Source organism: Lissotriton helveticus, chromosome 6 (genome assembly GCF_964261635.1).
Source record: "Lissotriton helveticus chromosome 6, aLisHel1.1, whole genome shotgun sequence".
NCBI lineage: Eukaryota > Metazoa > Chordata > Amphibia > Caudata > Salamandridae > Lissotriton > Lissotriton helveticus.
The window spans coordinates 2,126,290,893-2,126,362,981 of record NC_136067.1 but is presented as its reverse complement, the minus strand read 5'-3'; the positions used below and the strand labels follow the sequence as shown (position 1 = coordinate 2,126,362,981).

General features: G+C 46.1%; 1 protein-coding gene across 1 annotated transcript; it reads right to left on the bottom strand.

Moving 5' to 3' along the window:
* Window positions 1-26,477: 26,477 nt before the first annotated feature.
* LOC144764103 (uncharacterized) lies at window positions 26,478-66,019 on the bottom strand. Its single transcript, XM_078650270.1, has 2 exons — window positions 65,920-66,019; window positions 26,478-29,135 (listed from the first exon to the last, which is right to left on the bottom strand). Exon 2 carries the CDS (start codon window positions 28,718-28,720, stop codon window positions 27,191-27,193), a length of 1,530 nt encoding a protein of 509 aa, XP_078506396.1. The 5' UTR covers window positions 28,721-29,135; window positions 65,920-66,019; the 3' UTR covers window positions 26,478-27,190.
* Window positions 66,020-72,089: the final 6,070 nt, after the last annotated feature.

The following is a 72,089-nucleotide window of genomic DNA, read 5'->3' as shown; positions in this document are numbered from 1 at the left end:
CAGCCTCGGGTGGCAATCTGTACTGTCTGATTCGGGGTAACACTACACCTGGTTTGAGAGTCACACGATGGGGTGTGATTTGCATGTAACCTACATCAGTTGGACCTTGCGCCCATAAGTGCTGTGGAACATTAGACAATCTTGAATCAAAATCTCGTAATACATAGTGACCCTTAAAGTCACGTAGGAACAATCGTATTCCCTCTGGGGAACAGCAAATAACTGCACCTAACTCTTTCAGTGTCTTAATGCCTAATAGGTTTTCTGGACATGACTTAGTAAGTAACAGATCAGTAGTACGGGACAATGGACCTACTTCTAGAGTAACTGGCTTGGAAATCTCATTAACTATTGGCTTTCCTGAAAATCCAAGGGAAACATTTCTTGAGCCTGAGAGCGGAGCCCCTGGAACTTCGGCATGACTAATTGTGGTCCTACTTGCCCCTGTATCGATCAAAAACTTTCTGTCTTTCCCTAATACTTGACTGTGAACATAGGGACCTTCTTGATCTACAGGTATCTCGATGAGAGGCAAGCCTACCTCCCTCTCTAGGCTGTTTCATGAATATGGCTGGTACTCTGGATACTCAGACTGTGCATACTGGTACATCTGCGATGTAACGTGCTGTGTTGCAGCAATAGGCTGCGGTGCGGGAACTGTCTGTTGTGCATTCTGTGACTGAGGAATCTGTGAAACTTGTTCTTGTCTAGGCGGACGTGGTCTTTCTTTAGTCTTACCAGTAGCTATGTTGTGTTTCAGAACTGCACACTCGTTTATAAAATGACCTGGCTGTTTACAATAATTGCAGTTCCCTTTAACGGGTGCTGCAGGATGACTGGCTTGATTCGGACCCCTCTTCTGACTGTCTTGAGGAACAGATTGTGCAACTAGCACTTTCATTTTCGTGTCTTTCATACGTTTTCTCTCGTGTTCTTGCTCTTCCCTGATTCTATTCTGGTGGTACTGGAGCATCTGGAGCATCTGGGACGGAGTATTAGCTTGCCAGGTGCTTTCGACTTTCAAAACTCGGTTTTTAATTTGTGGACTTGAATTCTCGACTAATTTAGTAACAAAAAGATGAGGGTATGACTCACTACTTGTCTTGAGACCACTGTTGATACTGAAACATTTTTCAAATCTAGAATAAAAATCACTAATATCTTCATCTTGTTTCTGTTTACAGGCTGAGATTGCATCCCAGTCTTCTTTTCTTGTTGTCAATAATCTGGGTAAAACTTGAATCAATAATTCTGGTAATTCTTTACATTTATCTCCAAGACCGGTACCTGGTACTCGTGCCTTGTCTTCAGCTTCTAGAGCTGCCCAATCGATCTTTTTCTCTCCCACCTCCCATTCTTTTTCCTTTAACTTTTCATACACCCCTGCGGGCAACAGAACCTTTAACATTTTAATGATATCTGGGTAAGTGTATTCTCCCATACGGAGCATGTCTTTTAATTCTCTATGGAACCCTGCTGGATCTTTGTCATGACAGGGAATTAATTTCTTCATTTCAAGAAGTTCCATCTTTGAAATCGGAGTGTATACAAACACTCGTTGCATTTCGCCACCCGTCCCTCTGACTGGGTGGACTTCTCGTAACGGATTCTGTCTGTCTATGTAAAATGATTTACTTTCTGGGGGTGAGACATGAACAAAATGCGGGTTCAAAAACGTTCTATATTTGTGGCGCTGTTCTAGAATGACACTAATTAAATCGGTACCTAGACCTCTCCATCTATACTGGAGTAACTCGTTCAGGATATCATGCAACGGACCTGGATCAGAGTGTTGACCCTCATACAGAGTAATGAGGTGCTGGATCATATACATTCCCACCAGTCGTTGCTCGGCTGGGGGCAGTTTCAGAAACATTTGTGCCACTATTTCGTCTGGAAAAGTGGTAGAATCAGTAATCCATCGGACTGCGGATCGGGCTAGTTCTTGTTCATGCATAGTACTTAATTCACTGTAACCGACTCGTGATTTCAAAATGTGATCGGTAGCTTGAAATACTTGTTCTAGAGAACCTTGTTCTGGTGCTAGATGAAAAATAGACTTGGGTTCTAGGCGTAAATGGCGATCTGGAAATCTAGATTTTCCTACATACGCTATTCTGGCGGAATTCTCGTCTTCCTCTTCAGGATCAGAGATACTTTCTTTCTCGCTTACTTGTGCTGCTTTACGTTGTTCGTGTATCTTTATTATCTCTTTACGGATTTTCTTGTACATACTCTCCATAGCACCGACGGTCTTGTGCTTACCCTCGGCTATATTATCACTCCACCTTGTCAGGATTCTCATTTCGGCGGAATCTTTAGACGGGTAATCTTGTTCTCTTATTAGACAATTGATCAGGAACTTTAATATCATGAGCTGGATCTCGGCTTTCCTTTGAGACATAATCTCGCCAATACTTTCTGGATCATCCCCTGTACGGATGAAACGATATATTCTGTCTAGATCTTCTTTCATATTCGGTAAGGTGACTAGATACTCGGTCACTCTCCTTACACGTAAGGAATATAAAACCATATTATATTCGCCTGGAACTGGATCATAGACACATTCGTTAAGGGTTTGCCTGATCTCTGTAACAGACTGATGTTTGGGCGTGCGCTGTAACGCTTGAGCATGTAATTCGAGTAATGTTAAACGCTTGTGTGGCGGCGGGGTTTGAGGAGGACCTCCTCCTGCGGCCCCTAAACTAGAATCGTCGACTGACATTCTTCGTCCTGGCAGGGTCGGTAATTGTAACGTGGGCTGGACTTGTATGGCGGGCTGGACCGGGGGTACCGTAACAGGTACTCCGGTGTCTGGAAGAGCGGGAAGTGCCTGATTTACAGGGACTGGCGGAGCGCGAACAGGATTTGCATATTCTGGGACTGTGTCGTTCAAGTAGGACGAAATAAAAATATCAGCTGCGGTCTGTTTGTGACGTAACTTAGTCGGAACTAATGGTGGCGGGAAATTACTGGATGCCTCTGGGGTCGCTTTTGGCAAACCTTCGGCAAGAAGAGGATACATACCCTTAATGAGGGCATGCCTCTGTCTGTCTGACTGTTCGGCTTTGACTTGTTCACCTATCTCGATTAATTCTCTTTCTTGGGCTCGTTCTTGGGATTCTCTACTTAACTCTGACTTTCTGACTTCCTTTTCCGTTCTTCTATGAGCTTCCTTGCGCCATAACTCGATGGCATCTTTCTGTGACTGTCTGGCTTTCTTTTTCCATAATGCTTCTTCTACTCGCATGATACATTCGGCATCCCATGTACCCGATACGGGCCATCTATACTTTTCTTCTAACTGTTTGGTATACTCTACCCATAAATCTAGATACAATATGGCGCTTATGCCATGTTTCTGATACATAAAGTGACCTGGACTGTCCCTAGGCGGAACAGGAACTGCTGCTTCCAGCAGACCCTTTCTAGTTTTTAACTGACGTAGTTTGGAAAATATAGGCATGACTGAACTGTAATCTGGACACAATACAATACACAATAAAAACACGAAATCACATCACACTCATACCACAACATTAGAATACATGAAGAACATTATAAATAACAGTTCGAACAGAATATTACCTGGAATACTGAAAACCGAAACAGAACAGAATTTCTCGAGAACGGAACAGACTAGAATTACTGGATGCACTGCTATAACAGTACGGAACATACCGGTCCCATAAAGGGACGCATCAAGACCCGTATCCACCTAGGTGAACACTTCGTTTGTGAGTCTGGGCACCACCAACCCACGGACCAGGAGTCAATTTAGATTGGTCCTGTCTAGATACTACCCCAGCAATGGTACTCACCGGGCAGCACGGAACGGAAGGCCTCGGACGGGACTGGACTGCTACGACGACGAACTTCGGACTTCGGACTTCTGTTACGGGTGGGCCTCCGGATACCTCGGACCTTGGACTCTCGGCTTGGGCTCTGGTCGGGACTCGCCGCGTTCCTCCACCGTCTCGTTTGGATGCTGGACCGCCTCCTCCGTCTCCTCCGTGGGCCTGAGGGATACTTGGAGCAGAAATATCTGCCAGTGCACGGTATGGTTCCGTCACGACTGCAGAGGGTCAGGGGGTCGGCGTGGCTTCACCGACGCGTGGGGAAAGGGCAAGTCCCTATTCGGGCGCCATTATGTGGTATATAAATAAATAATACCGGATCTATTTTTGAATGAATGAATGAATAACAGATAGCTCAATAAAATAAGAGTCAAGATTCGAGGTAGTAGGAGTTTCTGCAGGTTTATTACAGCATAAGGACAGGATCAGGACAACCTGCATAGAACAGAGGTGACAGGGCCCAGCAGGACAACTGGGGCCCAGCAGCTGCCGGGGCTTGATCTGGGATGAGCGCGCTAACTTTTAATAACAATACATCAACTTATATACATAGCGCAAACACATAGCATTACATTGCAGTAGGCATAGCAGTGGGTGGAGCAGAAGGCGTGACGCGTAGCAGTCGCGAAAGATAACAGTAAAAAGAGGTGTAACTGGGAGTATACTTAGGCATGTGATGAAAACGTAACAGAATATGTCATGAATGGGCGGAAACATTGGAGGGGGCTACCTAAGGAGCCGGGACCTCTAACCTAATGGTGCGCGAAAACTGGCAATGACGTATTACTAGGAGAAACTGGGGGCTACGAACTCTGTGCTAGGAGCAGAGACTAGAGTCTGGAGGGTCGGAGCGACATGTACCTAAACCCTATCTGGTATCTGGTGTTTAGGGAACATGTTGATATAAACTAGAAGTCATGAGGGGAAAAGCTAACTTGATTCTAAGACTGGACCATGCATTATTCTACATGTAGTGCGTGATGAAGAATATTAAATGACCATTAAATGCAGTATTTCTCTAACGTGGAGCCGAATAGGCTAGACAATGACGGAAACTATTGATGCAGTTCAGTAGTTTAGGTATGCAGAGAAGGAGGACTGAACTGATAGCTGGAATCATAACATACTTTTGGCAGACTCAGAGGCAGAGCCAAGCTGCACCGGGCACTGCGAGGCAGGAAGTAAGTGAAGGGTCGAGGATACAGGTGGGGGCTGTATCGCTCCTCAGCGAGGCTTTCAGGAGACAGGAGCTGAATCTGATGTCCGGGCCCTTTTGAGGCCTGGAAACGGGGACTTTATAATGGAATAACGTGCACACTGAGAAACGTGGCAACATTACTTTACATAGGCCTGATATTCGTAGTATTCACGAGGACTGGAAAATGACATACCAGAGGTGGACACAACTGTAATTGCGTCATTAATCGGACATGGGGAATAACATATGCATATTGGTCATGCACACATAACATATGATGGATGAGGCGTAGGGACACAGAACATGGCAAAATTTACTTTTCCACAGATGGAGGAATTGCGCAGAGGGGCCGACGCCAACATCTGTCAGGCCCTGGTCCTTCTGGATCTGTCGGCCACCTTTGACACGGTCGACCATGGTATTTTGGTCGACCGTGTCAGAGAGGCCGGCATCCAGGGCACCGCCTTGGACTGGGTTCAGTCCTTTCTGACCAAACGCCATCAAGCAGTCAGACTGTCCCAGTTCTCCGCCACTCAAGTTGGGTTGACTTGCGGTGTCCCGCAGGGCTCCTCTCTGTCCCCCCTTCTTTTTAATTTATATCTGGCTCCACTAATCCGTTCCCTCCGTGGGTTGAGTGTCACCGCGTTTAATTACGCGGACGATATCCAACTGGTTTTTACTATCGATTCGTCTGACGAATCAATCTCCACCTTTCAAAATGCGCTCTGTTTTATTAGCAACTGGATGAGCTCAAACCACCTGAAGCTCAACCCCGACAAGACCGAGTTGGTTCTTGTCGGGGGACCTTCCAATCCCTGGCAACCTTTCTTCTGGCCGGCAAGCCTGGGCAGCTCCCCTTGCCCAGTCAACTCAGCCAAAAGTCTGGGAGTCGTCATTAGTAACGACCTTTCTATGACGCCCCAGATCAGCGCAGTAGTGTCTTCCAGCCATTTCCAACTCAGGAAAATTCGTAAAATCTCTCGCCTACTTACCACCGAGGCCCTCACTTTGACCCTGCTTGCATTAGTCATTTCCAGACTCGACTACGCAAACGCTCTCTATGTAGGCATCCCTGAGTATCAAACTAAGAGACTTCAATTGATCCAAAATCAGGCCGCTCGCCTGATTTATCACCAACCCAGAGATCAACATGTTTGTCCTCTTTTAAAAAGTCTCCACTGGCTCCCGGTCTCCGCCCGCTGCAAATTCAAATTAGGCTGCATCATCTCAAAATCTCTTACTGGTCATGGCCCCCTTTTCATCTCCTCCCTTCTTTATCCGTATATTCCTCCTCGTAATCTTCGGTCATCTCAGATGGTCTTGCTTTCAGTTCCCAGATTCAAGAGGAAGAAACACGGTGGCCTTAGGTTTTCTTTTTTAGCTCCCTCTTTTTGGAATTCCCTCCCCCTCTCTCTTAGGTTGTCCTCTCCATACACCAGGTTCAGACCCCTCCTTAAAACCTTTCTCTTTATTGAGGCCTCTAATTAGTTCCCCTCCTCCTGCCTCTTTTCACTGTTCCCTCAGCACAAGCGCCAAGAAACCTAATGGTGTTAGTTGCGCTCAATAAATTCTTTTAACATAACATAACATAACTATGTCAAGTTTAGGCTTTTTGAGAGGCAACTCCCATCCTTCCCTCACAAGACATAGGGGTCCTCTTACAGGATGTCCAAACAGAAGCTCAAAAGGGCTGTAACCAACCCCCTTCTGTGGGACCTCTCTGTAAGCAAACAGAAGGCAGGGTAAAAGGATGTCCCATCTTCGCCTAAGCTTGTCTGGTAACCCTTTTATCATCCCTTTGAGGGTCTTGTTGAATCTCTCCACAAGCCCATTGCACTGTGGGTGATAGGGTGTGGTAAATTTGTAATTTACACCACACTCCTTCCACATTGCAGTCAAGTATCCTGACATGAAGTTTGCACCTCTGTCAGAGACAACCTCCTTAGAAAACCCCACTCTAGTAAAAACTGCAAGTAGGGCCCTGGCCACAACAGGAGCTGTAGTGGTCCTAAGGGGAATAGCTTCTGGGTACCTGGTGGCATGATCCACTATCACCAGTATAAATCTGTGCCCAGATGCTGTTGGGGGGTCCATTGGTCCAACAATGTCAATCCCCACTCTTTCAAAGGAAACCCCCACCACAGGTAGTGGTATAAGGGGGTCCTTTGTTGTGCCACCTGATTTGCCACTGGCTTGGCAGGTGACACATGAGCGACAAAACTCTTTTGTGTCCTCAGACATATGAGGCCAGTGAAAGTGTGGACCAAGCCTGTCCCAAGTCTTTGTCTGGCCTAAGTGACCTGCAAGGGGAATCCCATGGGCTAAGGTAAGAAGGAAACCTCTAAGAGACAAGGGGATGACCAGCCTCCTGGTAGCACCAGGCTTGGGGTCTCTTGCCTCAGAGTATAGGAGTCCATCATCACAGTACACCTTGTGGGTACCTATAGCATTCCCTGCAGCCTCAGCAGCAGCCTGTTGTCTGAGGGGTTCAAGGGAGGAACAGTCTAACTGTGCCTGCCTCAAGTCTGCCCTGGAAGGTCCCCCTTTCCCAAGAAACTCAACCTAATCAGGCTCAAGCTCTTCTAGGACAGTTCCTTCTGGGGTCTTGGGGTCAGCCTCCTGAGAGGGCTGATCCTCAACCTGAGGCAGGGGGGAAGGCTCAGCCTTACCCCTACTGCTCTTCCTCTTGGGTAGTGTCTGGTCCATTCTTCCAGGATCCAGCACTTGTTCAGCTGGGCATTTCTTGGCCTGTGACCTGGTCACAGCAAGGACATGTGAGGAGAGACCTAGCATTTCTACATGAGTCCTGTACTCCACATCTGACCACAGTGAGGATTCCAAATCATTGCCCAAAAGACAATCTACTGGGAGGTCTGAACTAACTACAACCCTTTTGAGGCCAGTTAGCCCTCCCCAGGAGAAGTTAACAACTGCCATACTGTGATTGGTAGTGACATTGCTAGCATTGGTCACTAGGTAGTCTGAACCTAGCATGATCTGGTCAGGGTCCACAAATGTTGGTGTCACCATAGTGACACTGGCACATGTGTCCCTGTAGGCCTGAACCATTTTTCCATTGATTAAAGGCGTTTGCCTGTATTTGCCCAGAATACTAGGACTTACAGTAGGGGCCATATCCATGTCCCCAGTACAAACAAGAACTGCCTGAGTAGGTATCCTGACTAAGTCAGAACCCACCTCAGTTCCCAGGGTTAACCCAACTATAGCCTTGGGAGGTACACTACCACTACTAACTGTACTAGGGGGTGCAGGTGTCTTAGGGACAGTAGTGGTAGGAGTTTGGCCTTTCTTGGTGCACTCACTAAACCAGTGAGTCTTACTTTTACAGTATTGGCACCATGGTTTCTTAGGACCATCATTCTTCTTCTTTTGGGAATTTTGGGACCCCCCCCCTCCTTAGGTTGTTGGGGCCCTGTTGAAGACTTCTGGCCATTTTGCTTATTCTCATTATTACCCTTCTGGTCTGCTTTCTTCTGGCCACCACCCTGGTTCTGGTTCTGCTGCTTGACCCTTGTCCTGACCCATCTGTCTGCCTTCTTTCCCAATTCTTGGGGAGAGGTCAGATCTGAGTCAATCAAGTGCTGATGCAACAACTGGTTCTGACAATTATTTAAGATTTGCTCTCTCATAATTAGATTATACAATCCTGTGTAATCAGTAACTTTACTTCCCAGTAACCAGCCTTCCAAAGCCTTAGTGGCACAATCAACAAAGTCAGTCCAATCCTGAGCCTGAGTTTTCTGGGTATCTCTGAACATTAACCTATACTGTTCAGTTGTTAAGCCAAACCCATCAATCAGTGCATTTTTCAGGACTTGGTAATCATTAGCATCCTCATCTCTAACAGTGAGGAGCTTGTCTCTTCCTTTACCTTCAAAGTAGAGCCACAATATAGCTGCCCACTGACTCTGGGGTACCTGCTGTACTTTGCAGGCCCTCTCCAGAGCAGTTATCCATTTGTGGATATCATCTCCTGTCTTATAGGAGGGCACTATTTTACTCAGGTTTCTAGTATCAAAACCCCTTTCTCTATCCCTAGGGATATTGCTGCCACCAGTGGGAACTACCCCACTCAACTGTTGCTCTCTAGCAAAGGCAAGCTTCATCTTGGCAAGGGCAAGTTCTTCCCTTTGGATCCTCAGATTAGCCTCCCTCACCTTTGCTTCATGCTCTCTCCTCTGAGGGGAAGTCATTCTCCTCTGAGCAGACGCATGAGAGTGCACAGATCTGTTGGAGTCCCTAGCAGGAAATCTATCTCTCCTAACTCCAAAGTTAGGCCTGCTAGTGGATGGCACTGGGGCTCCCCCAGTTCCTTCCCTATGTAGGTCTAAGTTGGCCCTTGTAAGTCTGCTGACTAAAGGTTGCCTATTGTCTGCCTCATCCTCAGATACATCCCCTTCTTCCCTACTATCTTCATTCCCTGCTTCAGGGAGGTTAGAGTCGGATCACCAGGTGTACCTTCTAAGGGGGGCATGCTCCCATCTGGATTAGAGGGGCCTGTGTTAGAAGCCCTTCTAGCATCATATGTCTCTAAGAGACCTAACAGAAAAGGAGTGGTAGGGTTAGAACCCTGTTTCAATTTCCTGGAGGTACACAATTGTCTCATCTCCTGGAAGCTGAGGGCTGCATATCTGGAAAGGACATGTGGAGGGTCACTAACCACTAGGGGAGTCTCTGAAGACTCTCCATGGGTAGACATGCTTTCTAGTGAGGTGCAAGTGATGCACTTACCTACACTATGGGTTTTCCTACTGATCCCTTGCTAAGAGTTGTAGTCAGGGTGTGCTAGGCCCTTTCTACTACAACAGCTGGTTCAGTAGAACTCAGAGTATTTCTAAGCTTGTTATATGTACCTATGGTACCTTATGTGATCTTTCAAATGATATTTCAAGATTATATTTGGTAAAAACAACAGCAAGCTCAAATCCCAATCGCTGCACACCAATGTGAGAAGTTGGCCTGATATATGATGCTCACTAGTTCTAGTGATCACCTTGTATCAGTCCAAACAACCCTTATGGTGATTGGTTGTAAGTCAACCTTATAGACCAGCTATCCTAATGGTAGCATGGACAAAGCAGTCTTAGGCTAAACTCTTTTGGCATGTGAAGCCAGCTGTTTTACCACATAAAACCCCTTGAATACCAGATGAAAGGACACCACACAGGTTCTTATGAAAATAAACAATATATTTATTAATAACAAACACCTCTGAACTCTTTATGAGGTCAGAGGCCTAAGCACATGACAATCTCTTAGGAAAAATACGATAAGTTGCACAAAATTACAATGGTGCCCTAGGGGCACGACAAACCATATACTAAGTAAGTGGAATGTGAAAGTCGATAAAAGGAATGGAGCTGTCCAGAGGCTGGAGGTTCGCTAGGACTACGCTATCTTCACCTTAGGTAAGTAATTGGAAGCCCACGGGACGCGTGTGCAGAGTGTGAACTCACACACGAGATGCGTAACAACGTCTATGGACAGTATAGTTCAAGTTAAAGGTGAGTACGGACAATCCTGACTAGTTAGGACTAAAACGACTGTGGAACTGGACACTAGGACAGTTAAACTACCCTTGAGCACCGAAATGCTCTTGTTACCTCACCCACGGGCTGCGGGTGCATAGGTGTCAAAGTGTGTCGGGTTCTCGCGTTGAAGTCTATGGAGCCTGGAAGAAAAGATGCTGCAGGCGACCAGGAGGAAGATGTCCGGTGCGATCCAAGGGTGGATCGGTGAAGAAGAGGACCTGAAAGCAGAGGGGACAGTGTTCAAAGTCACTAGCCAGTGACCGGTGTGGAACCAGGAAGGAACCAGATGCTGTCGTCGCGATCAGGCAAAGAGTGAACGCTTGTCTCTGCAACCACGTGGACCAGGAGGTGTCTTCGATGACCAGGATGGAGGCACGAGCTGTCCCACGCAGGCTCTCGCTGTCGGTGGTGTTGGATCCGGAATCGGCATCAACAGGCCTTGGCAAAGGCAACCCACGCGGTGCATGGAAACGGCATCTGGAGTGGACCAGGAGGGTCCAGGGTGCTCCTCTTTTGGAAGGGAGCAAGGGCCAGTCTGGAGCAACCAGACCAGCAGTGAAGGTTTCAAAGTTCGTCGTCAAGGAGGCCACTTGCCAGCCAGCAAGTGACCGGACAACGCGTCGAGCAGCAAACAGGCAGAAGGGCCCCACGCAGATCTCGTGGATGCTGGAGGGCTGATCTTCGGTGCAGGAGCTGCTCGGGGCTGGGGCTTCTCGGTCCCCAAAGCACTTGGTCGAGTTTACCTCGGGAGTCGTGCTGGAAGTGAAGTGCAGTTTCTTTCAAGATGGCCTGTCCCACGTGTCTCGTCGCACCCACGGGTCTCAGCTGTGCTGCAGATGTAGGTTGAGGTCGGAGAGGTCTGGGAATCCGGGTCTCGTCGGGCTCTGAAATCTGGATCCTCGAGGGAAGACGACAAAGGGAAGCCGCTGGACGCTTGATGGTGCCTGCTTGTGCAGGGTGGACACTCCTTGCCCACAAGGGAGATTCTTCAGTTTTCTGTGGAGCAGAACGTCGAAGTCCAGAGTTTCTTCTTGTAAGTTGTTCAGGATAATCTAATTTGGAATGGGACCAGCTCCTACCTTTATTCTCCTAAAGGGGGCTGCACTACTGACTAGGTCCCTCCCCTGGGTGGGACCAGGAAGGGGGGTGGCTAAATCCCCTATCCTTTGTCTGGTTTCACGCCAGAGCTGGGGCAGGGATGCCCCAGCAACTGGTTTGAACCGGTGTATGCACAGGACACCTTGTGTGCCCCTGGCATGTCTCATTCCTTTCAGGCCTGTCCTACCCAATACACAAAATCCTGTCTGGGTTGGTGCTAGCACCTCCCAAGGCAGGAAACCCTTTGTCCAAGCCTCCCTTGCTGGAAGGACTCCCAGCAGCAGGAGGTCAGACTTGTGTCTGTGGTGGCGGCATCCATTTTGTGATTCCAAGGCTCGAGTTAACTTTAACCGGGGTTCTCAGTTACATACATGTCATGTCCCTCTAGAAGGGTGGAATGCTACCCCCGTCGCCAGAATTGGCGAGGGGGTAGTATTCCAATTCGTATGACACCTTACTCGACATGTTTTGATAATGCTATACCAAAGTTACCATTTAACCGCGAGGATTATAATGCACTTAAGTGTATATGGTATAGCGTTATCATGGAACAGCTATTAGGACTTGGTTCCGCAAGCTGCAGGCGGGCTCAGCTCATGCCAGAGCACCATCTCACATAATTCCAAGCACTCTGCCTTCAGGATTGATAAGGTCTGCCATAGGAGTGACTGATAGGAGTATATGTGTCCATTTTAAGGTTAGATATAGGTATACTATATCTACAGCAAAGGGTGATTACACCACCTTGCCCCAGCTGTCGTGCAGCCAGTTGTGTCTGTTTAGATGGCCAGCCAGGGGTGGCATAATACATGCTTCAGCCCCTGGTAGGCCCTGGGTACACCTATGCCCTGGGTACAGGGACTGATAAGGTGGCCCAGTACCAATTGGTAAATGCACCTAAGGTACATGGATGTCAATTTAGAGAGAGAACAGCTAGGCTGTGGGTCTGATTAGCAGGCCCACAGCCAGGGAAAGTCGTAAACCAGTGAAGCAAAAAGCAAAAATCTGGGGTGACCATAGGATTGCAGACCCCACTCTCCTACACCTCACACCCACTGACACTAACTCCGGCCTCCAGCTGCTTCCTGAGACCTCCGCATTGCACAAGACACCACCTCTATAATGAAGTCAATGCACTCTGGGGCACCCACTGATCCATGCCCCCACGTTATCTTTAATCCCAGGAGCAAGGCGATCAGCTTACAGCTCACAAAACCACTGAACAGATCCATAGCCATGGACTCCTTCCCGGAAGAGTGGTAACACGCAGAAGTGAAACCCCTCCTGAAAAAACCTTCAGCAGACCTAGTGCAGCTGAACTACTCACGACTGATACCCCTGCTCTCGCTCCCAACCAAAGTCTTTGAGAGGTCGATCAAAAGGCAGCTGACCAGACACCTGGAGCACAACAACCTCCTGGACTCCTCCCAGTTCGGATTCCGAGCCAATCAAAGCACAAATAGCAGCCATAGATGACATCAGAGACCTCCTGGACCTCAGTGAGACTGCAGCCCTCATCTTCCTTGACCTCTCAGCTACCTTCAACATGGTCTTCCACCAGATCCTGATTGACAAGCTCCACCACAGGGGAATCCAAGGAAATGCCCTCAAATGGATCACATCCTACCTCACCAGAAAATTCAGACAATCAGACTTCCGCCCTTCTCCTGAACCCAAGGACATCATCTGCAGCACCCCACAAGAATCCTCCGTTAGCCCTCCCCTTCTTCTACACTTACATGACACACCCAGACAATATTGTCAGTTTGCACGGGCTGAAGGTCATCTTCTACACCGGCTAGACCCACCTCACTATCTCCAGAGACAACTTATATAGGTGACTGGCCAACATCACCAACTGGATGAGGCACAACTGCCTAAAACTGAACACGGACAAGGACTCCGACCGTGCCACAGCCAGATCTATGCTGCCGATCAGCTGGGAAGTCAACTCGTGAATATGCCTTCCAGGCATAAAGCCCCTTTGGTCGGAATTAATGAGTAAGGGAGCCAATTTGGCCAATCTCCCCACCAAAATACTAGTAAAGATCTTGTAATCCGCATTTAACAGGGAGATTGGCCGAAAAGAGTCTGCCTTAAGAGGGTCCTTCCCAGGCTTGAGTATAAGGACAATTGTGGACTCCTTCCAAGAGGGTGGTGTCTTACCCTTCAGGCTATATACATAATTAAAAAGTTCACAGAGTCTTGGAAGTAAAGCTTGCTGAAGAGCTTTGTATACATCGCCACGAAGGGCGTCAGGACCGGCTGCTTTGTTGTTCCTCATCTTTTTTATTTGAAGACTAACTTCTTCGATCGTAATTGGTCCATTCAAAATCTCACGCCCTTGATCTGTCAGTTTAGGTAAGGCCTTGCTCTCTAACCACTGAAGTGTATTTTTAGCACTCGGAGACTGTTCTTCCTTGTATAATTCAGAGAACATGGTAAGAAGGCGTTCTTCCATATCTTCATGTTTGGAAGATACGGTGCCCTGGTCATCAATAATCAATTTATTAATGTTATTTCTGACCCGGTCTGCCCTTATCTTACTAGCCAGGGTCGCCCCTGCTTTCTCTCCATACTCATAATTTTCCATAGAGTAGGTAGCCCACTGTGCCTTGACTTTCTGTTCCAACAATGCTCAATATTCAGATCAGAGGCATTCTAGATCTACCAAGATCTGTGGTAAGCTATCTGGATGTGATTTCAGCCTTGAACTCTCGAGCTTGGAGATTTTGTCTTCCAAGATTTTAAACTTAAATTTTTGTTTCTTGTTATTGGAACAGATCAGGCTATGGAACTAACCTCGAATGTAGGCTTTATATGTGTCCCAAACTATTTCAATTTGCGCCGATCCCGAATTATCGGAGAAATAGTTGGCAGTAGACAGGGTAGCCATAGTAACCAAATCTGGATCCTTCAGGGCAGTACGTTTTAAAGTCCACCTGGGAGTGATAGCACTGACGAAGACCCCTTTTGAAAGAACAAACATTACAGGGGCATGTTCAGATAGTATACTAGGCAGAATTTCTATCTCCACCAATTTGTCTAAACATAATCTATCCATGAGAACATAATCAAGTCTGGAGGCATGTCCATGCTTTTTACTAAAATATGTAAAGCCTGGCTCATTTCCCTTCTTAGCTCTCCAAGCATCGATTAGACCAAGCTCATGCATCATATTTTTCATGGCTTGTCGAGATCTCGGAGCTGCAATATGGCGGCTATAGTTGGAACGATCCTGCTGGGATCAAGGAGGACATTAATGTCCCCTCCTATGACTATAGGAGTATTAACCTGAACCAAAGTGGACTGTATGTTTAATATACTAGAAGGATCATCAATGTTTGGTCCGTAGTATGATATAATGGTTAATTCCTTTCCACTAAACTCAGCCCCTGCTGGGACCCACCGCCCTGTCTGGTCTGTTGAGCTAAATTTTAATGTGCCGCCACTACCCACTTTAATCAAAATGGCAACTCCCTTATTAATCACAGACTGCCAAGAACAACAAAATGAAGCAATCCATCTAATTTTCCAAAAAACTCCCTTGCCTCAGTGATACTCAAATGAGTTTCCTGGAGGAGGATTGTTTTAGCTGGAGACTGCTCTAGATATTTTAAAATTAGCATACGCCTACGTGGACATCGTAGCCCATTAACGTTCCAGGAAATACAGGGTATGTTATTATCCGCCATCATCTAGTCTCTTTCCCCCTGAAGCGTGGAGCGCCCACTTTTCTGAATAAAGGCATCTACCGCTTATTGTGAAATAAGGACATTGTTTTATTTTTTTGCTACCATCACCCACCCAGTCCTCCCCCCACCCTCCCTGGGGAACCCTCCCATCCTTCATTAGCATTATGCTCCTTGATGGGACTCTCTCCCTCCCCCTGATCTATATGGATTGACAAAAAAGAAAAGGTGCGTTTTTATTAGGTTTTTTTTAGAGTGATTTAGCTTGATTTGGTGTATTGAGGGTAAATACCTTGGAAATTAGAAAAAAAGAACAAAAGAACAAAAGGATACAGGAAAAAGAAAAAAAAGAAGATATGAATATAATATTCCTACTATCCCTACCGCCTGACTACCAGCTGCATTGCCTCACCATTCCCCTCTTTTCCACCCCCCCTGATTTTTTCAATCAGGATGTCTGCTTCTTCTACATGATAGATGTTATGCATGTGATTGTTCCACATTACGCGAAGTGAGGCGGCGAATCTAAGCTGGGCACGCGCCCCTAATGAGTTGAATATCGTAAGTCTCTTCCCCATCTCCCATTGTTTGGACGCTGTGATATGAGAAACATCTGATCGTATCGTAAAAGAGAAGGGGGTGGAAAAGGATGTTGATCTTATTGAGCCAGCTTTAAGGGCCAGGGAAAGGATCTTCTCTTTGATGGAATATGTCAAGAAGTTGACAAGGATCTTCCTGGGGCGTTCCTTCGCCGGGTTCCTTCTATACGTCCTTGGCTGTGGCTGCATATGATGCCGCGAAGGCCTTCGACCGTGTCAACTGGGGCTATCTATGGGATGTCCTGAATGTCATGGGGTTTGGGACAATCTTCCCCCACGTATTGAGAGGCTGTTATGAAGGTGCCTCGGCCAATATTTTGTTGAACGGTATGTTGACATCTCGTTTTAACATCAGCTGGGGAACAAGGCAGGGGTGTCTTATATCGCCCCTCCTGTTCAACCTCTATATCGAGCCCCTGGCGCAAGCCTTGAGGTTGGCGATCTGATAACACCATTCAAAGTGGATGAGTGTAGCTGTAAGCTCGCGTTGTATGCGGATGATCTGATGATCTACACAAATAATCCAGCAGAGGTATTTCCCAGAGTAGAGGAGCCTATGTCTGATTTTGGTCGATATTCAGGCTACCTTATTAATACCTTAAAAACTGAAATAATGTGTTGGGGGACTAACAACTGGCATGGAGTTCAAAGTAGTCTGTTCAGATATTTTGGCATACTCATAACTCCTGATATAACCAATATACCCCAGATAAACATAAAGAGGGTGGCCAAGGATATCGATCAGTTATTTTCAAGATGGCAGAACCTCCCCTTAACGATATTTGGCCGAGTCAATCTGATTAAAATGGTGATACTGCTCAAGTTAACAAATCTTTTTAATATGATTCCCTTGCCTTTCCCTGAAAAATTGCTTGGTAGAATTCAGGGAAAAATTGGAAGTTTCATCTGGGCTAATAAGATCTCCAGGTTATCGTGGAAGAAATTGAAAAGAAGGTTGTTAAAGGGAGATCTTGCTCTTCCAGATGTCCTCGGATACGCTTTAGCTTTCCAATTAAAGAACATCCGTAGTCTCCTCTCCAACCCTGATGAATCCAACTGGGGAAAGATCTTGGGGATCATGGCTCGCCAGGAAGGGGGAGGGCCTGTTTTTTTTGTATAAGTTTGGGGCACCAAAGTTCTATAAAAAGGTACGTCTAAAGGTTTTGAAAATGGCTTTTTTAGTTTGGACCAGAGTTAAGGCAAGATGGGGCATAAAATATTACTCTGATTTAGCTCCAATTTGGGATTCCCCGGGCTTACCAATATGCCTTAAAGATAGTCTCTCTATTCCTATCATTTGGGCTGGTATAACAGTTTGGTCTGACCTGATAACATCGGAAGGGGTTCTTCCTTGGGCGGTGCTGAGGTTGAAGATTGGAGATTCTTTCTCCAGATTCAAATATATACAACTTTGCTCTTGGTTTTCTGTAGAGAAGCCCAACATCTGTGGCAATTGGGATATAGAATCTGCCCTTTTAACACCAGGCTATAAGAAAAAAGAAGTGGGGTATTGGTATAGAAGTATGCTTGAGGTGGAGGAAGGACATACACCATCATTACATACTGTGTGGAACTCATCTCCCCTAGAGGTTGCTTCAAGCACACTATACGAAACATCTCTCCACTATCTGTACAGATTTGTAAAGACTGCTTCTCTTAAGAAAAAACATTTCTTTGCCTTAAATAGGCTATATTACACTCCCAAAAAGATAGATAAATTCGCCTCTTCACCAAGTTGTTGTCCTAGATGTGGTTTACTAGAGGCCGACAATATCCATATATTTTATGAATGTCCCAGTTTAGACCTTTTTTGGGCCAATGTAGAGAGAGCTTTGGAGGGCATTTATAAGGTTAAGATTAAGTTGAACACAGTTAGAAATTGTTTTGGGTTAGACACTGACTTTGTTTGTAGATTTAAGGAAACACAGGTGGCTTTATTTTTCAACCTTGTTCTTGCTGCCCCCAGAGAGATTTGTAAGATCTGGAAAGACCCGAGCCCCCCCCGTACGAGAATTGGCTCAGAGCTGTATTGAGAATAGCACGCCTGGAAGCTGGTATAACACAAAATGTAAATAGTATGGTCTGGGACGCCCTGTTAGAGTGGGGAAAAGAAATGAGGTTGGTCTAAAGCCTCGGGGTCCTATGATTACACCACGCCCTAGACAAAAAGGGCAGGCCGGCCGGCCTAAGGCATAGCAACAACTTAAGCCCGAGGCGCCCAGGTCAAAACTAGGGCTGTTAGCGTTTATTTGTGTTTGCCAACGGTGAATGAGGACTCAAAAAAAAAAAACGGAACACGGACAAGACAGAAGTCCTCATCTTCAGTAACCAGGCATCTCCTTTTTTGTAAAAACATTTTTATTGAATAGTTCAGGTGTATACAAAAATAGCTTTTCAATTAATACAAATGTTCCAAAGAAGTACCAATCAATTTAAAAAGGAGTATAAAAAACAATTCATCACAGGGGGCCATAAAAAGAAAACACAGCAGTGCATCATAAATATTTAAGATAAAACATTAAACCTAGGAATAATAGCAGGACACAAATGTATCAATTACTACATTCTATCATCCCTCCAGCTCGCAAGGGGGGCCCAGATCTTTTGCCCCATCTCCCTCATTCTTCTACCCCTGCGAGCATACAGGGACCTTTCCATGTTATGAATGCCAAGCAATCTTGATAGCCACATCTGGAAGGAGGGAGCCGAGGTATCTTTCCACCTTGCTGCCAGGAGTATCTTAAAAACTGATATTGAGATAAAAACAAGAGCTTCTTCCTACTTATTCAGACTTAATTTTCCATCTAATCCAAATATGATCAATACCGGGGATGGGGTAATCTTGATCCCTAGCAGCCCCTCCAAAAATTTCTCAATCTCTGTGCAGAGTATCTTCAATGCACTGCATTCAAAAAACATATGTACTAACTTAGCCGGCCCTACAGAGCACCTTGGACACCTATCATCATCCCTCTTCCACCATTCAAATAACTTGGATGGGGTAAAATAGAGGTTATACAAAGTCTTGTAATGTTGACCCCCAAGGTTCGTGGAGCGAAATATATTATTGGCCATCTGGAGCGCTCTATCCAAATCCACATCTGGATCCCCAAGCTTTTGCGCCCACGAGGCCTCCACCTTCTCCATATCATCTTGAAGTGTCTCGGATAGAGCCCCATATAATATACCAATCCTCGTGCCACCCCCAAGAACATAATCCATGATATTACTTCTTCCGCCTGGATTAATCCGTGGTCTGATGGATGCAAGGGTCTGGGATATATGCATATATTTAAACCTGTGTTTCACCTCTAGTCTAAATTTCTGTTGTAATTGCGTAGAGCTCAATGGGGCAGCACCTACCCAGAAATCCCCGAATCTGCCAATTCCTTGCACATCCCAGACGGGCCACCCTCCATCCCTGCTCAGATGTGGAAAAAGTTTTGACGTTCAGATTGGAGCATAATAATTATATTTGGGGATTCCTAGTATTTTCCTAACCATATTCCACACACCCCTGGCCCCATCCAGCACCTTATATCTCTTTTTATTGTAATACCGACGATCAGTATTACAGAGCAGAAACCCAAATGCTTCATTCCCCAGCAATAATTCATATATCGAGGGGGAGGACAGTATTTAAAGTTTGGCTATTGGAATACCCGGAGATGTTACCCACAAGTATCGCCATTTGGCTAAACAAAGAAGCTGCATAGTAATACCTAATATTTGGTGCCCCAAGACCTCCTCTTTCTTGCGGTAATGACCAACATTTTAGGGATCTTCTGGTCTTTCCGTACTGCAAAAGAAAATTACTAAATGCTGAATCTATGGATTTTAGCACCTTTTCCCCCACCAAGAGCGGAATTGATCTAAAGAGATATAGCAGTTTCCGGAGCATGGTAATTTTTAAAACATTAACTCTCCCTATTAATGAAAGGTGGATAACATCTATCCTCTTTAGCTCTCTGACAATTGAATCAATTAGCGGCTCATAGATTTCCTTTATTATAGAATCCATTGATGAATTGATTCTAACACCCAGGTAGTTAGCCGAGTTATATATGTGGCATCCCTTTCAACCATATTGTTTGAGCATACTATCTGGGTCTTTTCTTCATTAAGAAAATACCCAGAACAACAGCCAAACTCTAAGGTAATTGCCTTCAAAGCCAACATAGCAGTGTGTTGGAAATGGGATCCCCGGCTGGCCAGGGCTTTCGCCCAAGTCAGTCAGAGACCACCACTCCCAAGTCAGGGCAAGGGAGTTACACGCCAAGATAACCCCTACTCACCCTCTAGGTAACGTGGCGCGAGCAGCAAGGCTAAACTTGGAGGCGATGTAAGTTAAGTATTTGCGCACGCACCCCAGCAACAACACCCAAAGGCCCACCACAAAGGAAACTCCACACAAGGTTTATATAAAAATAGCCTTTGTATTACACCAAAACACATTTAGATAAAACACACACTTTACAATGTGCCAGAGGCACGGGCAGAATTTACAGGGGATATTACAAGACAGGGCCACCTGGACCACTGTCAGGAATAGCACTTTCTGAACGTAGAATACAATACTTGTAGGCCTAGAACTTAGAACATAGCCTATCAGACAGTACCTTCCGTCCTGGTTGCACGGGATAATGCGAGTGACCTCCTTAGTAAGCTTGAGCGGGCGACCCAGCGAAGCGGCGCGGCTCAGGGGAGAGCGGCGCTGCTCGAGGCTTGGACGGGCTGCCGGCACGGTACAAGCGTTTCTCTGGGGCGACCAATGTGTGCGGCTCAGAAGAGGAGGGGGAGGCAGGATGCGGGCGACCCAGCAAAGCGGCGCGGCTCAGGGGAGAGCGGCGCGGCTCGAGGCTTGGACGGGCTGCCGGCACGAGCTGCCGAGGGGAACGAGCGAGGCACACTTCAGCGAGGCCCCAGGGGCCCCGGGAGATCAGACAAGTCCCATCAATTTGGCAGGGAAGGCACCATAGAGTCCACTGGTCCTGGGACTCTGGTCAGGGGGCAAGCTTAGCATCAAGCCCTTGGGATCACTTATAACAGAAGATCACTGTAACACAAAATAGGACATAAAGCACACAACCAGTACCCACTGGTAACTGGTAAGTCCCCCCTACGCAATCCTAACCACCCTAGGAACAGGTCACGCAGGGAACCAGGACCTTGCTAGCACCACCTGCACTAGCAAGAACAACCACCTCAGTATCACAATACAAGTAGGGGCATAGACCTGGGGACAAAACACATGATGCAGAACCTACATTCAGCGGTGTAAGGCACACATGACGCATTAACACACGTTCAGCGGTGTAAGGAACAGGGCACATAATGTATCAACAACACATTCAGAGGTGCAGAACACAGGGTGCGCAAAACATACTACACATTGTACATTTCCTAACACCCAAAAGCAATAGGACATAGATCATAACAGCATCTAAACCTTTAGCGTAGAACTCACAAAGTCCAGGTTGCGCCACTGCGCCAAGACCTAAACGTAGCAGCTGCCCACTACTTGCTGGGCAGCTGAGGGACAGGACATGGGGGCCTAAACGCTGCAGCTGGCACTAAGTGCTGCGCAGCTGGGGAAAGGCCAGGGATGAAGGAGTGCGCCTCACTCCTAAGTCCAGGACATGTCCCTAGGGAAAGAAAAGACCTTCACGGTGCAGCTGCCCACTACTTGCTGGGCAACTGAAAACAGAATTGCGACAGGGGCCCTCACTGGCCCCTCAGGACGAGGACTGTGCCCAACTGAGCCCTCTGGCTCTGCCGTAATTACAATGTCCCACACGTTGGAGCCACGGGGCTCAGCACGGGCTCCTCGGGCCCTTTAACTTGATACTGTGCCCTGGGGAAACGTTGGGGCGGCCCTCTACCATTCGGGGCCGCCCTGAAGGCACCTCTCACCTTGTGGGGCCACGGACAGAAGAAAACGTCATGCCCCCACCGAGCCCTCTAGGCTCAAAGAACTACTGGGGGCCGTTGGAGCGGCCCTCTGCCAAGCGGGGCCGCTCAGCGTTGCGAGGGAGATCCCTCGCGCACACTCACCACCCCCCGCCCCCCTGGGGCAGCCCTACTCACCGGCTGCTCTCCGGAGGCGGCAGGGGACGCAGTCATCTGGCAGCAGTCTGCCGGGGCTCTCCCTCGCTCACGGGGGCCTCGGCGGACATCCTCTGGTAGCGAGCAGGGCTCTCCCTCACCTCATGGGAGCCCCGCCCGCTCGCTCTCTCATCTTCACCCGGTCCCCCATCTCGGGACCGGGGCACAAGGGGGAGCTGCAAGGCTCCGGGTCAAACTCCTCATCCTGGTGGCGCTGGCCAATCGCAGCGCGGCGGCGGGCGGGACTTCCTCCGGCAAACCGGAAGTCCCGCCCCGCGTCAGGCACAGTAGTGCCTGGCTTCCTGTTTTGCGGCGCTCGGGCCGCGGCGGTGAATCTCGGGGGCATTAAAGAGGGGTGGCACCCTCCAGAGATTAAATAAACAGCAATCAAGCGAGGTGGCACTCGCTGGGGCCCAGGGGCCCTTCTCAGAACGGGGAAAATGCCGGGTGGGCACCGGCTTGAATAAACAGCGCTCCCAAGCGCTGTGGGCATGAATACAGCGCCTCCAGCGCTATATGCAGGATAAAGCGCTCCCAAGCGCTAGGAAGGAATAAAGCGCTCTCCAGCGCTAGGGCACACAGAAAGCCACAAAGTCCTTCAGGAGGTAGGCATCAGAAGTCCAGGGGCTGGGCAGGGCTCAGGGAGGCAAGCCATCCCTGAGCCCAAGCAGCAGCACGCCCCTGGCAAGATTCAAGCAGCAAACAAGAACCCTTTTTCAAGAGGTCACAGCCTCTTTTTATACACCTTTTCCCTTTGTCTTTAGGTGCAGGGTGGGGGCAGAACCAGTCGCAGCTGGTTCTGGAGCACTCTTGATGGCCCAACCACCCATTCTATTCACAGGCAGGGCTAGGGTCATCAGTCACACCACAGGGGGGTGGAGCCAGCATTGTGTGGGGAAAACCCAGCCCATCCAGGACACAGGTACACTCCTCCCACACATCACTCATGCTAATCTCCCACTCACCACCGGGGCAGACCCACACAGACTTCCTGGAGCCTGGCATCCCAGCCAGCTCCAGCCAATCACACGCCAGCACCCTCACAGCACACGTACAGCCATGTCTAGAAATGGCGCTTCCCTTCTAGACACATACATGCTGCATACACCATCTCGCAGCATTCACTCCCCCGAGTTCACACATACCAAACTTGACCATGCACACCTCACGCACCAGGAACTACCAGGGACACAGACATTCCCCATGCATTCCTATGGGAGGGCAGGCCAATCTCACACACGCACTCAGGGAGAGCACGCACTTTACACTGCGCCACAGTGTCAAAGTGCGCAAAGGCCAGAAATCACTATACTTTCAAGGCAAAAAGTTCAGGGGTGACCCTGCCAGAAGGCCCAAGTCCAACACAGTGACAGGGTCATCAGTAGTCAAAACTGCTATTTCATCCGCATAGCCTAGCACCTTTGTCTCGAAACCTTTCTGAACCACTGCTTTAATATCCGCACACCCCAGTATCTTCCTTATCAGTGGGTCTTTATATAGTGCAAATAAAATGGGGGAGCATGGGCACCCCTGACGGGTCCCCCAAGAAATAAACATTTTGTCGGACCCCCCACCCATTAGCTGAACTCTGGCATACAGGCTGGAATACATAGCCTTGATGGCCTTAATTTAGGGCCAAGGCCCCTCCGTTCCAATATCCCCCATAGATACGACCAGGTAACACGATCAAAGGCTTTTTCAGCATCAAGAAGGATCATGGCGATCCGAACCTCCAAGGTAGCATGCGCATCAAACAGTGTGATAGCCCGCCTTATATGGTCCGTTGTTCCCCGACCCGGGATAAACCCATGCTGCCACGGGGAGACCAACCCACCAATGACCCCTCCCAGCCTATTAGCCAGTACCTTGGAATAGATCTTAATGTCTGCATTCATGAGGGATATTGGACGGTACGACCCGGGATCCTCCTTCGCTTTGCCCTTCTTATGGAAGATTATTATGTTCGTCTCCTTCCACGAATCTGGAATCCTTTCGGTATTTATTATACCACTAAATAAGTCTAGTAATATAGGGGCCAACATTTCCTGCAAGCATTTATACATTTCAGCTGGAATATTATCTGGCCCAGTGGCGTTACCTGCTGGAGGATTCTGGAGCGACATTAACACTTCACTCAATTCCAAATCTTTATCAAGTATATTCCTATCTTCGTTTGTCAGGGGGTGCCCACAATCCTCAAAAGATATCCCAGTTGGATCTACCCTAACCTCTTCTTGATATAGTTTTTGATACAACTCCATGAAAATTCTTCTAATATCTTCCGCTTCCGTATAATCTTGATTATCCACCTGTATTCTGTCTATCTGATTTTTACTACGCCCCTGCCTAATCCTCAATGCTAGTAACTTACATGCCTGTTCCCCGGTCTCATAAATCTTTCCATTAAATAGCTGGTATTGATCTGCTCTTTTCTGAGCCTCTGATTTATAGATTTCTGCTTGAAGAGCCAAGATCTTACATAAGCTTCCATTTATATCCTTCCCCTCTATGATGTCCCTTACATGTTGTTCCTCACCCACTACTAATTGAGCCATTATCTTCTCATGTTGTTCCCGGGCTTTTTTCCTCTGGCTTGCCGAAAAGCTAATTACTTCCCCTCTTAGTGCTGCCGTGAAGGCGTCCCAAACGGTGTTAAGGGAAGCGCTAAACCTATTTAAATAAAAAAAAACTTGAGTCCAGCTCCTAATGTGGTTCACAAATTCAGGATCTAATAAAAGTTTCTTCTCAAACGTCCAGCGAGTGGGGAGATTTATGATATTTAACAGTTCATATTCTAGAACCAGTGGACTATGGTCAGATAGAACTTTCGGCATTTTACAGATCCCTATCCTTCCTATCGCTGAGCCTGAAACAAAGAAGTAATCCAATTTGGTGTATTTTTTGTAGGTGCAGGAAAAATAGGTATATCCTGGGTTCGATGGCTCCTTAGTACCCCATACATCCACCAGATTGTGAGTATTCATTAGGGCAGATATGGCTTTGAGCACCTTAGGTTTACGCCCTGCATACGGAGTACTGTTAGCTCTGCTAGAAAAATCTGCGGATATATTAAGATCCCCACAGAATATTAGGGGATATGGCCAGTTCAATAGCTCCAGCTCTAATTTATCAAATATATGTGGTTCGTCCTGATTGGACCCATAAACCGTACACAGGGTGATCCCTATTTTTAGTTCAACTATGGCCCATCTCCCCCATGGGTCTGATAAGGAGCGTAGATGTCCACCCAAATTATTTTTAACCAATATGGCAACCCCCCTAACCATGGACGTCTGGGTAGAGCAGCCCACAAGATCGAAGCCCTTGATGATTAATAAGTGTTTCTTCGACCAAGGCAGGTGTGTTTCCTGGATACATAAAACATCCAAGCGATTCAGGCCCACAAAGCATCCTAGTCTCTGCCTTTTGAGTCCTTCATTCAGGCCCCCTACATTTAGTGTACAAATCCTAAGTTTCCTCATCATATCCTTGTTCACAGATTGATCCACCATATAATGAAACGGTACCAGTACTACACCTAGAACTAATATTTTTAACCCTTTTTGTAACCCGACATCACCTTGAAGCAACGCATTGGGGTAAGCAGATTCTGGCTTCTTCCCCTCCCCTACCGGCCATGTCAGAGACTTCAGCATTGTCCTGGACAACAAGCTCACCATGAAGAAGCAAATCAACATGATCTCCACCATCTGCTTCCTCACAATGCGCATGTGCCGCAAGATCTTTAGATGGCTCCCCACCAGACACATGCATTCCGCCTCCCTCTTCCTAGCTTAAGCTCCGAGAGTCTAAAGCACCCGGCACGGAGGCCGGTGTTAATCCCACCTGGCAGCAAATACCTGGAATGAACTCCCCATGCACTTGAGATCTGCCTCATCACTGAATCTGGAAAGGACTCTGGACCTGGCTGTTCAACTGATCGGCCCCTCCGGACAACAATTCCTCACCCAGCGCCTTGAGAACCTCACTGATGGTATGCTGCACTTAATACCCATTGATTGATTGACTCTGTACATTCATATAGATTTTTCTCAGTGGGGACTTTCTGATGCAGTTTTACCTCTTCCTTGCCAATACATGCCTTGCTAAATTCAGTGCGGTCTTCAGGGTTGACTTTTGATGCCGAGTTAGCTCTCCATTGATGAATGCATGGTCACTTTCAATACATTTATAGAGTTTCTCTCCTGTGTGAACATTCTGATATATTACATTTTGTTTGGTAATTGATCCCTTGTCACATTCTATTCATTAATAAGGTTTCATCCTAGTGTGTATTTGTTTATGCTGCATTAGCGTATTCTTCTATTAAACTCTGTACATACACTGGATTTCTTGCCAAGTAGATTTTCAGATTTCGCTTCAGTTTTCAATTTATTATGAATTCTTTGTGGTATTCAGAACATACATATATTTTCTCCCATGTGTGAACTTCCTGATCTTGTATTACATTTTGCTTTGTAATAAATCCCTTGTTACATTCTGTAAATTCATGTGTTTTCTCCCCAGTGTGGACGCTGAAATTGCTTTAACACTCTCCTTAAAATAAATACCTTGTCACATGCAGTGCAGTTGAATGGTCACCCTCCATTTGGAATAAATGCGTTGTCACATTTTTTACAATTATGTGGTTTCTTTCATTTGTGAAGATTCTGATGTATTTTTAAACTTTACTTTTGAATAACTGCTAAGTCACATTCACATCGTTTTTCACCAGTGTGGAATTTCTGATGTAGTATTAATCTTCGCCTAGTAATAAATTTCTTGTTGCGTTATGTACATTCATAGGGTTTCTCTCCTACATGGACTCTTTGATGTTGCATAAGATGCGACTTTCTAATAAATGCCTTCTCACTACAGTGCAGTCGAATGGTCTCTCTCCGATGGGGATTTTCTAATATTACTTCAGCTCTCCATTGATTATAAATGCTATGTCACATTCAATACACGGATATTGTTTCTCCCCAGTGTGGAATTTCTGAAGTAACGTTAGCTCTCTACTTGTTATAAATGCTTTGTCACATTCTGTACATTTATATGGTTTCTCCCCAGAGTGGATATTTTGATGTCACTTAAGCTCCATGTTTTTTCTAAATGCTTTTTCACATTCTGTATATTGATATGGTTTCTCCCCAGTGTGGACTTTCTGATGTTCCATTAGATGTGACTTTCTAATGAATGCTTTGTCACATTCTGTACATTGATATGGTTTCTCCCCAGTGTGGACTTTCTGATGTTCCATTAGATGTGACTTTCTAATGAATGCCTTGTCACATTCTGTACATTGGTATGGTTTCTCCCCAGTGTGGATTTTCTGATGTAGCTTTAGCTTTCCAAGTGCTATAAATGCTTTGTCACATTCTGTACATTGATATGGTTTCTCCCCAGTGTGGATTTTCTGATGTTGCTTTAGTTCTCCATTTCTTGTAAATGCTTTGTCACATTCTGAACATTTATATGGTTTCTCCCCAGTGTGGATTTTCTGGTGTTGCTTTAGCTCTCCAAGTGTTATAAATGCTTTATCACATTCTGTACATTGATATGGTTTCTCCCCAGTGTGGAATTTCTGATGTTCCATTAGACGTGACTTTCTAATGAATGCCTGGTCACATTCTGTACATTGGTAAGGTTTCTCCCCAGTGTGGAGTTTCTGATGTAGCTTTAGCTCTCCATTTCTTAAAAATGCTTTGTCACATTCTGTACATTGGTATGGTTTCTCCCCAGTGTGGATTTTCTGATGTGCCTTTAGCGCTCCATTTACTATAAATCCCTTGTCACATTCTGTACATTGGTATGGTTTCTCCCCAGTGTGGATTTTCTGATGTCGCTTTAGCTCTGGAGTGTTTATAAAAGCTTTGTTACATTCTGTACATTTATATGGTTTCTCCCCAGTGTGGATTTTCTGATGTAGCTTTAGCTTTCCATTTGCTATAAATGCTTTGTCACATTCTGTACATTTATATGGTTTCTTCCCAGTGTGGATTTTCTGATGTAGCGTTAGCTCTCCATTTGATATAAATGATTTGTCACATTCTGTACATTGATATGGTTTCTCCCCAGTGTGGATTTTCAGATGTCGCATTAGTGTTCCATTTCTTATAAATGCTTTGTCACATTCTGTACATTTATACGGTTTCTCCCCAGTGTGGATTTTCTGATGTAGCTTTAGCTCTCCATTTCTTGTAAATGCTTTGTCACATTCTGTACATTTATATGGTTTCTCCCCAGTGTGGATTTTCTGGTGTTGCTTTAGCTCTCCAAGTGTTATAAATGCCTTATCACATTCTGTACATGTATATGGTTTCTCCCCAGTATGGATTTTGTGATGTCGTTTTAGTTGTCCATTTATTACAAATGCTTTGTCACATTCATTACATTTATACGGTTTCTCCCCGGTATGCATTAGTTGATGCTGGTTTAGGTTCTTCTTCCTTATAAACACTTTATTACAGTCAATACATTTATATGGTTTCTCACCAGTGTGGATTTTGTAATGCTGACTTAGATTCTTCTTCCTATGGAACACTTTATTACATTCTGTACATTTATATGGTTTCTCCTCTACGTGGACACCCTGATGCTGCAGTAGGTCTTTCATTGCAAAGAAAACTTTTCCAAAGTCAGTCAATCAATATGGTTCTTCTCCAGTATGACTTTCTGATGTTGCACTTTCTCTCCCTAATAAATGTGTTGTCACTTTCTAGATATTCATACGGTTTCTCTTCTGTGTGTTCTTTCTGATCCAGGTTAGCTCTTCTTTCGTAGTGAGAACCTTATCAGACTTGCTTCAGTATGTCAGTGTTTTATTTCGTCACTGTATACCAGGTGATCCCTAAGAGCCAAGTACAGACCAGATTTGGCAGTTTGGGTTTTCTGCTGTAGAAACAGACTTAGGCGAGGCATTAGCCTTCAAGGGAAGAATTTTCGAGGTGTACTGTTTTTACATCACTTCCTACATAGGTGATGTTTAATGCCTTCACCTTTTTTGTTCTTTACTGCTCTTTTGTCACCTGCTGGAAAAAAATTAGAAAACACTGGATAAGCTTAAATGGTGGGTCCATCACGAAAATCTAGTGGCATTTAATGAGACATTTAATTGACCACATAGACAAGTGCGCTGAAGAAATTCTAGATTACACTTTCAATGTAAAGATGCAATAGGCAGAGCAAGGGCATACGATACTTCCTTGACTTCCTCCTATCGCGGAGTGTGGACTCAAGGAGAAACCAAGACTCCAGTTGAGTCTTTTGTCAGCGGTTCTGTGTAGATCCATAAGTGTCGGATTTGATGGGGCCAGAGACTAATCATTTACGTCCAAATGTGCCTTTGATGTGAGGGAAACTTCAAAGAGTGGTTTTGAAGAGCACCAGTATCTCTTCCAATCCCAGCATTCACTCCAGACTACCAAAGGGAGTTATCATTTCTTTGTGTGGGGTCAGTCTACTACCCTGTAAAGGGTAAGAGTGGGCCCTTTCCTCCTATCTGCCCAGAAAGACCCATTGGGATGCAGATGGATGCAGATAAGTGCTAAATCACACCCAACCCTTGCAGTGTCTGCAGCTCTCTAGAAGGAATACACAAAGGGGTTGGTCACCTAGGCCAGACGTGTATTAGAGACAGGGTGTAAGGCACAAAGAGCAGTACAAGCAAAGAAAAGTCCCCTTTCTAAAAGTAGCTTTTCTAAAATAGTAATGTTAACCCCTTCCATGCTGGTGACGAACCCCAGCCGTCACGCTCCACGGTGCTCGTGTGCTGATGACGGCTGGGGTTCGTCACGGCCCCGCCCTGTTCAGGCGGCGGCCGCACACGGGGGGAATCGCGGCCGCACGGAAGGGGTTAAATCCGACTTTACCAGTAAAGAGGATTTATCATTACCATTGCAAAGATATGAAACATGAAACGGCTACTCCTTTTCAATCAGGAATTACACCTTAAAGGTATTCTAAGGAATTCCCAGTTCTAGCCAATTAGGGGAGTAGGCCTTACAGCAGTGAAAAAGTAATTTAGCGGTTTCTCACTACCAGGACATGTAAAACATAGAAGTATATGTTCTGCCTTTTACTCTAATAGCGTCCTGCCCTTTGGGTTCCCAAGGCCCTTCCTTAGGGGTGACTTATATGTAATAAAAGGGGAGTTTTAGGCTTGGCAAGTAGCTTTAAATGCCAAGTCGAAGTGGCAGTAAACTTCACACACAGGCACTGCAGTGGCAGGCCTGAGACATGGTTTCAGGCTGCATATGTGGGTGGCACGGTCAGTGCTGCAGCCCACTAGTAGCAAATAATTAGTAGGCCCCGGGCACATGTAGTACACTTTACTAGGGACTTATAAGCAAATTAAATTTGCCAAGTAAGTATGAGCTCATGGTACCATGGTTAGGGGAGAGAGCACTGACACTTTAGCACTGATTAGCAGTGGTAGCTGGTGCAGAGTCCTAAAGCCAGCACAAACAAGCACAGAAAATGGAGGGAGGCAGGTAAAAAGTTGGGGAAAGATCATCCTAAGGCTGTCAGGCCTAACAGAGCCTTTTCCAGTGAATGGACCACACAACAAAGAGCATCACAATAATGGCAGAAGATATAATCAATTGCTGCAAGGGAGTCCTGTATACTATCAGAGAGCCCGCGATGGGACCCGGACAATAATCTGAGCATCTTTCACATGTTGTAACTCCAGAGATGAGGCTCTGACCAGATCTACACAAGGAATACGAGATTTACAACCATAATAAACACACATTGGCAAAGTCAAGAAGTCTCATCTTTTAGACATATAGGCTTTGTAAATGCTGCACAACATCAATAAAGAACAAGCATTTGCAATGCAATAGGTCTCACATTTTGAGAGTTGGAGCTATTAGTGTAAATATAAATATTGTTTACTTATGCGTTTAGTAGTGGATGGATGTGATGGCAATTGTGTGTTTTACAATTAATTTATAATCAAGTGTATCAATTGTTTTGTGTTTCTGGTGCATGGGGCTTACTGGGATACAGTTTAAAGCGATCCTGGATTTGTTTTAGCAAATGAATACTAAGCAGTTATTAAGGACACAACGAAAATGCTTTATTACATAAAGGGAAATGCCGGGTATGGAAATATTGAAGCCAAGAGAATAAGAGTCACCTGATTATTTGATATGTGGGTATTTAATAATGTTAAGCAGTATGATGGTGCTAATTTTACCGGGTTTTTAACACTCTGTTGGGTGGCTGCTATGAATCTGGTGTGATTATCCCTAGGGGCCCACAACGGACAGAATAAAGAGAAAATTCAGGTTGTAACTAGTAGGTTTGTGCACAGAATAATGAAACATAGCCGGAGGTTGTAATGGCAGGATGAGAATGGAGACAGACTGGGGAAGCACTGGATGCATAGGCATGGGGAGCAGAGACATGTTGAGCAGGGCTACAGTGATACATTGTGAGCTGAAGCAGACACAGGAATTACAGTTTATGAAGGCAGTGATACATAAACCAAAGGGGGTGTATTTGGGGGGTGGACACACATTGGAGCACGGGGAATCAACCAGGCATACGGTAAAAAGAGGAGGATGAACACCCGTCAAGACTGGGGGTGCATGCAATGGACACACAGTGGGAGCGAAGATGACTGGTGAGAGCTAGCATATTGCAGGGAGTGGTACAAAAGGGGGTGGTGATTGACTGAGCATCTGAACCAATCAAACACTCACACCCAGTCCGCAGATCTGGGTTTAATCCATCACCGTTCTTTAGCCCACTCTGCCACCCCAGTTCAGACATGGCCATATGCAAATCAGTATGACCCTGTGCCTCATGGGAACAGTCCAGCCCGAACTGCCAAGCCATGCCTTCCCTGGACCGGAAACAAGCTTCCGAGGACCGGTTTCTGGCATTTCAGCCGTCTTCAGCCCGGCTTACTTGAATCCAGTGGCAAAGTGAGCAAGGGGCTCACGTCTGAGCATACCCTGCAAACTTATGGTGAACAAAGTGGTACAAAAGGGGGTGGTGATGGACGGAGCATCTGAACCAATGAAACACTCACACCCAGTCTGCAGATCTGGGTTTAATCCATCACCGTTCTTTAGCCCACTCTGCAACCCCAGTTCAGACATGGCCATATGCAAATCAGTTTGACCCTGTGCCTCATGGGAACAGTCCAGCCCGAACTGTCAAGCCATGCCTTCCCTGGACCGGAAACAAGCTTCCGAGGACCGGTTTCTGGCATTTCAGCCGTCTTCAGCCCGGCTTACTTGAATTCAGTGGCAAAGTGAGCAAGGGACTCACGTCTGAGCGTACCCTGCCAACTTATGGCGAACAAAGTGGTACAAAAGGGGGTGGTGATGGACGGAGCATCTGAACCAATCAAGCACTCACACCCAGTCCGCAGATCTGGGTTTAATCCATCACCGTTCTTTAGCCCACTCTGCCACCCCAGTTCAGACATGGCCATATGCAAATCAGTCTGACCCTGTGCCTCATGGGAACAGTCCAGCCCGAACTGCCACGCCATGCCTTCCCTGGTCCGGAAACAAGCTTCCGAGGACCGGTTTCTGGCATTTCAGCCGTCTTCAGCCCGGCTTGCTTGAATCCAGTGGCAAAGTGAGCAAGGGACTCACGTCTGAGCATACCCTGCCAACTTATGGCGAACAAAGTGGTACAAAAGGGGGTGGTGATGGACGGAGCATCTGAACCAATCAAACACTCACACCCAGTCCACAGATCTGGGTTTACTTCATCACCGTTCTTGCATATTGCAGGGAGGCAGGAATAAACCGAAGTGATGTACCTCTGCGTGAACCCATTAGGAGGTAGCAAAGAAGTGTCCTGAATTTTTACTCTCATCATCCTAAATTTACACCCATGCCAGTTGGTCACCCTAGGTGCTAAGGGTGCATAGAGTGCCTTGGTAGGCCTAGGAGAGGGGGCAAAGGCTAGTGCCTGAAAGGCAAGCAAAGATGGGTGCTTTAGGTGAAGGAGGCCAAGAAAGTGCCCTGGGGAGAAGGGGCAGTGGGGATTGCTTCAAAAGAAGGAGATTGTAAAAGAAAAACTCAGTGATGGTGAATCGCCTTCTCAATGACATGGAGTCATCATGTAAACCTACCTAGTCAGTAAAGACTTTGAGGGTGGAGCCATGTCAGGTTTTCACCACAATATCCACCTGAATCTTATTTACATGTATTAATGAAAATAGGAACCAGAATGGGTTTGTAGTCTGGCCCTCATCAACCTGCATTGGGTGACCCTAATTATTATTATTTTTTTTAAACTCTTTATTCGTGACTGCATCAGGTATCACATTTTACAAGTATACTCTTTATCATCATACAGTCTTTTCTCGTTTTCTCCCATTAACTTGCAGGCCAATCAGGTCTGCATTAAGTCAAATAAATACGACTACCATTTATTACATCAGCGGTCGTGTTGCGTTAGTATCACATTGTCGCCTCGTAACTTGTCCCCGTCCCACCCCACCCCTTACGTCTCCTGACTCCTCATTGGTTAGGCACTGTGATCATCGGCATAGAGGCCCAGTCCTAACCAGAAAGCTGTATTCGTGTGGTGCTGACTAACCTGTGTGCTTGGTGGACATATCTTCCCTCTGTATTCCCCCTATTCTCCACCCTGTAGTTCTAAGTATGGGGTATCCGCCTGTGAGGGCGTCAGGTCTACGTCCTCTATCTCCAACAGCATCTGCTCCCAGTCCTGCGAATTGGGTGTTTCCGGAGCCCCTTCTACTCTTCTCTACGCAGGATTACACCTTCCGCCCTGCCCCATTTCAGCAAATCAGACCGGCACACCTCCACAACCGGGGGCCTGGCTGATTTCCACCTCCAAGGCCTCCCTGTCTGATGCTCAGTTGTAGTTTCCTGAGACTTATTCGCCGTCGCCCAGGACCCCATATGAGGGTAATCAGGATCGTGTTTAGTGTGGCAAATATGTGTTGTGGGAGGAGAACCGGCAGGTTTACGAAATAATACAGTATACGGGGAGCATAACCATTTTAGAAACTGCTATCCTACCCATGACCGAAAGTGGCAAGGACGTTCAAAAGTTTACGCTACTCCGGAGGCTATTGATGGCCCTCCGAATGTTACCTTCAATCTGGTCTTCCGGTCGTCTATAAACGTTAATGCCCAGGTATTTGAATGTGGTCGGCGCTATCTGGATCTGGTAATCACCAAATTGTATGTGGGAGGGTCGTTGTCCTTCACGGAAATAGAAGCCCAACGATTTCGTCGGGTTAATAGCCAGGCCAGACACGGCCTCAAAACGGTCAAAAATGGTTGCTAGAGTCGAGTGGCTCCCATCCAAATCTTGGAAAAACAATAAGATATCAGCGGCATAGATTGATATCAGATTATGCATTCCCCCAATGGAGATGCCCACCCCGCCCGCGCGGGTCCGGAGGGCTATCGCCAGAGGTTCAAGTGTCAGAACAAACAGCAGGGGCGATAACGGGCAACCCTGCCAGGTGCCTCTGTAGATATCATAAATATCCGAGATGTACCTACCAGTGCGTGTTCTGGCCGTCGGGTTCATATACAGTAGACAAAACCATTTGATTAGGGAGTAGGGGAAACCGAAACGCCGTAGGACCTCGAACATAAACTTCCATGATAGGGAGTCGAATGCCTGCCGGAGGTCCAAGGCGATACAACCGGTCTGAGGAAGGTCTATTGGCGTGGCAGATATGAGGGCGTGGAGCCTCCTCGTGTTCTGGGAAGTGCTCCTCTCTGGATGTCTTATAAATATTCTCCAAGATGGGTACTAGAGTTGCAGAATAAGTCTGGTAAAATTCTACAGGTAGCCCGTCCATGCCGGGAGTTTTATCCCGATTAAGGGAGCGAATGGCTATTTTGATTTCTTGCTGTGTGATGGGTCCGTCCATCTCGGTCTGTTCATCCCGGGTCAGGGTTGGGAATGGTAGGTCCCTCAGAAATTCTACCATTTTGTTTCGGTCACCCGCGGGGGGAGGGGCATATAGCATCTCCAGGTGAACCCTAAATGCAGCATTAATATCCGACTGTGTGGACATCACCCTTCCCACTCCATCCCTAATTTGCGTAATCACTGGGACTTCGGGGCTGTCCCATACTAGGCGAGCCAGCAGAGCCCCTGACCTGTCTGATTCTGCCTGCTGGTGTCTCAAGTAGTCCTTGTGATCAATGATTCTTAATTGGTCCAGGAGTTCCGCATGCTCTATGTTGCATGATTGCAAGTCCCCTTTACGCCCAGGGTCTACTCCCGCCGCCGTCTCTAGGTCCTTCAGGCGGTCCTTAACCTCACAGAGTTTCCTGTGAATTTCCTGTCTGGTGCCCACTAACTGACCAATGGCGGCCCCTCTTATCACAGCCCTCATGGCGTCCCACACCATCAGGTTCGAGGTCGCAGAGTCCCAGCTCTCCCGGAAGTAGTTGTCTAGTGTATCCGATAGGGATGTGCGGAAGGGACCGTCCTCTAGTAGTAATGGGTTAAGTCTCCAGGTGGGTACCGGTGACAGCACCCTCCCCCAATGCAGATCCAGTGTCAGTGGTCTGTGGTCAGAGAAGGTTTTAGCTAGGTATTCTGAGGACGCACATGTGGACAGCAGAGAGCTGGTACACAATAATCTGTCTAGGTGAGTATGTAGGTCATGTACCGGGGAATAATAAGAGTATTCCTTATGTGTCGGATGCAGGGTGCGCCATACATCTGTCAGTCCCCATCCCTGGAGCCAGGTTCTAAAAGATTCCGTCGTCCTGTGTACACCTGTCGTCTGGAGGGGGGGATGCGATCTATCCAAATCAACATCCAGGACCAAGTTCCAGTCCCCACCCAAAATCCAGGGGATGTCCATCCAGTCAGCTAAAGCCCGGCCTACCGTTGCAAGGAACCTATCTTGGTCGAAGTTGGGGGCATAAATGCTGCCCAGAACCAGTAGTGTACCAGTGTGCCTTTCACCAATATGTATCGTCCTTCGTCGTCTACCTTCCTCTCTATTTCCACAAAGGGAGTACCGTGTCGTACCCATGTGGTAGCCCCCCTGGAAAAGGCCGAGTACAATGTAGAAAATATAGTTCCCCTCCATTTCCTTCGTAGTGTGTGTGCCTCGGACAGTGTTAAGTGGGACTCCTGTAGGAACACTATTTGAGCCTGTTGACAGAGTAAAAAGGCATGTATTCTATTGACCCTAATTTATAAACAATTAGAAAGCATTATCACTATGCTTCCACAAGAAGAGCAGGCATCTTTTTGATGCTAATAATCATACCCAAAATTAAACTCACTTTTATAAAAAAAACAATGCTCTAGCTAGGAAGGCATTTGTTATTGATATGTATTGAATGACTAGATTATTGCCTTAAGCAATTTGAGAAGGCAAGCTGCCTGCCAAGAGTGCTGGTTATTCCTTCCTCCTCAAGTGTCACACATGGCTCGCCACTAATAGAAAAGTACCGACTCCTGGAACTGGGAGGGATATAGCGTATGCCAACTCTATAGAGGGTTCATTTTACAAAGTTGAGTTTTTAACAAACCAGTGAGGTATAAGAGCCCACTTCAGAGAATGGGGCATACTTCAGAGGTCAAAAGGTTCGAACACCAGTGGGGCTGACTAAGACCCTCGTTTCAAAGGTCGTGCAAATTTGGCTGTGATAATACTGCTTCTATATAAAAATGGGGGTGGGGGGGTAGAAGCATTCTGGGGGCCCCACTCAGCTTCCGGATATATTTATCACTAAATCAAAAAGGAGTGGAGCCAAGATGCCTCAAAGGATCTGGCACAAATGTGTAGAAGACCCTCAACAGCCATTATCCGCCATTGGTATGTTTATTGCCATTGGTGTAATCTTGGCTGTTAGCATCATCGGATCTTTTGTTGGCCGAGACTCATTCAATGTTTACTCACAAGGTTCCTTCTCTGCTGTTGCTCTCTGGCCGAGACTCATTCAATGTTTACTCACAAGGTTCCTTCTCTGCTGTAGCTCTCTGGCTGAGACTCATTCAATGTTTACTCGCAAGGTTCCTGACCTGCTGTAGCTCTCTGGCCGAGACTCATTCAATGTTTACTCACAAGGTTCTTTCCCTGCTGCTGCTCTCTGGCTGAAACTCATTCAAGGTTTACTCACAAGGTTCCTTCTCTGCTGTAGCTCTCTGGCCGAGACTCATTCAATGTTTACTCACAAGGTTCCTTCCCTTCTGCAGCTTTCAGGCTGAGACTCATTCAATGTTTACTCATTCTCTGTCTTGAAGCTGCATGCCTAGCGCTCACCGGGTTTGCACAACTCTGCCGTTATCCCAGCTGAAGCGGCAGTGCTGCTCAAATTAAACAAGCATTTGCAATGCAATAGGAAACAGCCTTTACAACAAGGTAAATACATTGCATGCATTTGCCTCGCATTTTCAGCACACATTTTTTTACAGTGATTATACATTTACATTGCATACCAATACCACAAATTTAAGGTAAGTTGGGGGTGGGAGTCTCCCCCCACAAATACATTGTTTTTTAATATAAAAACAACGAGTGGTATTGGAATGCGATGAAAATGCATAATTGAAGTAAAAAAATTAGAGGAAAATGCCTGTGATGTATTTACCAGCGTAGTACCGTCGTGCAACCCAATGCAATAGGTAACGCATTTGCGAGAGTTTAAGCTATTAGCATTGTAAATGACAGTGCCTTTTAGTTATCTGTTTTGATAATTAACACATAAATAAAAGACATTCCCCCAGATTCATCAAAGTCATGTTTTGCGAGTCCTTAATAGCGAATTTTAAGGAATCGCTATTAAAGACTCGCAAAACGGGATGCATGTAGGAATCGCAATATTTTTTGCGATTTCTACTGATTCCTTATTTGCTAAATCGCAAATAAGGAATGGCTTTCCCATTCATTCCTATGGGCCTAATCGCAAATAAGGAAGCAATTTCAAGGGTGCCAGGGTGTCCAAAGGACACCCTATTGCACCTCTGAAATGCAAATGTTCACTGGTGTTGCGCACACACGTCCCAAGGACATGTGTGTGTGTAACATACAACTTAGAAATATGCTCTAAAGGGCATATTTCTAAGTTTTTGCTATTTACCACGTAGTTAGACTTCGCTGTAAATAGCGGCCCCAGATTGCGAATTCGCAATCTTGGAATGGTTCATGCATTGCATTTAAGGAAGCTCAAATTGCGATTCCTTAAATGCAATCGCAATTTGAGAACTCGCAATTATTTGTGAATTCTTAAATTGCGAGTGCATGAAACCTTGATGCATCTCAAATGCCATTTCTGCGGGCGCAAACGGCCGAATTTTGCGATTCGCACCGTTTGCGCTCGCTAAAATGCTTGATGCATCTACCTGTAAGTCATTTAAAATGCTAATAGCTTAAACTCTTGTAATTGCGAGACCTATTTCATTTCAAAGAAGTGGGAGCCATTATCCCGGGCTGCTTGGACAATGAAAGAGCGTATGGTGCGCTGAAAGTTGCAGGAAAGCATGTTGTGCCTGCAGTATGAGAAACTCATTAAAGAAAGTAGTGTTTACAGACTAAATTAGACATACTATGTAACAACAGAAGTAAAAGGGTAAGTCCTCATGGGAGGTTACAAACGAAGACAAGGTGGTACTAAGGAGGGACAAACACCCTGTTAACAAATCAGAAGTCAGCATTTACAAAGAATATTGACACACGCCGATGACAAATATGGGCAGACAGTGGGCAGGGCTTCATGTCTATTCTCGAATACAGCCTGCCTCGCAGAGCAGCGCATGCGCAGCCCAAGCTCGACCTAAAAAGGCAGTTCTCCTTTTCTTTGTTTAAACTGCACCTGCAATGGTGCTCTTTGACCTGCCTTTCACCTCGGCTGTTGGCTCTGGCAGCAGGCATCATGTCACAACTCAACTGTAATAAGTTATTACTTTCTAATTGTGGCCAACTGCAATTAGAAAACAACAGATCTACTCTACTGTAATAATGTATTAGATTCCAGCTGAGACGTCTCTGTGCCCCCAGCAACATACAGTAGAGAATATGAAAGGGAGGTCGCTGGACAGAAATGTCGCTGCCGCCTAAATAAAGTGAGACTTGACAGATCCCTCTCTCTTTCTTCAGATCTTTTTCCTCTGGAATTTTTTTTTCAATAGCTGATAAGGATGCACTTATTGAAACACATTTACTTACTGCACTGCTTGAGTTGCTTTACGACAACATTACTATATCTAGGTGTTACCAGACATCATATAAACAGTTTTGATACTTAAGCTACATAACATTTTGGCTACAAGTGAAAAACAACTGATTGTTAATACTAAAGATCTCACATTTTTCATTAACTAGATGCCACAAAAGTTTAAAAGAGCACCGGGGGAAAGAAGATGGAGTGCATGACCAAGAACTGTAACATATATAAAATATCCCTACCATATGTAAACAGTATATGGCAAGTCACTGGGAGGTCCATGACTTTATCTTGCAATATCCTTTTAACGTAAACCAGGGAGTAGTTCATACCTTAAATTATTCACAAGTATTCACACACTTCTAAATATAATCAGCAAATGTGTTCAGTTATAATCTGTTGCAAATTCCTTTACCACAATAAGTAGTTCTGCCTTCTACATGGTACAGTTGTGTACAGCACCCAAAGAGATGAATGCCTCATATGAACAAAACCATACCACCGAATGCTTGAATCTCATGTTTAAAAAAAACACAGATAGGAATTCATTTAAAGAAAGCTGATTGACTCAGAGAGGAAGTTTCAGATATTGAGGTAATGCAAATGGAAATTAACCTGGTCAGTTATTAATGTAAGCAGGGGTGAATGCAGATGTGCCACGTGGTCTACACACACAAGTAAATAAATAAATAAATCTGCATATCTTCAAGAATAAGGCTTGTTTTCATAGTTGTTCCTATTTATTTGCAAGACTTGTTTTCCTGCTAGCGAGAGGCTGATTGCACAAACATGTTAAGAAGGTGCTGTAATTAGCACACATGCAGATGCCATGGGGAGATCGGTCCTCATAGCACGCTAGTCCTCAAAGTGGTGTGTGTCTTGTTTTGCCAGTGTTTACCAACACTGGGAGAAGCTACCAGAGTATATGAAAAAATAAAACACACACACACACACTAAAAGTACTTAGATTTTGAAATGTACTGGTTTATGCAACGAAGAGGAATCCAGAAATGAGCCGGGTGCAGGTTTGTGTTTCTGCGCATGTTTGGAATGTGTCACGTGGAAGGTCAGTGAAGGCCCTCGAGGGAGTGAAACGCTGGAGAAGGATGTCAACAAGCAGCATCTCAGTCGGGCAGAATGAGTGACGTGCCTTGGAAGTCCTGCCTCGGACGCCCGAGTCTCATGACAATAAACAGATGCCCATATGACCCCATATGAATGTGAGGGGAGGCTACCAGCAGTGCAACATGAGACAGACAGACAACCCATTACTGGAAGCTCCGTGTAAACATAGATCTGAGTGACGCTGCAAGGATGCGCCACAGCAGACGCGAACCTCCAACAAGACATCCCCACCCCAGTTCTTTTAATACTTGATTTTTAATAAAATATTGCCTAAGGCATCAGATGCATGCCATGCTTCCCACAAAGTACACCAAGCCAAACATAACAGCATTTAGACGAGAAGCAACACAGAGAGTAGCCTGTCCACGTGTTGACAGAGTGCCCACTATACGTCTCCCTGCTACAATTAGGTTACTAAAGAACAAGACAATTGTTGCCTCTGGCCAAGAAATAGCCCAGAGGATTAAAGCCGAAAAATAACTGCAGAGATGAACCATGGCGATTCCAGAGATACGTAGTTTATTAGATCCCTTATAGCTATAAAACAAAAAGGAAGCACCTCGGAAATGAATTCCATCTTTACACTCCATGCCCAGGCAGCAGTGACAGCATGCGGCCTCCTCTGACTTCACGCAACTGACAGGCAAGAGAAACTACACCCACCCTTCCTTCAAGCAAACACACGCAAGAAAAAGTAAATGAAGCCGTAGCAGACATTTATTTTATGTGAAAGTTGGACAGTAAATCTTATTTTGATAAAATTAAAATAAAACGCAATCACTGTATTTGTATTCTAATTTATATAGTGTTGGGTCTTGGTGATTGGCGCTCCTTATCAGATTCGCAATACTAAATGTAACAGAAAACAGAATTCGGCGTCGCCAATAACCCGATGGGTTATTACCAATAGTCTTCTCCACTTTCCCTTGCCCCCTCCCGCATCAAGCCCCACATTTTGAAACAAGCACCCCAGTCCCTTTAAAGATCTTTAAACTATGGCTCCAGTTTGAACTTGAACACATTTTAACAACCATCTTGCTTCTGACATCACCCTAAAAAGAGAGCAATGGAGTGCAGCAATGGAGTGCAGCAATGGAGTGCAGCAATGGACGATGGAAGCAATGGACGATGGAAGCAATGGACGATGGAAGCAATGGAGTGCAGTAATGGACGACTGCAGCAATGGACTGCAGCAATGGAGTGCAGAAATGGACGACTGCAGAAATGGACTGCAGCAATAGAGTGCAGCAATGAACGACTGCAGCAATGGAGTGCAGCAATGGAGAGCAGCAATGGACCGCAATAATAGACCGCAGCAACGGAACGCAGCAACGGACCGCAGCAATGGACCGCAGCAACGGACCGCAGCAACGGACCGCAGCAACGGATGGCTGCAGCAATGGAGTGCAGCAATGGACCGCGGCAATGGACCACAGCAATGGACTGCGGCAATGGATGTCTGCAGCAATGGACCGAAGCAATGGAGTGCAGCAATGGACTGCAGCAATGGACTGCAGCAATGGACGACTGCAGCAATGGACGACTGCAGCAATGGACGACTGCAGCAATGGACGACTGCAGCAATGGAGTGCAGCAATGGAGTGCAGCAATGGATGAGTGCAGCAATGGAGTGCAGAAGTGGACGACTGCAGCAATGGATGACTGCAGCAATGGACCGCAGCAATGGAACGCAGCAATGGACGACTGCAGAAACTGCAGCAATGTACTGCAGCAATGGAGTGCAGCAGCAAATGGACTGCAGCAATGGACTGCAGCAATGGACTGCAGCAATGGAGTACATCAACAGAGTGCAGCAATGGACGACTGCAGCAATGGACAACTGCAGCAATGGACAACTGCAGCAATAGACAACTGCAGCAATGGAGTGCAGCAATGGACTGCAGTATCGGACTGCGGCAATGGACTGCAGCAATGGACAGCGGCTATGGAGTGCAGCAATGGACCACTGTTAGAATTGGGGGTCTCTGGTTGGCACAGGTAAGGACTTGTGACAAGCAGGGACCCTCTCCTCTAATCAGGGCAAGGGACTTACTCTTTAAAATAACCCCTACTCACCCTCTAGGTTGCGAGGCGCGAGCAGACAAGGCTAAACTTCAGAGCATTATGGGTTAAGCATTTGTAAGTGCATACAGTAATTCAATGATAACACCACAAAAGGGATACCACACGAGGTTTTGTATCAAAAACAATTACTTTATATAAGGCTTAGCACAAGAACCAATTACGTTTTAAAATTAGGCCACAATAATATTAGAAAGGCAAAGTTTTACTTCACAAATGCGTATCTTAATGGTCTCTGCGTGTCGCGCTGACTGCGCGGTTCTCTCTTGTCTTAAAAGAGTAAAAAAACATTGCGGACTCGCTGGTCCGATGCGCACACAGTCTGGGACGACTCTCACAGTAACTTGAAGTTCGTAGGGGTCGACGCGGATGATGCGGCAGGTGAAAGTGTCCCAGGAGTGTGCGTGGGCTCTTCTCCGGTGTGGGCCTGGATTGGTTAGATGCCTCTGTTTGGGGCGTCTGAGCGGGGCTGCAGGACAAAGCGGATGGTCTGGGTCATAGCCACTTCACAATGCGGTGCGGGATGCGCGTCGTGCCTTGGAGCGGGGATGCCAATCAGAACCCAGCGGCGCAGTACGGGGCGGCCAGTACGCCTCGAGCGTAGAGCCGTTCTCTGCAGTGCACGGCTGCGGGTTCGGGAGTGTGGCGCAGGGGAGCCGGTACGCTTTGGCGTACGGGGCGGATTCTCCTTGCGGGGCGCTCCGGTCTTTAACTGCCAGCGGCCGGGGCGGCGAGACGAGCTGTGCGGCTCACGGGGGGAGGGTGCTGCGGGGTGTAGGTGGCCCGGCATGGACAGTGCGGGTTACGACTCATACAGAGCGGAGCCACACGGTGCGGGCAGCCACGGCTGCTGAGTAAACAGGGTTTCGAGTCGCACTTCGATCGCGGCTCCAGCGGCAAGGCAAGTTTTGGGCAATGTCTGAGGCAGGAGGAGTCCAATATTCCTGGGACTCCGTTCAGGGGGCAAGCTCACCCATAAGCCCTTGGAGATTTGGTTGAAGCACAAGCTCTGCAAAGTCTCTCTCAGTCTTTTCCTCTCCTTTCTCAGCAAGGCACCCACCGCAAGCCAATCCCCCAGGTCAGGGACAGTACTCCTCCTTCAGCTTTTCCAGGTCCTTCTTGTCGGGCAGAGGTTTTTCGTGGTTCAAGCAGGATCTGATTTCTTAGGAGCAGGGCTCCTATATTTATACTGCATTTCTTTTGTTCTTTCAGGCCAAGGGGCCTTTGCCTTGTTCAGTCCAGTTCCTGAGCACTTTGTTGACATGATGCAGGCTTCTGCTTTCAGGGTGCAGGGCAGAGACACCAGACGCTCCACAGGAGGTGGAGCCTGCATGGTGGTGGCAGAGCACAGCCCTATTCAGAGTCAAGGGGCGCTCCTCCCACCCATCCTGGTGTAATCTTTCTATTCACCACCTGGCTGCCCAGCCTGTCTCCTGGAATACCCCAGCCCTGTCACATACAGAAACCAGACAGCAGATACACATCCTAGAAGAGGCGGGCTGAAATGGTTAGGCCTAGCAAATACCAACTTTCTAAAAGTGGTATTTGCAAACACAGAACATTAAAATAAACTTTACTAAAAGATGTATTTTATTATTCTGAGTTCAGGCATACTAAACTCGAATTGCTACCATGTCCCCTGAGTCTGTTGGGATCATAGAGTGTAACAATTCCAACAGCCCATTCTGGCCTATGAGAACAGGTAGCCTTACAATAGTGAAAAACGGAAATGGCTGTAATTCACTATTAGGACATGCCACACACATGAGGGCTTGTCCTACCTTATACTTACAATACACCCTGCCCTTGGGCATACCATAGGGGTGGCTAATATGAAGATAAGGGAAGGTTTAGGGACTGGCAAGTGGGTGCACTTGCCCAGTCGGCATGACAGTACCAGACTGCACGCAGGTTCTGCAATGGCAGACCTTAGACACATTTTACCAGTGGGTGGCACAACTAGTGCTGCAAGCCCACCAGCAGCATTTGCATTTACAAGCCCTGGCACTCCTGGTGCACTTTACTGGGGTCTGACAGTTCGGGCTAGACTGTTCCCATGAGGCACAGGGTCAAGACTGATTTGCATATGGCCATGTCTGAACTGGGGTGGCTTGGTGAGCAAAATAACGATGGATTAAACCCAGATCTGTGACTGGGGGTGAATGTTTTGCCATTGTGCAACATTCCGTCCATCATCTTGTGTGTTTTGCAAGCCCACCAGCAGCATTTGCATTTACAAGTCCTGGCACTCCTGGTGCACTTTACTGGGGTCTGACAGTAAACCAAATAAGCCAATCATGGAATCCAATCAATATAGCATTAATTTATAGTAGGGAGAGCATATGCACTTTAGCACTGATCAGCAGTGGCAAAGTGCCCAGAGTCATTAAACCAACAAAAACAGGTCAGAGAGAATATAGGAGGAAGGCAAAAAGTTCAGGGATGACCCTGCAGAAAGGGCCAAGTCCAACACAACCCGCTTTCAGCCAAAACGCAGGGTAGACCTATCACTACCGTGATGGGCTTCCCTGCTTAGGGCGATAGAACATGGACCTTGCCCGCAACAGCAGGGACATATTCCAGTTCTACGCCAATCTGAACCTATTTCAAATCCTCTGTCCACACTCTCAGGGTCCACCAAGCTAATCCGTGGGGAACTCTTCTCTTCACCTGTGGACACCACCTGGGTAGCATCTAATCTTAACTTGCTCACAGGTGTGTCCCAACAGACAGACAGCAAGTCACAGTGGCCGCTGACAGTAGTCAGGGATGAGATCCAGTCCTCATGCCTCTCAGGGCTCTCAAACGTCTGTGGCGTTAGAGAGCGGGGGGCGGTAGCCCCAGGTGCTTGGCACCCTTGGTCCACTTTCCCTCCTGTCAGGTCAGGTATGACATCCTGGCACTGATCCACCAGCTTTTCCAAACAGGAGCCAAGCGGGAAAAAGGGAAAACCAGGGCTGCCCTCAACTCATAAACAATTCAATTCAAACAACCCTGTCCCTGGACGATAAAAATGGGTATCCATTTTCAACAATAGAGAGGCTACATGTCAATTTCTACACTTGTGCCACCAGACTTTGCCAGCTTAATCTTCGGGTGTGATACCATGTCTCGTCCTATTCTAAAACCTAGAGACTTTCCTTGTGAACTTTTAAGGACAGTCAACACAAACACAAAATGATGTCTGAATTCACAATTTTCACAGTACATCGGCAATCAAACGTGAAAAAATGTGTAGAGAACAAAATGACCCCTCACGGGCGCACCACCCTCGAGGCCACTGGCAGGTACTCACCAAATTACACCCCTTTTATCATCCTAGGTAGTCATTTTGTTAAAAAATAACACTGTCCAAAATAAAGAAAAACAAATATGTGAGGTGAAAAGGAGTAATTAATATTCACTCCTTTTGTGACAAACAGTGATTAAAATCAACAGGCACACCTAGCACGCAACTTTTATTCTGGATTATCAGGCGTGATCTGTTGAACTAAAAAGGCTGGTAGCTAGCTCTGCATACCATTTCCTATTGCCAACTTGTTACTCTGCCACTAGGCAGATTCATCAGGGCTGGACACCTTGTCAGCGCACCAGTGTTGGACACCTTGTTCTCTGTGACTGTCAAATTGAAAGAACACATTCATTGAAAAACACCCCCGGATGCACCTCTCCCCATACACCTTATCAGAGAGTCATACTAGAAATTTAAAATAATTACCCTCTGCCAGCACTTTTCTCTCGTACTGGCTGAAGAAGGGAATTAGTTCACTCCTATTGTGAGCATGTACATAAAATGGTTTGCTCCTGCAATTGTCTCATCAACCTGGTGAGAGGAATACAGCGTATACCACAAGTATTACTTTCCACTCGCTAGTGCCATGTCCAAGACAGAAAAATAAGGTAAAAGCCATTCCACAACTTGCCACTCGCTTACAAGGACCTGAAAGCGCTGTAAAGCCAGGGAGCCCTCATGTTTTAATTAGACCCACTTGTGATGTAATAGTATGAAGGGGTTCCTTCTAGTGATTCTCCAAACTTCGGGGCACCCCATGCGTGTAAAACAAACAAACTCGTCCCACTGCTCAGCTCTCTCTCTCTTCATGCTGCCAACTAATTCGCCAAGTAAAATGACATGCTTCACGGCAAACTTGTTGCTAACGTCCTGACAAAATCAAAGCTGCTTGCTTTTCAAACCCGGCTCCCCCACTCCTCACTGTATGGGGCTGCACGGAGCTCTGCGTCTCCTCCTGTGGCCTTCGTAATCACCCGCCCTCGATAAAAACACATTCGGCGTGTGATGTCTTTCGACGCTGGTCACGTGACCAGCGCCCTCGACTTTAGGCGCCATAATTGTTTGGGCATTTAAAACTGACTGACCCTATCTAAAGCAATGGGTTGCATATTCAAAACGTGGACGTTTTCGCACCCGATTTTCAAAAGTTAACAACAGGTGCCATTACAGAGTGCGCTTAGAGGACCCTCCCTGGTTTCATTGAATAATGGGCCCGACACTAATGTTTTTGCAAACATTTTCCCAAATACAAAGGAAATGGTAAATATAGAGGCGGTAGATATAAAAAAGGGGCACTCATTCATTAAAAGCACCACATCTCGTTACCGCATTCCTAATGCCACATCCTATGCATCTAGATATTAGCTCTATAGTTGGCAGTGTGGATGTAGAGCCAGAATGTTAAAACCGCCAGCCTTTCCATACCCAATATCAATAAATTGATGATAGGCACCATTACAAAGAGGGTCTTTTCTAATGCCATGGGGTGACAGGGGGAAGCTATATCCAACAAATGCTCAAAAGGCCAGAGTTTAAAGAAATGTTGTCACCCAACCGGAGCCCCGGTGGACACCAAAGAGCAAAACAGGAGTTTTATGGGGTAAACCACCATCTGTGTCACTTAACCCTATTCCACTCTATAATCTCATTCCGGCCCTGCTGATCACTTTTTTCTCTATAGATCCAGTGGGCCTCTTTAAACAAAAGTACCTTCTCAATATTATGCGTAGTAACCTTCACTTTTTCAAGTACTGTCCAGGTGAAATTGTGTTTTGCCTTGTGACGTGATGTTAATCCAATATACTGCAAATTGCATTCACACAGCAAACGGTATACCACATTGGTGGTGTTACAATTACTGAACTGATTAAGAAACCACTCCTTGCCTGAAGCCAAAATCACGATGTTGCACTTTTTTGTGAGAGGACACCCAGAACAGGAGCCACAAGGGTGGTGCCCATTCGGAATGTTGGTAGTGCTCTTATTGCCCCCGGTAGATTTGCGCGTATGGACAAGCCTGTCCTGGAGATTACTGGATCTTTTAAAAGCAAGTATAGGGGGAGGCATACAGAAATCCTTATTTGATAGGAGGGACCAGTGTCTGCGTATAGATTGCCTGATTTTGGTCGCAATGGGGTCGAACGTCATGACCACCGGAACGCAGGCTTCCTTTTCCTTCGCATTTCTTTCCAAAAGAACACTGCGTGGGGTATTGAGGGCTCTCTTTTTTGCATGTTTCACAACTTTAGATGGATAATTACGATGTCTTAACTTAGTCGTAAGGTCCTGAGATTGTTCCAAGAAGGATTCCGTCATGGAACAGTTTCTTTTGTAACGGAGAAACTGTCCTACCGGGAGATTATCCCTGAGTGCTCTGGGGTGGTAAGAGTTATATAGCAGCAACGAATTCCTGTCCGTGAGTTTCTGGTGGAAACGAGTATTAAGGACATCGCCCTTGGATTCAATAACTAGATCCATATATACCGCAGAATCATGGCTGTAGGACCAAGTGAAAAAGTGGATCTCAGTTAAGGAGGCGGAGTTTCTGGTGAATGACACCCCCAGAACTCCGGCCTTCTATATACTGCCCAAGATACACAAGCCCACTCGCCCCCCGCCCGGCCGCCCCATAGTCTCGGACATCCAGTCGGTGTTGGAACCCCTCTCGCAATATGCCGACTTTTTCCTTCGGGAATCAGTAGTCAACCAGAAGTCTTTTATAAAGGATACCGCAGAGGTCCTCAACATCTTGGAGTGCACATGTTTTGATTCCAAGAGCTAATTTCTTGTGACAATTGACATCAAATCATTATACACATGTATTCCCCAGGACGCAACGCTGGTGGCAGCAGCTCGCGCCCTGGGTGAACAAGAATGGTTCTACGACACACCACAATCCTTTGTGATGCAGTGTGTCGAATTAGCATCGACTAGGAACTACTTCTGTTATAAAGATCATCTGTACCTTCAGACCTCGGGGACTTCAATGGGGGCCACCATGGCCCCCAGCATGGCCTGCATATATGTTGGCTAATTTGAGGAGCACTTAGTCTACCCTTCCACCAATCCCTTCCAGAGGAATTTACGCCTCTGGAAGAGGAAACACTTTTGGAGTTTCTTCAGTGGCTTAACATCCAGGACCCTAGCTTGAGATTCACTTGGTCCTACAGCCATGATTCTGCGGTATATCTGGATATAGTTATTGAATTCAAAGGCGGTGTCCTTAATACTCGTGTCTACCAGAAACTCACGGACAGGAATTCGTTTCTGCTATATAACTCTTACCACCCAGAGCACTCAGGGATAATCTTCCGGTAGGACAGTTTCTCCGGTACAGAAGAAACTGTTCCACGACGGAATCCTTCTTGGAACAATCTCAGGACCTTACGACTAAGTTAAGACATTGTAATTATCCATCTAAAGTCGTGAAACATGCAAAAAAGAGAGCCCTCAATACCCCACGCAGTGTTCTTTTGGAAAGAAATGCGAAGGAAAAGGAAGACTGTGCTACGGTGGTCATGACGTTCGACCCCATTGCGACCAAAATCAGGCAATCTATACGCAGACAGGAGCCAAGAGGGAAAAAGGGAAAACCAGGATTGCCCTCCACTCATGAACAATTCAATTCAAACAAACCCTGTCCCTGGACGATAAAAATTAGATTAGATGTGATGTACAGCGGCTCAGCCGTGAGAGCCTTTTTATAAAGTAATTTGAGATTTTCATTTTTTTAGACACACATAGTATACACCCGGGTTTGACACCCTTCCATACCCAATACACAGGTTTAATATCTGTTTGATAGATTTTTTCCCTCTACTTTGCAACTACTGTTTACATCTATTTCAAATTAAAACACACGACCACACTACAATAGGTGCACTATTCTTTCTCCCTTTCTTTCTCAGGTTGAAAGCAAATGGATAAGAACTGCTTTGCTTTCACTGATGAGCAAATAGCGGCAATTCTGTCGGGACCTTCATTGTTCCCCGGAGCCCCCTTGCTAGGTACAACCACAGCAAGGGAGGAATGGGAAAAACTAAGCACACTTAAAAAGAAACTAGTGAGAATAGCGTTACATTGCGCCTTAATGACTGAGTATTACATGGCGGGAGCTGCCCCAGCTAGTCTGCTTGTAAGGATTGAGCCACGTATATTTTTGGAGGACAGCAAATTCAGGCTCGATTGGAGTTTCATCGCTAACAAGTGTACAAGAGACTGGTTGATATTGATTATTAGTACTGCAAAAAGGTTGAGCGAAGAACTATTGAAAGAGATTCTTGACCTTGAAGAGAGCATAAAGTGGGATACGACCTTGATGGATACCAAAGAGCATCTTCAAAGGATTCAGGACGATTTGACTGACTATAAAAATTTAAAAATCAAAGGGCTCACCAGTAATTTGGAAAGATATATTCATAAGTGGGCTTTTCCATATGTAAAAGACGAATATTACCAACCAGGCCCTGAACAACAAAGCTCAGGAATACGACAAAGAGGGAGAGGGGCTAGACAGTACACAAGACGTACTCCCAGTAACTGGACGTTCGACAATACCTCTAGTGAGGAAGACGACAATATCCCACAAGCTAATAGGGTGAGATTCAATCAGCAGGACCGCAATAACGAAGACCTAGGAGCATTGTTAAGGTCTTTTTTAGGACGGGGCCAGAGGACCAACTCCAGGGGAGTGGTCCGCCAGGAAGGGGCAGAGGCAGAGGGAATTAACCCCCGCAATGGCAGCCATCCTCCCCCAGAGTGACCCGCAGCCGGGGTTGGATGCAGACCTAAGGGAGAGCATTGTGGTCAATCTCTCTGACCATGTGCTAAAGGAAAATGAAGAAAAAGTACTGAATAAGGGCTATGGTTCGTCCCGACCCCCAATCATGATTCCTTTAAAAGTAGGATTGATTTCCACGAAACTGTACGAAAAATCTAATTAAAAAAGTTCTTTGCTAATAAAGAACAAGACAACAGCAGGTTTTTCGGTACGAACCTCAAGAGACCCTCAGTGTTCTGTCCACCAACCTCGGCTGTTGGCCCTGAAGTGTTGGTGTTAGAAGCAAGAGTACTACAGGACATTGAGAGATTTGAGAACACACAGGATTCTTCAAAAAATAAAAACATGACAAAGAATGACTGGGATGCCATCAAAGGACTTCAGGACAATCACTTGCTGACCGTCAAGTCGGCCGACAAGGGCGGGGCAGTGGTTGTCTTGAATTCAAAGGACTATGACGCAGAGGTTATGCGTTTGTTGGGAGTACGCACTAACTACAAACCCCTGAGCCGTGATCTGGCAGAAGAACTCCTTAAGACCATACGGGAGATGGTGAGTGTGGCAAAAGAGAAAAAGTGGATCTCAGTTAAGGAGGCGGAGTTTCTGGTGAATGACACCCCCAGAACTCCGGCCTTCTATATACTGCCCAATATACACAAGCTCACTTGTCCCCTGCCCGGCCGCCCCATAGTCTCGGGCATCCAGTCGGTGTTGGAACCCCTCTCGCAATATGCCGACTTTTTCCTTCAGGAATCAGTAGTCAACCAGAAGTCTTTTATAAAGGATACCGCAGAGGTCCTCAACATCTTGGAGTGCACATGTTTTGATTCCAAGAGCTAATTTCTTGTGACAATTGACATCGAATCGTTATACACATGTATTCCCCAGGGCACAAAGCTGGTGGCAGCAGCTCGCGCCCTGGGTAAACAAGAATGGTTCTACGACACACCACAATCCTTTGTGATGCAGTGTGTCGAATTAGCATCGACTAGGAACTACTTCTGTTATAAAGATCAGCTGTACCTTCAGACCTCGGGGACTTCAATGGGGGCCACTATGGCCCCCAGCTTGTCCTGCATTTATGTTGGCCAATTTGATGAGCACGTAGTCTACCCTTCCACCAATCCCTTCCAGAGGAATTTACGCCTCTGGAAGAGGTATTTAAACGACGTGCTGTGCATCTGGTCAGGGACTGAGGAAACACTTTTGGAGTTCCTTCAGTGGCTTAACATCCAGGACCCTAGCTTGAGATTCACTTGGTCCTACAGCCATGATTCTGCGGTATATCTGGATCTAGTTATTAAATCCAAGGGCGATGTCCTTAAAACTCGTGTCAACCAGAAACTCACAGACAGGAATTCGTTGCTGCTATATAACTCTTACCACCCCAGAGCACTCAGGGATAATCTCCCGGTAGGACAGTTTCTCCGGTACAGAAGAAACTGTTCCACAACAGAATCCTTCTTGGAACAATCTCATGACCTTACAACTAAGTTAAGACATCGTAATTATCCATCTAAAGTCGTGAAACATGCAAAAAAGAGAGCCCTCAATACCCCACGCAGTGTTCTTTTGGAAAGAAATGCGAAGGAAAAGGAAGACTGCGTTCCGGTGTTCATGACGTTCGACCCCATTGCGACCAAAATCAGGCAATCTATACGCAGACACTGGTCCCTCCTATCAAATAAGGATTTCTGTATGCCTCCCCCTATATTTGCTTTTAAAAGATCCAGTAATCTCAAGGACAGGCTTGTCCATACGCGCGAATCTACCCGGGGCAATAAGAGCACTACCAACATTCCGAATGGGCACCACCCTTGTGGCTCCTGTTCTGTGTGCCCTCTCACAAAAAAGTGCAACAGTGTTATTTTGGCTTCAGGCAAGGAGTGGTTTCTTAATCAGTTCAGTAATTGTAACACCACCAATGTGGTATATCGTTTGCTGTGTGAATGCAATTTGCAGTATATTGCATTAACATCACGTAAGATCAAGGTCAGGGTACAAGAACATCTAAGTACCATAAGGGCAGGCAAGCTCACAACCAAACTGGTTCAGCACTGCTTCAAGGAAAAACACAATTTCACCTGGACAGTACTTGAAAAAGTGAAGGGTACTCAGCATAATATTGAGAACATACTTTTGTCCGAAGAGGCCCGCGTGATCTATAGAGAAAAAAGTGGAGCCTAATTGCTGCCAAGACTGCTGTTTGCCCGTTTCCCCTGCTACAGGAGTAGCATTGCTCTTTGTTAAAGTGCCGCTGAGAGACCTGTACCAACGCGAGGCCGCAGAGGAGGACGAGGCGCTGGCCCCGGGACTGCGAGGACCAGCAAACACCATCTCCAGCTGGTCCTCTTCCCGTGAGCGCCGCGCCCCCTTCCAGTGCCACGCCCCCATAACCTCGCACTCCACATAAGCGCCATCTTGACCGCGCAACGCGGGACGCGCGCGGGGCGAACACCGGGGCGAAGCCCGGGCAAAGGGCGGGCCCGTTGTTGCCCGTTAGTGCCCGATAGAGACCGGACCGGGCCATCTCCTTTCCATCATTGAACTCGAAATCAGGTAACATCATGCCACCAAAAACAAGGAGCACCACTAAGCCAAAATCCAAGCACGCACAGGAGGTTGCACAAGTAACAGGTCCTATCGACCTATTCATTTCGCGGGTCCATGAGACAATAAACCAGAGTATAGTCCTCATGGAAAAGAGAGTGTCATTAGATCTCATGACCGCAAATGCGAAGCGTTCCTCCCTGGGTGCTATAGCAAACGCTACCTCTCCCATTCATCTTAGCACACAGAACTGTTCTCTTCCAATGACTTTATTAGCTCCAGAACCAAATACAGTACCGTCGGTAGTTAATCTCTCCGTCACACAGTCTGAGTCAGATCTTTCCGTAACATTTGACGACCTGGAAACCACTCCTGACTTAGCCGTTTCCCATACTCAGGGGGCCGCCCAGCTAAACGATAACTCGTTCCAACAAGATGAAAGGGAAGGAGCAATCTCAAAGAAACATCCACAACTCACCGAAGAATTAGGAACTAATATCTCGAGCTCAGAACACCTGATAACTCATCCAAATCCCACTACGTCACATAGCACACTACTTCTCCCAGTAACCGACCAACCACACAAGGCAATTTCAACTGACCATCTCGAAAACCAATGTAAAACTTGCAGAATCACCTCGCAAGTTCTTACCACAACGAAAGATCTACTATACCAATACCTAAAGCCTATCCAACTTAGCATTAGGAATCTTGAAGCTCAGCTATCTGTTATCTCGGCGATCCTTCTAGACACAAACACCTGTATAGATACAAAGGGTCAGCGGAATGTCTCACAGCCACCTAAAAAACAACACCAAGAGCAATTACAGAAAACAGTGAAATATGCTAATCCAACGCCTCTAGCACAGAAAAATCACAAACAAAGTACTTCACTCCCAAAGGCGGTAGCCAAAGTGCCCCAACCCCAGAGAGAGAAACCTCCTCCTATATCCACCCAGCAACCAGTAAATGTAGATCCAGACATGACAGATACCCCAGGTCCGTTGACAAATACAGACTCTAGTAGAACCTGCCCAGAAAAAAGGGCTGAAATTTTTCCATCGAAACCATTGCCCTCTCAACTGACTCCTAAAAACACATCCAAAAAACCGGTAGCAACTAGACGCCCTGCCCACTTGCCTCCGGAAGCCACCCCATACACAATAGTCCTCACAGGTGTACCCGAGTTAACAGATGACACACCCGAAACGGCATGGTCACTTAAGAACAAGGCCATGCAGTGGTTAAGCATCAATAGACCTCTCGAATTCCACCTATCTGGAGGGGTCACTACAGCCCGCAGGGTAGCCTGGATAGGCAAAACTACAAAAACAATCCGCGGAGATTGCATTATTGTAACATGTAGAGATCCCTCAACAGTGGACTACATCTGTGCCTGGCCTCAGCTCGAAAAAAAAGGGGGGATTGACGCTTGTCATCTCTCCTTTTTCTATCCCCCAGCTAAACAACAACGCAACCCTCCACCTTGGTCATGGCACCAGTTCCCTAAAGAACCTTGGAACCAAGAGCCATGGTATCAAGTGCCATGGAAACAGACGGAATATTCATATGACTATGAAGGTAGGGGTGGACCGAGAAATAGGCCCAGAGAACACCAGAGGCCCTACTGGCAAGAAAGACCTTATCAAACCTACGAAGGCTGGCAGGGCCTCCCAACTCGAAACCGTTTTGATTGTCTCGAAATGGTCGATTGACCATTCAGGGACAAAACGTGCCATCAGCAAGTCACAGCCATTGAAGTTTCATCTGAATATTCCTGTGTCAAAACACGACAAACACCAGGCATCACGTCTGCTAACAACTTGATAAGACCAGCACCCATCATGACGGAACCCTCAACCCTGAGACTCGCCATCGCTTACTGGAATGTTGCAGGTCTAAACACAAAAATAACTTCCTCATCATGGCTGGATACAGCAAAGAGTCACCAAATTCTGTGTCTACAAGAGACCTGGTGTACAACACCACTCCATTTAGCTGGATACAAAACTTTTTTCACTCTAGCACTATCAGGTACTATGGGCAGACCCAAAGGTGGTCTCATGACCTACATTTCCAATACCCTCCCCCTCACCGTGAAACTGTTAAAGGAAACACCCGTCTTCCAAATCGTACAAATCACACAGACAACAGCATCGAAAGGAAATCTATATCTTCTCATAAACTACTACAATAACTCACGTCCTCTGGAATGTTGCTCACATCTAGACGTGATAGGCACATACTTATCTTCATTCCAAAAAATCAACAATAATCGCACAATCTACTTCATCTGGGGTGGAGATTTCAATCTCACACTGTGCCCAAAGCACAAAAACGGGAACTGTGGGCTTTATAACGAACTTGGAAATCCCATTGCACACTTTGTGCACAGCATAGGTGGTAACAAATTAAACGAAATTCTGTTTACTCTAGATCTTGACTTTGTAAACGAACTAGTGATCCCAGAACAGGCTTTTCTACCCACCTTTCATGGGCGAGGATGTTCGTCTACCATTGACTATATTCTAGCCTCAAACTCGTATAAAGGGCAATTAAGCAACTACAAGATTGGGTCTAATCCAATCAGTGACCACTACCCACTTAGTGTGGAAATACACATAAAACAAGTCGAGATACTCCCCATAAAATCTAGTTCCCTCGATCAACAGTCGCTGGCGTTGAAGAAGTTGAACGGATATGCAATTAAATGGTCTAAGACCGACCCGAAAGAGATGACTCAAAGGATCCTCGAAAAAACACACATCTGGTTAACCAACTGTTTGTCCCCTGTGACACCCCCAGAACTAATTGTCACCTCTTTTCAAAACATCCAAGTTGCAATAAGGGACGAGCTATTCATTAATCTAAAAAATAAGCCCAGACTTCGTACCACGAGATGGTTTGATTCCGCCTGTCGGAAGGCCCTCACATCTCTCAAAGAAGCCTTACACCAGCAACCGAGAGATCCTCAAAAAATTTCCCAATTGAGGAAAAAGTACAATACTGCTCGAAAAAACTGTAAAAAACAGATTAAGCAAGACCTTTGGCTCCGATTACATGAGACTGCACTAAGGAAAGACAGTACTGCCTTCTGGCAGACCATAAGATCACCATTCTTGACCAACACCAGTGATCTCGACCATCTCGACGTGGCAATAACTGAGAACGACTGGGTCTCTCATTTTTCAAAAATCTTTGAAATACCATCAGATGTCGTACCAACAATTCAAATGCATGAACCCGATCTGGTTAAGAGTAACATCTACCCAATCAACCTACGTTTTAGTCTAAATGAGGTTAGAAAGGCAATTAAGGCTTCAAAAACAGGCAAGGCTCCGGGTCCAGATGGGGTCCCCATGGATTTGTTTCTATATGACATCGACTATTGGTCGAAAATAATTACACGGGTCATGGCTGCAGTAGTTTCAATCGGTCTCTTCCCCTCATGGTCAACATCAACACTACTGCCTATTTTCAAGAAAGGGGACCGAAACGACCCCGCGTGCTATAGGCCGATCTCCCTTCTGGATTCCACTGGCAAGATTGCAGGCCGAATACTCCTGGACCGACTACAATCCTGGGCCCGGGAGAATAACATCATCACGGATCTGCAATATGGTTTCCAGAAGGGGCTCGGAACGGTTGAGCAGGCCCTAAATTTCGTCCTCCTGGCCGGAAAGTACGCGCGCGCTAAAGGAGGCAACATCTTCCTGGTCTATGTAGACTTAAGCGCGGCGTTCGACTGCGTACAACACGCTAAGCTTTGGCAGATCCTAGCGCACCTCGGAGTGGATCCACCTTTATTAGCCTTCCTAAGAGAACTATACACCAATGCAGAAGGCCGAGTTCGATTTGGTACCGGCGGTGAACTTTCACGACCCTTTAAAATCTCGAGAGGAGTAAGGCAAGGATGTGTACTGGCTCCCTTCCTGTTCAACCTATATACAAACGGGCTTGAGCAGGCTATGCTGGAAGGGAGCCAGGACCTCCCGCAGATAGACCACCGCCCGATACCCATCCTCTTGTACGCCGACGACTCTGTAATTCTTGCACGGACTTCTAACCAACTCCAGCTGCAGCTTAATAAGTATGTGAGTTTCATGGATTCACTTGGCCTTAAAGTTAATATCAAAAAGACTTTTACAATGAACATTGGCCCAAGGCCAAGAGTCTCCAAGCCCATACTTATAAACAATACCAGATTAGAAAAAACATCTGTGTACCCATACTTGGGCATCCTAGTGGACGACACAATGACCTGGCGCAAGGCAGTGGAAGCTAGAAATCTTAATTTTCGCCGCGCTACCTCAGCACTAACTGTTTTTTCAAGAAAACTAGGCAAACCAGCCCCAGCGGAATTGCTAACTATATACTATGCAAAATGCCACAGTGTGGCTACCTACGGAGCAGGTATCTGGGGCTATGGATGTATTGATCAATTCCAGGTCACCGAAAACGACTTTATAAAATACATTCTATCTCTCCCCCAAAGTTCCCCGATCTTAGCCTCGCATCGGGAACTTGGGATGGAATATATTGTTGACTCCATACGAAGCCAGCCCATTTTATAGTGGCAGCGAATATGGTGTAATCCCGAAAGTCACATTACCCGCTCTCTTATTTCCGACTGTCTTGGCCTAGCGCATTGGCGGAAAATTCCGTGGCTGAATTATATCTATAAATTCTTTGTAGATCTTGACTGTGAGCACTATTTCCTTGAACCACCCTCAATTGAAGACATCTCGAAGAAACAGTTGAAACGAATATGTATGGGCCATCTAAGGGAACTCCGCAATCAAGCAGAGATCACTAAAATTCAAAATGAAAGAATTTGTAAACTGCAGACAGGGAAACTTATTCAGCCCTATTTAACATACTTCTTATTGAACTATGAAAAGCTCCTAATTACAAGGCTCCGGTTTGATCTTTTCTATCGACTGGTCTCATTTCCGGAAACGAAGAACTGGTCCCGTAATCTAATGAGCTGTCCCTGCGATGGAGTTTCTGCACAATCTACGATCCATGTAGTCCTTTTCTGCAAATATTACAGATCAGCAAGAAAAACATGGATCATTCCTATTCTCCGATCTAATGGACTTAGACAATCGCATTCAGCACTTTCCCATTTACAATCCCCGAAATCTCCACAAGAAGCGAAACTGATAGCTACCTTTCTTAAAGTAGTTATATCAACACGTCGCAAAGTTTCTAACTAAACATGTATTTGTTTTTCAATTTAGAGAGACTATATTACCATCCTGAAACTCCATCTCTGTGATTTTATCTGTATACTGTTTTTCTTTTTTTTTTTTTCTTTTTTATTTATTGATTTAAGAAAAAATCTTTTCTCCCTTTTTTCTTAAAAAATTTACTTTTTATGATTATATGATTCTATAATCGAATAAAAGTTTATGAAATACGAAATGAAATACGAGAAAAAAGTGATCAGCAGGGCCTGAATGAGATTATAGAGTGGAATAGGGATAAGTGACACAGATGGTGGTTTACCCCATAAAAATCCTGTTTTGCTCTTTGGTGTCCACCGGGGCTCCGGATGGGTGACAAAATGTCTTTAAACTCTGGCCTTGAGAGCATTTGTCGGATATAGCTTCCCACTGTCACCCCATGGCATTAGAAAAGACCCTCTTTGTAATGGTGCCTATCATCAATTTATTGATATTGGGTATGGAAAGGCTGGTGGTTTTAATATTCTGGCTCTACATCCACACTGCCAACTACAGAGCTAATATCTAGATGCATAAGATGTGGCATTAGGAATGCGGTAACGAGATGTGGTGCTTTTAATGAATGAGTGACCCTTTTTTTATTTCTACCGCCTCTATATTTACCATTTCCATTGTATTTGGGAAAATGTTTGCAAAAACGTTAGTTTCGGGCCCATTATTCAATGAAACCAGGGAGGGCCCTCTAAGCGCACTCTGTAATGGCACCTGTTGTTAACTTTTGAAAATCGGGTGTGAAAACGTCCGCGTTTTGAATATGCAACCCATTACTTTAGATAGGGTCAGTCAGTTTTAAATGCCCAAACAATTATGGCGCCTAACGTCAAGGACGCTGGTCACGCGACCAGCGTCGAAAGACGTCACACGCCAAATGTGTTTTTATCGAGGGCGGGTGATTACGAAGGCCAAAGGAGGCGACGCAGAGCTCCGTGCAGCCCGATACGGTGAGGAGTGGGGGAGCCAGGTTTGAAACGCAAGCAGCTTTGATTTTGTCAGGACGTTAGCAACAAGTTTGCCGTGAAGCATGTCATTTTACACGGCGAATTAGTTGGCAGCACGAAGAGAGAGAGCTGAGAAGTGGGACGATTTTGTTTGTTTTACACACATGGGGTGCCCCGAAGTTTGGAGAATCACTAGTAGGAACCCCTTCATACTATTACATCACGAGTGGGTCTAATTAAAACATGAGGGCTCTCTGGCTTTACAGCGCTTTCAGGTCCTTGTAAGCGAGTGGCAAGTTGTGGAATGGCTGTTACCTTATTTTTCTGTCTTGGACATGGCACTAGCGAGTGGAAAGTAATACTTGTGGTATACGCTGTATTCCTCTCACCAGGTTGATGAGACAATCGCAGGAGCAAACCATTTTAAGTACCAGCTCACAATAGGAGTGAACTAATTTAACTCTTCAGCCGGTACGAGAGAAAAGTGTTGGCAGAGGGTAATTATTTTAAATTTCTAGTATGACTCTCTGATAAGGTGTATGGGGAGAGGTGCATCCGGGGGCATTTTTCAATGAATGTGTTCTTTCAATTTGACAGTCACAGAGAACAAGGTGTCCAACACTGGTGCGGTGACAAGGTGTCCAGCCCTGCTGAATCTGCCAAAATTCTAGAGGCAGAGAAACATGTTGGCAATAGGTAATGGTATGCAGAGCTAGCTACCAGCCTTTTTAGTTCAACAGATCACGCCTGATAATCCAGAATAAAAGTTGCGTGCTAGGTGTGCCTGTTGATTTTAATCACTGTTTGTCACAAAAGGAGTGAATATTAATTACTCCTTTGCACCTCACATGTTTTTCTTTATTTTGGACACTGTTATTTTTTAACAAAATGACTACCTATGATGATAAAAGGGGTGTAATCTGGTGAGTACCTGCCAGTGGCCTCGAATGAAAATGGTTGTAATTCACTATTAGGACATGCCACACACATCAGGACTTGTCCTACCTTATACTTACAATGCACCCTGCCATTGGGCCTACCATAGGGGTGACTAATATGAAGTTAAGGGAAGGTTTAGGGACTTGCAAGTGGGAACACTTGCCCAGTCGGCATGACAGTACCAGACTGCACGCAGGTTCTGCAACGGCAGACCTTAGACACATTTTACCAGGCCGCTTCTGTGGGAGACGCATTAACCCACTGAGCTATCCATATAAAATGCAGTCCTGTAATATGCCGGCAGACGCGCATTAACCCACTGAGTTATCCATATTAAATACAGTCCTGTAATATGCCGGCAGACTCTCTGCAGGAGGCGCATTAACCCACTGTGCTATCAATATAAAATACAGTCCTGTAATATGCCGGCAGAATCTCTGCAGGAGACGCATTAACCCACTGAGGTATCCGTATAAAATACAGTCCTGTAACATGGTGGCAGACTCTCTGCAGGAGGCGCATTAACCCACTGAGCTATCCATATAAAATACAGTCCTGTAATATGGTGGCAGACTCTCTGCAGGAGGCGCATTAACCCACTGAGCTATCCATATAAAATACAGTCCTGTAATATGCTGGCAGACTCTCTGTGGGAGGAGCATTAACCCACTGAGCTATCTATATAAAATACAGTCCTGTAATATGCTGGCAGACTCTCTGCGGGAGGCGCATTTACCCACTGAGCTCTCCATATAAATTACAGTCCTGTAATATGCTGGCAGACTCTTTACAGGAGGCACAATAATCCACTGAGCTATCCATATAAAATACAATCCTGTAATATGCTGGCAGACTCTCTGCAGAAGGTGGATCAACCCACTGAACTATCCATATAAAATAGAGTCCTGTAATATGCTGGCAGACTCTCTGCAGGAGGCGCATTAACCCACTCAGCTCCCCATATAAAATACAGCCCTGTAAAATGCATGCAGAATCTCTGCAGGAGACGCATTAACCCACTGAGGTATCCGTATAAAATACAGTCCTGTAACATGGTGGCAGACTCTCTGCAGGAGGCGCATTAACCCACTGAGCTATCCATATAAAATACAGTCCTGTAATATGGTGGCAGACTCTCTGCAGGAGGCGCATTAACCCACTGAGCTATCCATATAAAATACAGTCCTGTAATATGCTGGCAGACTCTCTGTGGGAGGAGCATTAACCCACTGAGCTATCTATATAAAATACAGTCCTGTAATATGCTGGCAGACTCTCTGCGGGAGGCGCATTTACCCACTGAGCTCTCCATATAAATTACAGTCCTGTAATATGCTGGCAGACTCTTTACAGGAGGCACAATAATCCACTGAGCTATCCATATAAAATACAATCCTGTAATATGCTGGCAGACTCTCTGCAGAAGGTGGATCAACCCACTGAACTATCCATATAAAATAGAGTCCTGTAATATGCTGGCAGACTCTCTGCAGGAGGCGCATTAACCCACTCAGCTCCCCATATAAAATACAGCCCTGTAAAATGCATGCAGACTCTCTGCAGGAGGCGCATTAACCCACTGAGCTATCCGGATAAAATAGTCCTGTAATATGCTGACAGTTTCTAATAATCTAAATCGGGCCTGCACTGTGGTACTCCCATTGGCATGGTCCGATCACAGTGCCATTTTATTTGAACTGAAAGAGTCAAAAGGCCTTCAACCCAGGCCTGAACCCATAAGGAAGATTACAAAAAGAGCCTGGAAAAATACAGATTGTTTAGAATTAGAAGGGGCACTGAAGAGAACCTTGCGCCCTCCCCCCTCTCGGGTGGACGAGGCTACGTCGGCCTATACAGATTGGATAGACGCAGCATGCAATAAATTAGTTCCGGTTAAACATTGAACCCTTAAACGGCCCCAACCCTCAGCCCCCTGGTTCTCAGATGATTTAAAAAAACCATAACAGTCTGTAAAAGATTAGAATGGGCATGGGGGAAAGGGTATAAAAGCAAGGATAGAGAAATTTATAAGCATAGTCTCAGAATCTATAAGGAACTATTGCTGGAAACAAAAATAAGTTCTTTACAGAACACATTTCTCAAGCTAAGTCCAATCTCAAAAAACTCTTTAAAGCTATTACTAAACTTGCCGCACCAGCCCCTAAGAGCTTAAGTAGTCCTGAATTGTGCGAAAAATTTGATCCTTTTTACCAACAAAAGGTGGAATGTATTTTTTCTACATCCACTGTAGCCCAAAAAGGTGAAAGCGTGCAGCCACCTAAAATAGAACCTAATAGACCCAACCATAAACCAGTTTTAGATAAGTTCTCATTGCTAGAAACGTCAGATTCAATCAAACTTTTGAACTCTATTCGATCAGGGTCTTCCATGGGCCCATGTCCGGCGTTTGTATTGAAATTAATCCCGGAAGTCATAGGGTCAGCTCTTACCCCTTTGCTCAACACCATATTCACCACCGGCATATTTCCCAGGGACTGAAAGAAGGCCTCTAACCTCCCTCTATTAAAAAAACTGACTCAGGATCCTAAGGACCTAAGTAGTTATAGGCCAATTTCACAGCATCCGCTTCTTGCAAAAATTGATGAAAAGGCTATGAATACCCAGCTCAGTGTATTTCTCTGAACCAATAATCTACTCAACCCGTCTCAATACGGGTTTAGAAGTGAACACAGCACGGAGCAGGCCTTAAATCTACAGAGGAAGTGAGGGAGGCCTTGGACTGTGGAGGCAAGGCAATACTGATTATGCTAGATTTGTCAGCGGCCTTTAACGTCCATCATGAAGTTCTGATTGACCAGCTGTCTGAAGCAGCGGTACAGGGTGCGGCTTGGAACCCCCTGCCGTCCTTTCTATCTGAAAGAACACAAACAGTCAATCTGGACAACAACAAGTCAAAGCCGTTTTCCCTCCCTTGTGGGGTGCCTCAGGGTTCATCGTTAAGCCCAACACTTTTTAATGTGTACGTGATTTCTCTGGCATGATTGATAAGATCCTTTGGCTTCCAACTCACCTCCTATGCGGACAACACTCAAATTGTGTTATCTCTTAGAGATGGGGAGGAAAAGGAAACTGGGGCACGTTTTCATGTATGTATGAAAGCCATCTCAGGGTGGATGTCGACCAACTGCTTGAAACTAAATTCAAGCAAAACAGAAGTCATCATATTCGGGAATAACCCACACCTATGGACACCAGACTGACGGACAGAAGATTTTGGTATTTGCCCTGCGCCCAACGCGAAAGCAACAAATCTGTGGGTGTTAGTGCATAGCAAATTTACGTTTAGTGACCACATAAGCATGGTGGTGTCAGCTTGTTTTCTGATACTCAGAATTGTACAAAAAATAAAGCTTTATCTTCCAGAAGAAAGTCTCAGGACGGTGGCCACGGCACTTGTTATGACACGTCTGGATTATTGCAACAGCCTCTGTCTGAACGCCCAAAAACAGCATATTAACAGGCTTCAGATCGCGCAAAACGCGGCGGCCAGGTTGTTGACAGGCACACCTACATTTTGTCAAAAAAGAACTAATACAACTACACTGGCTTCCTGTGAAACAAAAGGTACGCTTTAAGGCCCTCTGTACGGCATTTAAAGCCCTCAATGGAATAGGCCTGACCATCTGAGGCAAAGATTCAAATGGTATGTTCCTGGAAGGCTCTTCGGTCCACTGGAGCAAAACAAGTTCTAGTTCCTATATTTAAAAGAGCCAGTTGGGGAGCTAGGAGTTTCAGTGCCTGCGCATCTAAGGCCTAGAATGATCTGCTGTTCAATTTGAGTAATTCAGCAGTTCTCTCTTTTAGAGGGGGGCTGAAAATATGGCTGTTTACTCAGTGACATAATTTCTCCTGATATGCAGTGCATAGCGCCAGGACACCTCAGGGTAACCGTTGCACTCTAAAAGTATAATTAACATAACATGCACTTCCTGCTTTTCTAACTAGAGCTCAGCTGATTGTGGGCCTTTTGAAAGTATTTATGTTAATCACAGTGCCCGTCAAGGGCTGCATTTAACAAATACTTTCAAAAGGCATACAATCAACCCCAAAGCTGCACTCTATTTAGAAAAGAAATGCAACAAGTCTACAAACATGAGGTGTGCTTTCAGAATCATTTGAAAGAACAAGTACGTGCTTTTAAACTTGATGTACTACTTTTCTAAATACAGCACAGCTGTGTGGCTTATTGTTTGCCTTTGAAAGTATTTATGCTAAATGCAGCCCTTGACGGACGCTGTGATTAACATAAATACTTTCAAAAGGCCCGCAAACAGCCCTGCAGCAGTGCTGCTTTAAGAAAAAGAATGCAGGACGTTTAAAAGCACAACTTGTGCTTTCAGATGATCCTGGATGTTGGTGAGTGGTAGTTATGGAATTCATGGAAAAGAAGGAGATGGGGCGCCAAAAAAGACTGTTCCACAGTGTTGGATTCGTGCTAGGGCTAGCCCTGGGTGGGAGTGTTAGCCCCCTCCCGAAGGTCGGGTCGAGTTGCTCCCCTGATCACAGCATCCGTCATGGGCTGCATTTAACATAACTTCTTTCAAAAGGCAAACCATCAGCCCCGCATTTAGAAAAGAAATGTAGCAAGTTTTATATAGTGGGAACTCAACCCAAAGTTATTGGAGCAATTCACCTGATTATTATTTTTTGTATGCATGGGGAGATTCATCGATATGCAGAGAATCACAGAATGTTAGTCTGACCCGAGACAGAAAACCCATTGCCTAAGTTGGCAGCTCGAGCATTAAGCCACAACCTCTACCACAAGAGCAGAAGTATTTTCAATTGATATACAAATTTATGCAACGAACAACCATTGACAAAGCCAATAATCCTGGCTTCTTGTAGGTGTAATGATACTTGTATTATATATCTGGATGCAATGACAGAAGAAGCAAAATATCAGTCAGGTGGCACACTATGCTAAACTAGCTTAATTGCTTTTAAGCCACATCCTTAAATGCATTGGTCAGGCTTTTTGAGAGACACCCTAGTGTTTTCATCCACTTAAAGCTCTGGTCTACATGTGTGGCCAGGTTCTTGACATAGCCTTGGATGCAACACACAGAGACCTTACTCTCTCGCACACAGAGGATACAAATAGAGGGAATATTGCTTGCGTGGTAATGTAATTAAATGAGTGACTGTGCTTATGAAATCATCCCCACATTTCCCAGGTGTTGGAAGCCCTGGAGTAATGTTGCAGCCAACGCTCCTCGCATCGTAACAAAAAAATATTAACAAAGCCAAACAGCTCTCAGATAACATGAGAGGTACTTGGCTTTGTCAATGCTTATTTAGACATGATGCAAAGCTCGCAAGCTGCTGTGAACATGACAAAGAATAACACAGTCCAAGGCCGCGGTGCACTCTGGGGCGTCAGCGCTTTGCTCTGCTTTGAGCTGTGCAGCATGGCTAAACAAACATTGGCAAAGCCAAGAGACTTTGCATGGGTGAAATCTCTTGGCTTTGCCAATGATTGTTGAGGACCTGCGCTCTGAGGACATAGACACAGAATTCACGAATGGTTGATAGAAATGCAGATCATAAACTGAGGCTTGTAAAGGCCTCGAGGCGCCTCCAGGAGGAGACACAGGGTCTGAGGGGTCAATGCTGAGGGATGAGGGTCGATGACAGGGATGAACCCCCCTCTCGCCCCTCCCCCTCCTCAGCCTCCCCTCTGACTCACCAGCCTCACAGCGCTTAGAGATGAAGCCTCCGCTTCGAGGCGCCCCCGGGGCTGCAGCTGCACGGTCTGCGATGAGCACTTCCTGGCTGCGGCAACAGAGACACGAGACGTCACTTCCGGAGGTAGTGAGTGTAGATCTGCGCATGCGCTGACCTCGGGTTACGTGTTTTGAAAAGATCGAATGTTTCACTGCGCAAGCGCGGACCTTCAGCTACTAGTTGGGATTAGGACTGAGGTTTAGGGGTCTGCGCATGCGCGGCGCGACCAGTGTGCCACCATGACAGCAGCCCGCCAGGGTCTGCGCATGCGCAGAGGGACCTGTAAGATACCCTGACCTCAGGGTTTGCTGCAGACAGAGCAGGATCCCCGGGTCAGGGTTGAGTGCAGCGTCATCACTGTTTGTGATTATGGGATTTCACGAGCACCAGAGAGAGGTGGACCAGACCCAGACTGAGGGGAGTCACTGGACACCCGGGGGGGGGGCAGAGGGGAAGGGTTCTATGGGGCCCCCGGGGGGGGAGGGGCAGGAGGTGAAGGGTTCTATGGGCCCCCTGGGGGGAGGAGGTGAAGGATTCTATGGGGCCCCCGGGGGGGGGGCAGAATGTGAAGGATTCTATGGGCCCCCTGGGGGGAGGGGCAGGAGGTGAAGGATTCTATGGGGCCCCCTGGGGGGAGGGGCAGAATGTGAAGGATTCTATGGGCCCCCTGGGGGGAGGGGCAGGAGGTGAAGGATTCTATGGGCCCCCCTGGGGGGGAGGGGCAGGAGGTAGAGGATTCAATGGTGCCCCCTGGAGGGAGGGGCAGGAGGTGAAGGATTCTATTCTGCCCCCTGGGAAGAGGTGAAGGGTTCTATGGGGCCCCCTGGGGGGAGGGGCAGGAGGTGAAGGGTTCTATGGGGCCCCCTGGGGGGGACGGGCAGGAGGTGAAGGGTTCTATGGGGCCTCCTGGGGGGAGGGGCAGGAGGTAGAGGATTCAATGGGGCCCCCTGGGGGGAGGGGCAGGAGGTGAAGGATTCTATGGGGCCCCCTGGGGGGGAGGGGCAGGAGGTGAAGGGTTCTATGGGCCCCCTGGGGGGGGAGAGGCAGGAGGTGAAGGGTTCTATTGGGCCCCCTGCGGTGAAGGGACAGGAGGTGAAGGGTTCCATGGGGCCCGGGGGGGGGGCAGGAGGTGTCGCAGAGATGAAATAGAGGATGCCCTAGGGCCTGCAGGGAGCCTTGTCATGACTCTACTGGTCCGGCGGCCTTTGCGCATGTTCCCTAAGTGCATTGGCTGGGGAAGTGCCGAGGGTGCTGAAGGGGAGGGCGATTAAATGCCCTTAATACTTGGCTACAGACAATGGAGCGGAGGACGACCGTGAATAGGCCAATGTCTTAAACTGTAACCACCAAAATACATGACTATATCATCGTTTTGTTGGTCTCGAAACGCACACCTGTGTTACGTTAATATGTAAAATCTTAAATAAAGTAAAAAAATAATAATAATAAATACCGACAGAAGACACATTGTTTTCTGTCTCTATATTTCTGCAAATATCAATAAAAACTGAAAGGGGGAGCCTTAGTAGTAATGAACATCACAAAATTATCTCCACATTAAAATACTCAATATTTTACAATTGTCTTTATTACATATATTCCATTTTCCACAATTCATTGGTCTAAAAGGTTTTAAAGAATAGGGCAATCTAGATGATATCTCTGCTTCACACTAGGTAATATTTTTGCAGAGAAAAGTGAGACATTTGTTCTCTTGCAGCAGGTACAGTTCATTTGCTATCTGCAGCTCCGACGTGACATCATACTATATTTGTCTAGCATTGAAGAGATTCCCACCTTTAGTTTACTAGAGGCCAAAATTGCTATTTTACAATGACCCCAGAGCGGCAGAATATCTGCAATAAACAAGGTTGTCGTTGTATATATCCCAGACACGTTCAATAAGCTGTGGGTAGCCTGTGAGGGGGATCTGGGCCCCTGGAAGATGTTCTCTTTCACGCGAAGGATGGCTAGAGAAGGTGCGCTTTCTACCGGGTATTGTATAATACCATTCAAATGACTTATTTTCATAGAACTTATTTAACCCACCACAGCTGTGGTGAACACAGCATAGCCCTGGCCCATCCTGCCCCAGATGTCAAATAGAGGAAGGAGATTTATTCCTCAATGAAATATCCATTCTTTCTGGAAGGTTTGGTAAATATGTGCAGAACAGATTGAGGAAGCCTGGTCCCTCCAAGTCCTAAAATGGCACTGCAAATATCCTAGAGGGTGAAGGGGCTCAGAGTGGAGAAGGTCCTGCATTGATTGACATTGGCCTTGGACAGACTGGGCAACAATCAAACATTTTATGGACAAAGCTGGTGGCCACGCAGGGTTTTAATGTCAAAAGTAGGCAAAAGCCATTATTGCCTAAAATCTAAAAGACCAATAATGTTGATTCTGCTACTCAGAAGTGGTAGAAGTGGTACTTTACTTATGGAAATATGTTAGCTCTGATGAAAAGTGCGGGAAAGCCCCCTTTCAAAATAAATTGACAGTGCTTGGAGTCTGTAAGTGCTGCTCATGTAAAGCAGTGGGTGGGAGTACATGCAGCCTGGAAGTGCTTGGAGTCTGTAAGTGCTGCTCATGTGAAGCAGCGGGTGGGAGTACATGCAGCCTGGAAGTGCTTGGAGTCTAAGTGCTGCTCATGTAAAGCAGTGGGTGGGAGTACATGCAGCCTGGAAGACTCTTTTGGGGTGTCTAGGTGTACATAAGTCATAGATCACAGAGTGCTTAGAACACTGGCTTTATAAGTGTAAAAATACATACGTGTTTCCAAAAAATCATAAAGAGTGAAGCATTGTTATTAGTAACAGCTGATTGCTAGTTCAGGTTGTTGTGCATTAACACATGCTCCAGCATGAAGTAGCAGAAGATTCCAACTAAAAACATTATCCTAATTGTTATTATTTTCTAACCATATATTTATGGATTCTATTAAGACATTTTTCAAACACATTGGGAAGGTTATACCGTACTGACTTACAATAAGTATTATTGTTGCTTGTTGAACACAATATCCTTATCGGTGAATCTGTTTTTATACAACTATTTAGCTCAAAATGCTTATGATTGGCAGATAATAATGGTTAGAGATATCAGTCTGTTTCCCCATAATATGCGCTGTGGAACCTCCAGGAGTCCACGGACCACAGTTAAGAACCACTGATCTACACAAATGACTTCTCACAAAATTCAGTATTCTAGCTACTTTTAGAGCAGCCTACCTTTCTGGGCTACGTATATTTATTTTATGTTTCAGCATAAATGTGGCTTAAAACTAAGAACTAAGTAAGTCTCTGTGGATGAACCCAGTGCCAGTCAGCGATGACTGGCCTAGAACAAACCGTAAGCACCATGAGCTCAAAATATTAACCAGGTATTGAGTTGCACACTAGTTCTGTCAAGACTATCCTAGCCATTTCCAATGCATGATGCTACATGTAAGCAAACGCATCTTTTACTCGCTGTAGAATGCTTTCTTGCATGACAAGTTGCAGCCCAGTGCTTGGTCACCTTTGATATGTTTCATACTTTGTTTTCTTCAGAAGGGCAGGTCTTGGTGAGGGGCTGGTCATGTGCTGCTCCGGGCATGTACTGTACTAGTGACTGAATCTCCTTCTTTCCCCTTTGGTCAGAGGTGGTCCTGGGCAAAAGTAATACAAGTGAGTAGTATTGTTCCGTGGCAAACCCACAGCATGGGGAACCTCATATATACTATGTTTATCCTACAATGTCTGTGCACAAAGCAAACTAATTAAAGCAAACGTTTCTAAAACAGGCTTCTCCAACTGGTAGCTTGTGAGCTAGCTGGAAGTAGCTCTCTTATGAAATGAAATGAAATGAAAGCAAATTTATAATGCGCAGAACTCAGCCCAATGGGCATCAAGGCGCCTAAACATAATATATGAAGATCCAGAGAGCTGGTTACTGGTAGGCTTTCTTGAAGCACCATGTTTTTAGGGCCTTTTTAAAGAGGGGTAGTGAGGATAAAGATTTGAGCTCCAGGGGGAGTGCATTCCAGAGACGAGGGGCAACTGTAGAGAAAGCTCTTCCTCCCCATCTAGTCTTCTTAGTCCGAGGAATTACCAAGAGATGCTGTTGTGATGAGCGTAGACTTCTGCTGGGAACATATCCAGAGAGAAGTGTTCCCAGCCCATCAGAAGATCCTGCTTTCAGAGCCCTATGTACTAGACAGATGATTTTAAAAGAGATACGATGCTCTACAGGAAGCCAGTGAAGACTCTTTCTGGCTAGAGTTGTAGAGGAAGAGCGGGGAATGTCTAGTGCAAATCTTGCTGCTGCATTTTGTACTATTTGTAGACGCTGGATCAATCCCTTATTGATCTCTGCGTACAGTGAGTTACAATAGTCTAGTCTAGAACCGACCAACGCGACCACTGTCTGTTTCCTAGCTTCCGGGGAGAGATAGTGCACTATTCTTCGAAGAATTTTAATAACCCCCCAGCAGGTGGCCACCGTTCTATTAACCTGATGGGTCATTGCCAGCGAGGTATCAAAAATGACCCCAAGGTTTCTAGCTGAGTGTGAGGGGATAGGGCAAGTTCCCAAGGATGGCGGCCACCATTCATTTGACCATACATCCTGGTCCTTTCCAAAGATCAGCACCTCGGTCTTATCACCGTTCAGCCTCAAGGAGTTGAGTACCATCCAGTCGGCGACTGACTGCATACAGCTCCTGAAGCTGGACGCTGAGGTGCTAACTGAATGGGCCAACGACACCATGATCTGAGTGTCGTCTGCATACGACACTACTTCCATTCCCTGCGCTTTTACTAATCTCGCTAGGGGGGCCACGTAAATGTTAAATAGGGTCGGACTTAAGGCCGACCCCTGTGGAACCCCACATTGTAGGGATTTAGCAGGGGAGAGGTATTCTCCCAATTTGACCCTCTGTTCTCTGTGATCTAAAAATGAGGACAGAAGGCTCAATGCTGGCCCTTCTACTCCCATCTCCCTCAGCTGAGATTTTAAGATCGAGGGAGATAGGGTATTGAATGCTGCAGTCAGATCAAGTAAGACTAGCAGCGTTGTCTGTCCCTGGTCCACTTTCATTCTGATGTTATCTGTTACAATGGTAAGTGCGGACTCTGTACTATGGAATTTCCTGAACCCATGCTGGGTCTGATCTAAAAACCCAGACGAGTCCAGGAAGGCAGACAAATGCGAATTCAGATGGGCCTCAAGCATCTTAGCGGGGGCGGGAAGTAAGGAGATGGGCCTGAAATTCTTCAGGATTGTAGGGTCAAGGGAAGACTTTTTAAGAAGTGGCTTAACAATCGCTTTCTTCCAAACTGAGGGAAAAAACCCCTGTGATAGGGCCCCATTCATTATCTCCAGTAGAGGAGGGAGTAGTGTGTCCCTACAATCCTTTAGCACTTTGAGGGGACAGGGGTCCAAAGGTGAGGAGGATTTGATCCTGTTCAGCAGCGAGTTAAGGTTGTCCGATGTGATCGGTGGGAAGTTGGAGAAAGTCTTAGTGGGATCTTTAGACCAGGCTTCTAGGTTAGTAAGGGCCTGGATTGTGTTGAGCTCAAGTGATTTTTGCTGTGTTTCCAGATTAACGGAGATCTCGTCGATTTTAGTATAGAAAAAGGTTGAGATCTTATCACAGAGCTCCTGTGATCCTATCCCAGCCTGCTAATTTGAAACGTTTTGCTTTGTTGAATTAATATCTACAGACCAAATGAGTGTATTCAAGACAAAAAAGTGTTTTCAGAACTCAAGTTAATGTTTGGACACTAAAATGTCTGATTGTCCAAAATATATGTAACACTAATATCTCAGTGATAAATCATACACTATCACTGATATTACTACCTTAGTGCTAGGGGCAGGGCCAGCTACGAATGTCATATTAACCGTATGGAGGCATTCCAATCTGAAAAGACTTTTTTACTTTACTGCTGGCAGTTCTGCCGAATGTACTGAGGTGATCACTGTGAGTAATTTAGCACGGGGGGCCACTAATGTGATCTTGTCTGATGTGGTCGCTATTACAGCACAAATAATATTAGTAGCTCACAAGGTTGGCGGTCTCTGCTCTAATTAGCCTACGCCAGTTGCTAGTGCGCGCTCTGGCGCCTCTGACTCCTGTGTGCTGTGCGC

What these genes read in the sequence shown, in the direction of transcription:
- LOC144764103 (XM_078650270.1), bottom strand. Translation starts at nt 28,720, where the DNA reads ATGAAAGACCTACTGCAGCATCAGGGTGTCCACGTAGAGGAGAAACCA.